Raw genomic sequence first — 69,660 nt, forward strand, 5'->3', positions numbered from 1 at the left:
GGTCATCTTTCTTGAATCAAAAGCCGAGCGTTAACAATGATTGAGCATCCGGCGCGGCGTACGTACGTGTCGACGGCGGAGCTCACGGCCTCGTCTGATCGATCAGCGTAGCCCCAATCGGTGCTTGTTCCGGGCCGGCCGGTCGTCGCAAATTTCATTAGTCCGACTGCATCTTCTGCAAGTTGTCGGCCGCTTTCGGCGAACTTTCTCTCGGCTTTCAATACGCCGTGCGAGCAAATACAGACATCGAACAAGCATGCGAGTCAGAAGCCGGCGCCGAGCAGCGGGTTCGACCGCCTGCCTACCCGTCAGAAAAAGCCGAAATGAATCTCGGGTCAGCGGGCTGAACAAGAACTTGTTGCCGCAGAAGGAAAGGAAAACTCGCGGCCTTACGGCTATTTAATTGCTTTCCAAACAGCATTGCTCGGCCCGGCACTGTCTCTACGAACTTTACTGACACGCAGATGGCATTCAGCTTTCCACGGTAGGAATTGCAGTCGGCGTCGCTCTTCGCAGTCACCGCTGACGCCAAGAGTAGGTTAATAGTCGTATCGTTCAGAAAATTCATAAATATACATAATTATGCTCGAGTACGCAATTGAAGAAAGCGTAGCTAGCAGAAGACGTTACGTGAAGCCGACACTGCCCCGCTCGTCGGATTCCGGGACGGACAGGCGGTCGCTCGCTCGGTCGAACGATCGGGTGAGCATTCCGATGGCTGCGGTCGTGATCTCCGTCAGAATTAATGCGTCGCTCGGAATCGAGTTGAGGAGCAGCGCATCGCAATCTGGTTACGTGATAGCACCCATGGGATGCTCTTATCCGCAACGGTCTGATATGAGCGTCACGAGTGAAAGCGTTCGACTTCGCGGAAAAATATGGCTCCGTTCCGTTTCCTCAAAATGCTTCGACATGATTTTCCCTCCAGTTCGAGGGTCGAGGCTGCCTGAGTAGTCACTTCAACTCCTTCCCCAGACCTGGAGGAAAGGTAGAGCATTGTCGCAGCTGAACATTGAGGGTTCAACGGAGCCGAGATCCAAAAGTACCCACGAGGCTTGAGGAGGGAGATCACCGAGATGGATAAGAGATGATTCACGTTCCTCGGCTCTCCTGCGCCGAAATCCCCCGACAGCTATCGGCCGACAGCTAGACGGAAGAGAAAAGTGGCGAATTCCGAAGGCGCGAAGAAAGTCGATCTGCGCAGCAAACACAGAAACAACGGCGTCATTGTGCGCCGGTGCATATTTTCCCACTTTTTTCCCTACTCGTTCAACAAACATGCCAACGGTTGCTTGCCGGTATGGAACGATGGCGAACTTTGTGCGTCGATGCAGATTCGTGGCTTTTTGTTGTTATAACGTATCTTCGTCATCTATCTATGCGTTCGTGGGTCCATCCATCCATCCGTCGTTCGTTCGGCTTAACTGGCAGGCAGGCATGATGTTTCGCCCCTATCTACCAGCGGACGTGCCAGACGAGGACGAAATCAGGACAGCAGTGTCAAAGGTGTCGCGGGCGGAGTTTAAACCCTGCGCGGCACTACTGTCACCGAACGATAATCGGATCCGCCATTTCCAATGGATTCATCTTTCTGGCCGGAGACTCGTCTCGGGGAGTGGAGGTCATTAGAAAGCTTGACCTTTCGGTTTCCCTCGTTTTCCAAAGAGCACGTTCCTCTTCCCCAGCTCACCATGGTTGTCGGTGCTTTCGTCGTCGCATGCAGCTTGTCGCATTCTTGTTCCTTTCCCGAGTTTCCCTCGGTCAACTCTTCTCCCCGGATTGCCCTGACGACGCGACGGACTTCTGGTCATTGTGGGGAACGGCATTGTACAAAGCCGTAATAATTGTCTATTAGCCGCGGTCCAAGAGAAGCAAGGCTGGAGCTCCTGGACACTCGTCGCTGAGGCTATCTTCCAGCTATCTGGGAGTTGTCTATTCTGGAATGAAGTTCTCAGATCACCGGAAAGCTGCAACGAATCGACTAAGTCGGGAACGTGGTGGGTGATTGCTTCGGGAAACTATACCCATGGACTTGTCCTCTCATGTGAGATGACTATTGGTTTTCCCCGATTCTGGCCAACGGCTCATCGCCGGAAGTGAATATCCTCTTCCGCAGACGACCGAGTCATCGAATCAAGAAAGATCTTCTTCTTTGATTACCGCAAGTGACCGGGAAGCCACAAACGATGTCTGTATCGGTAGTAGTTATCACGGTGACCAGCAATCCTCCTCTGACGACATCGTCGGTTATCAAATCTCTTCGGATCAGCTCCGCCATCGTTCATGTCGACGACACTCAAACGATTGGGATGACGGTGCGAAAAAGAAGATCCTGTTTTCTGCGAACGAGTCGTGAAAGCGCTCTCGCTGCCCGGCGATAGCGTCCCGTATCAGAGACGTTTATCCTTCCTCATCGCCCCACTGTTTCATCGCTTCGCCCCACTGTTTCATCGCTTCGCCCCTACTCCTATTGCGGGACCCCTCAAGCGCTCGTCAGTTTCGGGGTATCGTTTCCTCGGATGAGCCAAGTGAATCAGAATCTGCGTTTCTGATGGGCGGAAGTCTGAGTGAAAGTTGTGGGAAACTACTCCGGGGCGATCCGAGTCCCGTAATCCGATTGTCCGCCTCCTTGGTGAAATAATCAAGCTCTGTCCATCTTCTCCGCTTGGGAACACAGGGTCATGGGGGAAGGTGCTCCAGTGTTTACCATCACCATATTAAAAAATCGCAGCCCGGTCGGCACTTCCTATAAAGCGTCTAAAAGACTGCTCGACTGAATAGCGCGCTCGCAAGCAGCTGACTGAAGATGGAGGGCGCGCCTACACACGTCGCTGCTGCAAAAACCACATCAGCAGCTGACGCGGTTTTAAAACAAAGCACGTTACCGCTCGACGGCTTCACAGAAGCTACGAATTCCGATTGAGAAGAGGGCATGCAAATATGGCAGAAGGCGGTCGGACAACTTGACATCACTACGTTTCCGTATTGGCCTACATTCCCTCCTCAGATCCTGGGTCGTTCTGTGAACCTTCGGGGGAAAACAGTTCAGAATGAGAACGGAATTTCCCGTTCCGTAACGTCCAGGACCACCTGGACGACCCGAGTTGCCGCGGGGTCAGAATCGTGGCTCGTACGAAGCGGGTTGACAAACTCCAATCGAAGAATTAGTCTTCCAGTCTCTACGATCGATAATCTCCACCACGGAAAAATTAACTTCATTCAAGCCCACCATTCCTTGCTCGTTCGCGGGGGATGGAAGGACACCATCGAACGGGAAGCTCTTCCGATTTCGCCGAGTCGAATCCGAGCGTCGCGGAATCGATTCGATCTAAGTCGATTCAAGTTGATTGCAAATCCGAATCAAAAGGCTCAGGAAAAAGTGAGGAAGAAGCTTCCAATACTTTGATGACCACTACTTTTGCGGCTGTGAAAAAAAAAGTGAGAAGCGGGCGGGAGTCAGCTAGTGAGAATAATCCGGTCCAATCATAGCGAGGACCCACAATGTAGTCTGTGAGCAATATCAGATGCTATCTTCCCGGCGGCTCAGCATCGAACCCGAGTCGGGGGATCCTTCCGGCTAACATCGGAATGATAGTCTCGGTCGCCGGAGAGTCTTCTCCCACCGCCCCGGCTGCTTCTGAAGACCATGTTTTTTGTGGCTACCTGGGCTGTTCCGTTCAAACAACTTGTTATCAACAAGACAATGGCGCAGCCAATGAAACTTAAACTTCATTTTTGGATTCCTCTCGTTCAGCCCACAACGGCGGTCTGAGGAACAGCAGAAAGAGAAAACACCAGGCTAGAAACAAAATTTGTAAATTGGAGAAAAACACAAAGACGAACACCGCGGTCGCGTGAAGCGGATTCTCGGACGAAAAGCGAAACGGTGTCCGGGCAGTCGAGTCGGAGTACAACATTCTGGGTTAAGTCAAGCCCGAGCCAGCCCGGCGGATAACATTGCGCTGCTCTTCGCTCGCGGATCCGAGCTGGGACTTCACGGTTTTGTGGACGGTTGGTCGTCACAGGGTCTGACGAACTGCGTACGATTTCCGGTGCTTCCAAGATACCGACCACAAGTCGGTGGAATAATCTCGGCCCCTGGGGCATCGAGTCGAGCTCCCTGCGGCATTTCAAGACAGCCGGTGTCGCCGCCGTTGTCGTTATTTACGGGTGGGTCTTCCTCGACATCACGCCAACCAACCATTAAATCTGAGTCTCCGCTGTCAGAGCTCAGCGATTACATCAGTTGTTTGACGAAAGTATCGTTTGATGATACGGACCCGTGAATCCGAACGTTCCATTGGCTCGCAGTGTCAGCCGCTCGCTGAGGTGTTTGATGCCTAAGTCTGTCCCTTCGCTGATGCATCCATCCATTCATCTATATTTCTACCCTGTGCCGCAGATGGAGCATTCGGAATTCGTAAAAAGCGTGCGAAACTCGCCGAAACCAGAAACTCGTCTCCGAAAGATGCTGTTCTGTTCGGAGACGAGTTTCCTCGGAGAATCATCACGTTTCACAAGCCCCGCATCATCATCCGAAACACGCTTCTAAATAGAGCACTTCCTGTTAATTGGTCGGTGTTTCTCGCATTTTCTGAAAAGATGGGCTGTGCCCGGGGGCCGTGCAGTGGTTCTGCTGTTCTAGCTCAACACGAAGATACCGATCCTCTACTACGACGATGCCGGATACTATTTATTATCGGTTTTGCATTTACGAGCAGTTGCGACGCGAGCCATCCGCAGATCAGGAACGTACAGTTCCGGACACAAGTCGTTGACCAGCGGATTATTTTCGTCGGGGTCCCCTTTTCCCCGACAGCTGCTGTGAACCGAGAAGATCCTCGGATCGGTATCTGGAGCGTCAGGCGTTCGAGTCGAGGCGATTACAGTCGATAGTAGCTATTCGTAATCGGCAGATTATCGGCTATTGCTATTCTTAAGCAGAAGATCTTCGACTGCTTGTCGTCGTCGTCGACGTTTATTTGTAACGAGAAGACCATCCGGTAGGTTATTATCTGTCTGATCTGCGATGCCAAACGGAAGCGCCTACTGTCGACGGTGGTGGTAACGAAACCGAAAGCAAAACACTGTTTCCGCCAACCGTTTCTCCCCTCCCAGCAGATCTGCTTTATTTTTTATAACCAAGCAGCATGCAATTCTCCTCATGGGAGACACCAGAGACGAACGAGCGCCGGCCTGTCTTATCTGTTGGTATACCATTACGTTCCGCTGCTTCCGCCGGAGCTGGTCGGTCCGACGGACCCCGAATAAACGCTTCCCCTGCGGTTATCTTTCCTTACTTCTGTCAGATTACATTTCGCTTAGGAAATACTGGGCGTACCTATGCGATGAGCGGCGAGCGCCTCTCCCCCGACACGGAAAAGTCCCGACAGCTCCTCGCCAATAGGTTTAGCAAGTCAAGGGGTTTGTCAACGATTTTCGTCCATCTCTGCTGCTCGTCTCTGTCCATCGTTATCAACACGGTCGAAACACAATGTGTATGGATCGCACAAGAGGAAGGAATAAAAAGTCGGCGGCGGAAAAAAACGCCTTTTGAACGGAAAAGCTTTGCTCTGTTCGAGCCAAGTGAGTGCGTTCATGTATGGTGTAGGAGAAGTGAAATTTTTGAGGAAAAATCATTTTTGAACAGGCACCTTTGAAAGCGCGCGGTCAAAGTGTCAGCAGCCTGATGCTGCTTTTGTATTATAAGCGCAAGATCCGCTGGGCAGCAGCACCGTTCACGACGCACACAGTGGGTCACCGGCGAAGTAAGCCGTGGGATCGTATCTAGAAGAAATTAAGTGTCAAGCAACAACATTTTTCGTCTTGAAAATTCGTGTCAACATTATTAATGGTGAGCGCACTTACCGACAGACACGAATGGCATCGGTTTCCGCCGGTACATCTGTACAATGCCGATAATCTGCTTTTTCGCGAAGTCTACTTGCGGTCAGCTCGAGGAGCGATAGAACATTGTTCTCCCCAATCAGTGTCGGCATCTTCTGCTGAAGAAGAGAGTATTGTATCGCTTCCTCTTGGATCTGATTCCGACACACGAAGGATTGCAACGAACGCGAGACCGGATAACGCTTCGGAGAGAAGCCGCGCGACGAATAGTGGGATAGATTCTCCAGAGATCCCGTTTCTCGATCTATAGGACGGGGGGATCTATGACTCGTAAAGAAAACTTCTCGGGAGCGGCTGGTTGCATCACCACTTCACGCTGTATTGAAACTCACTCAAGCGGTTGAAATATTGCCGCTTGGCAGCAGCAGCAGCACCACCACTCGACAGGCAGACAGTCATTCACTTGGTTTTCCTATGAGCCTCTCACTGGGCAGGGGCGATGCTCCGAAAGACTAGATGTCCTACGTCGCGATAGGAGGAAGTGACTCTGGCTAATTGTTGATCAACCAGATTCCCGCTCTTCAGTAAAAGTCGCCCGGGGGAACGACGAGCTTCCCCGGTCTTTGGCGCCGTATCCATCTGTTCCTGGCCGAGGGAAGTTTTTGCCGAGAGCCTCCTGGATGGACACGAACGGAACCGCGCGGTAATTTATTCTTCACCTGATATGATTACCGCAGGAAGAATTCCTGCGCGGTTCTAACGATGCGGCGCTTCGCGTGGAATCTTCAATCGAGATCGCCGGACATCTGCATTCGGCTCAGCCGGTCGAATCTATTCTCGGATATTACTCAAGGCGGAAGACATTCGACGAGGGTAGAACGGAACTTCGCTACGAGTTCATCTTCATCTCGATGAGCATCTCCCTAGAGTGATGGAGGAGACCCCAAACCTTCAACGGTCAAGCCCAGGTCTCCGCGGCCGCGATGTATCGCCCATGCTCGCACTGCGCCTGGAAGCCTACCTGGATCGGTTCGTGTCGAGATCGAAACGAAATCGGTTGGGACTGTCTCGCTTGAGCCTTCCGGCCGTTTACGATTGCTGAACGACTGTCAATAATTCTAGACGACGGATCGCCAGACCGGTGCACCACGCCCACGTTTCCGGCTAAGAGGCTCTTCACACTTTCATGTGACTGTCTTCGATGAAGAGCTCTGTGTTCGAGCACTTCCACCGCCAATGGGCCCCGATAATCAACTGGGGCTCAATTGACGGTTTGACTCTCGATCGATGCTCGATTCACTGAGCTGAGAAAGCGAGCCGTCTTCGACCGTCGGTGGGTAGGTGGGTTGCTTGCTGAGTCAGTCGTTCGAGCCCTCGGCGCGCAAGCTGTCCGCCTGCCGGCCGAGGAAGATCCAGTCGCAAAACCGTGATTTCCAACGTCGACGTTTGACGTTATCAGTCCGTCGCAGAAATCGAAAGTGGCCTCGGGTCGAACCGTGCGAAAACAGCCGCCGGGGATCGGTCGAGCGGGCGGGTGGTCGGTCGGCCGCTTGCTCGCTCGGGCGGCCGATGCTGCCGCATTGAGGACACGCGACGTTTGTTCAATACGTGTTCGGTTGAAATGCTCTTTTACGTTTTGCTGCCGGTCTATGTGGTCTGCGGCGGTGGCGGCGGCAGCAGCAGCAGCGACGGCAACAGCGACTCCGGTTTCGGTGCTAGCCATACGAGTTGTTCTGAGCGGGGTCAAAGTGTTCTCCATCGGTTCGTCTGTTGACAGCATCTTTTTTTCTGCGTTCTAGGACCAGATCTTTTAAGAACGGGTAATGAACCAGAGGCGGCCGACTTTTCAGTTTGAACGGCACCACTCCAGCCAAGTATTTCGGAGTCGCGATTCACTTGTTCAGATCGCGCACGACTCGCTCCTAGTTTTTCGATTTCGTTCGGAAGAAGAAGAGGCGGAGAATCGCGTGGACTTTCTTTTTGAGTGAAAAGGAGCCAGGACTGATTCACTTTCCCGAACTGATTCTGCAAGAAATTATTGTCAAAGAAGAAAGAAGCCAATATCAAAACCTCGTCCCGGGGCTTTCATTGCTCGAAATTTCTGAGGATTTGTGATCTGGCTCGACTTCTGCTTCAAGCATCTCTTCCCGCATTTGGTTCAACCGGACTCCATTCAGATGAATACAGCTCAGGCTCATTCGTCGCGGTCGGATCAACGGGGGGAAGACTTTCCCGTTTTACTCCGAGCACAAACATACGATCCGCGGAGCCCATGATTAGATTTGAAGAGTCGAGCCCCTCTTCATATACGGCTCAGATCGGAGACGACAATCTACCATGGAGATAAGGATAAGGACCATGGAAAAGACCCGAGGGGGTACAGAAGCTATCGCACCAACCCACGGCGAATTTATAGCACCGGGATAGATTAGCCCTCAGCGGGAGAGACAGTCTGCAAAGTCGCGGTGTCGTAGACGCCAAAATCAAGAATCGAAGACCTGAATCGAAGAAATGCCGACACGGCTCCGAGCGCTCCGTGGCACGGCTCTGCTGGTAGAATGAGACCTCTGGCAAAAATCGTTACTTTTGTGTTTCCTATCAGTCTAGAAAAAGTCCAGCATAAATTTTCCGTCCTCTTTCCCCCCCTGGCTCAGGCACTCCCTTCGACCAGGGAAAGATAAATTCTGCCACGCTATACGCTCAGCGAAGTCCGGAAGCACTGCCGGCTCGGGCTAAACTAAACGAAAAAAATCATGGGGAAAAACGTCAGTTCAACGATGTCGGCTGATAGTGATTTTACGCTGCCCGCCGTTTTCGTTCATTCCCTCAGTGGGTGGATGCGTCGGATTATCCACCGGAGCGGATGTTCGTGGGAATACGCGGGTTCCGTCGCTTCCGTCCCGCACGAATTAATATAATCCGAGGAGTTTTTAGCCACAATCTAAATTTCTGGTTCTTTCCCAGGCAGGGGGATGCACTGTTTCGCCGCTTGCTTCGTCCTGGTGGTCGCTTGCGCCGTTCAGGTAAGACGTCGTCGCGGTTGAAGCTCACTCAATTCGATATTTCAAGCTCTCGGCCTGAAAGTGACCCGTTCCCATGTGAATTCCAGGCGAAAGAGATCGACAAGCCACAGGATCTCCAACAGGAAGAAACCTCCCATTCCGGATACTACGGGACGGCCGAAGAGCAACATGCTGTGGCTAACGCCGATCCTGAGGAAAACGCCGCTTGGCCTTTGGGCCGACCGGACATGCCGCAGATCAAGAGCCTGAACGTCAAGTGCGAGAAGAACCACATGAAGGTGTTCATCGAGTTCGACCGTCCCTTCCATGGGATGATCTTCTCCAAGGGTCACTTCAGCGATCCAAAATGCGTTCACCTTCCCCCGAACACCGGCCATATCGCTGTCAACTTCGACATTTTCCTCGGGAGCTGCGGTATGACGTCGAGCCAGAGCGCCGGGGAGCATGGCGAAGCCGGAGGTCTCTACATCGAGGATACCGTGATCATCCAATACGATCCCCAAGTTCAGGAGATCTGGGATCAGGCCCGACGACTCCGCTGCACCTGGTACGACTTCTATGAGAAGGCCGTCACGTTCCGACCCTTCAACGTCGACATGTTGGACGCTGTCACGGCGAACTTTCTCGGAGACAACATCCAGTGCTGGATGCAAATCCAAGTCGGCAAAGGACCGTGGGCCAGCGAGGTTGCAGGAATTGTGAAAATCGGACAGACGATGACCATGGTGAGAACTCCGGGAGAATTTACCCCGAGGAGCCTTGATCTCAAACCCTGTCGAATAATTAGTAGATATGCATGCTCCGAACTCGCCTATCCCAATGTTCTTGTAGAATGGTTCGAATTCGACTTGACCGTTTCCCTTATTTTGCGCAGGTGTTGGCAATCAAGGACGACGAAAACAAATTCGACATGTTGGTCCGCAATTGCGTTGCCCACGACGGAAAGCACCAGCCGATCGCTCTCGTCGACGAGCAGGGCTGTGTCGCAAGGCCGAAGATCATGTCCCGCTTTCAGAAGATCAAAAACTTCGGATCCTCAGCATCTGTCGTATCGTATGCCTACTTCCAAGCGTTCAAGTTCCCCGACTCCATGAACGTGCACTTCCAGTGCGTGATTCAGGTGTGCCGTTACGAGTGCCCCGAGCCCAAATGCCCCAACGACCATCTCCAGACACCCGCCCAGTTCGATGATGGAGTCGCCAGAGACCAGCACGGAGCTTACTCCGAAAACAAGCCAGTCTTCGTCCAGCCTAGCGATGAAGACGATGAGACGTCGATCGATAAGAGACACGGCGATTTGTCGTCAGCTGAAATGACCACGACAGTGGGCACCGTACCCGGCAAACCGCGCGCTCTTCGTCAGCGGAGAGAAATCACTGAAGACATCGAAACGACCAAAGTCATCCAGGTGGTCGCCCCCGGGGACGTGGCGTTCTCCCTCGGGAACGAGATCGCGAACCAAACCGCCACCGTGTACAGCAGTCCTCTGAACGGAGATCGTCTCTGCATGCCTCTCGCAGGATTCACCGTTGCTCTTGTCGCCCTTCTGGTGCTCCTGATTGTTTCATCTCTCGTTGCCGGATTCCTCTTCATGCGAGTCCGTCATGTTGCGTCGGGTTGGCCGAAGCCCGATTTCATCAAGGTTGTTCATTGAATGTATGTCGCATCTATCAATCAGAGAGACTTTGGTCAGTCTGAGGGGAAAGCTGTGAACTGCTGAGAAACGAGTTGTGACTACCGATACCGGCTCCCACTACGTGCGCCAGTAGTGGCTGTATAAATATAGATTTAAATATTTATTATAGTTTTAGAGAAGTGTGTGCACCTTTTTCCGACAACGAATCCGCAGAAGATCATCCCTGTTCGATTTCAAACTATTCTCGAAAGGAAATTCCGTCCCTACATTCCGCTCCAGCGCATATTCGGAGATGTTGGCGCCGTTCGTTCGTTTGTTTGTTGAAATAGGTATTTATTTTTAATTCTGAGCAACTCCACACCAAGAACAGCGAAACGCAAGAGGAAAGAGGATGGATCAGGTTGACGACGATGTTAAATAGAACGAGAATGCTGGAAAATATAGTCGCAGATGGAACGATTTCTATGATTTGAGAGACAGCGGAACCCACCGCACGACGATTTTGTGAGAACAAGATCGCAATGAAGACAAAAAGCAGCAATGATATTAATTTATTTTTCCAGTAGCTTATTGTATCATAAATAATATTATGGCAATTGTCATGATGATAACCGATGGCAATGAAATAAATCAAGTCATAAAGGAAACTTCCGCTTCTCCATAGCCCATTTGCCCCCATTCTTTTCCGCGTGACAGGTGTATGTCTGTGTATCATAACGAGCCGATGCGGCCGTTCCACCACTGATGTCAGCGACGTGATGAGCAGACCCAACCGAGGACCTCCTCAATAGATCTCATTGACGCTATCGACCTCCGGGCCAACAATATGATCCGACCTTATAACACAGTCGATGTTCTGAAATTCAGCAAAATTCAGGCAATCGAGGGTCTCCAGCTGGATTGCCGGGGCATTCCGTTGAAAATCGGGCCGTTAGTGAGGAGACTGACCAAACGAACGCGAAAATATTGAGCCCCTGAATACTGGGAGCGTCGCGGGCGGGGATCTAATTCCTGATCGAGAGGGAAGCTGGCGATAGCCCGTGTTGCCTCTGCTATAAGGGAATCACTGATCAATCGGTGTACCCAATTGACTGTTGACTAGGAGCGAAGATGGAGGAGTAAGCTTCCGAAGAGTATCTTCTCGCTTTTGTGGGCAGATATTTCTTTCTCGCCCTAAATACTGAAGCATGATCCGTTGCCATGCATTGCGCTCGGTGACTAGGTTCATTCGATTCGACGTCGATCTGGATGCTTACGCGAGCTGCGAGGAGCTAGAAAAGATCGAGCTCACGATAGCATTGGTCTCGACCATTGACTCGGGAGACCCGAAAAGTCGGGTTTCTCAGACTTGGGAACCTCTCTCGGAAATCTGGCTGCGACTGCTCCAACACTCTAGTGAATTTCGGACTTTGAGCCACTAGAGTCTCTCATATCAGGAGGGTTGTTCCCGAAGTTTGCCTCTTCGAGCATGGCGCTCGAGCTCCTTATGCCGAGTATGCAGTGGTATCAAGGGAGAGAGGAGTCTATCATTACGTTCGTCCGGCACGGCAGCCGTCAGATGATTCATTATCTCAAGACAGGCATGATGCCCCAGAATTTCTCCTGATTCTGGGAGAAATCCCGAACATCGTTGCATTCCAGGACCCAACCGGGAGCAAATATAGCCACGGAGAGCCCTTTGTCTATAACTTCTTTGGCCACCTGGAGTAATCGAGAAATATTTTGGGAATCTATACGGGAACGTATGGGATCGAGTTTTCCAAAGACCTGGATATATGATAAGTATTCCTCATCCGATAACTGACCTGCGGTGTATTGAATCCGCCGGTATACCCAGTCTGTCTGCCGAAGACGTCGATTCCAACATAGACATCGAGAACGCGCTCTCCGGCGGTGGCCTTGCTCGTTCCCAAGGATCGCTCGTTCCTGCGGAGAAACTCCCAATGAAGATCCTGATCCACGAGGTATTCGAGAAGCTGACTTTTCGGGCCTCACCATCCGTAATTGAGGAAAATGCCATCACAGTCATCGAAAAAAGGTTTATTCAGCTGGTTCAACTCATTTTGGTAAGCGATTTTCCCTGTTGTGACCAAGGAGTCATACCACAGAACCAGACTGCCTGGTTTCCGCTCCAGGAGTCTCTTCCTCAAAGTCGTTATCATGTCCCGTAGGGCCGTGACGAGGTCGGGGTCGCCCTGATCGAGAAAGGTCCGGGTCAAGCCAAGAAATTCCGATAGAGCTAAATAGGGAAATTTGTGGAAGAGCCTGAAGGAAGGTCTCTCGACAAAAACAGCCTACCTTCACTTCCATGTTGAGGAGCCAGCCATCGAAATTCCCGCAAACACAGAGATCTACCAAATTTTCGATCACTTGGTCGTTCGCGGAGGGGTCAAGCAGTTCTTGGAGAACTTCCAATTTCCATTCGATGATTATCGTTCCTGAATCCGACGAGAGCAATAAAGCGAAACAATCCGATATGGAGCATCCACAAAACAGGGGTAGGGAAATTCGGGAAGATTCCAGGCGATACTGTCGTTCCCAACTTGTTCGGAACTTACCTAGCATCTTGACGCCGTTCGCATGAGCCTCCTGAGTCCATTTACATGGGGGCACGGTGATGAAGTTGTGCGAGAAGTAGACGAATATATCGATACGGTCCCAGTGGTCGAATCGGTAGTCTTTCTTGGGATCGTAGTCACCGGAAACTTTTCGTTGCTCGGCGAAGAGCTCTGTACAGTAGTACCTGGACGAGATCGGAACAGCATGGATACGTTATTTTTATCAGAGTAACGCTCAGAGACACCTCACTCCAGATGATTCTAGACTGTCAACAGAATCAACTGAAATTATTCAGCCCCATCGGAGTCGTACCTATCTTCGAGATATCCCCCAGCCATGTCATGGCAAAGGAGAACCCTCGGTCTGTCAGGTAAAGGCTGCTCAATACGAGCGTCTGTGGATTGATTCTTCACCCTTTCAAACGAGCAGCAGAAATCACGAAAGGACTGGAGCTCTTTCAAAGATTTCAGCGGATGGCAGGGCCGGACTCCGCATTTGCGCGCCTTCTCATCCATCTGGAAGAAGTTCGACCATGAGTCGTGTCTGATTTCTTCTCATGCGAGAGATGGGGGTTCGAATGGATCCCTCCTTAGTTGCGAGTGGAATGGATTCTGCTATCGATAGATCCTCCGAGTTCACCGGCAGGCTTGCCGTGTGAGCACCAAATCTCAAGCTCCCTCCAGAATTTTTCGTTGTCCAAACTGCATGATCCTTATGAACTGAAAAATCTCCGATATGGATTCCAGATCATCATCTTGGTGACTCTCCCAATCGGCAGAATCGAGACTGGCCAAGGGAGATTCACAGATTGGGAGCCGAGAGAAAAAAGCTGAAGTACCGAAAACAAGGTAAAAGTACGAGATTTATTGATTGACTTCGGAACACAATATCCTATTACAAGCTTAAAAGCCAGTGCATATCTGTTAATGATTGCGGTCGCCTTTCCTCTTTCCGGTTGAACGCCTCCGACTTGTATCGCAATATCACAAGCTTAAAGTATACCTGATAAAAATCACATTCTCCCGCTCTATGTCATGGGTCATGGGTGCATCGGTCAAGCCTCATCTAACATGAATTTTTCCATGAGGTTGACCAATTTTGTGTCATTTTCTGGCAGAGGTTCATATTTGAGGATGCGCGCTTTCTTTGGCGTTTTCCAGGTTCTCATCTCGGAATTCGCGAACCGACGCATTGCGCGCAACCATCTCATAATATTTGGAAAGTTGTCACTGTTTTCGATCTCATCCAGAACCGGTCTCAGCGCGCACCACACATTGTAGTCTGGTTTGGTGGGGTGATCACCATGGATGAATACTCGGTTTTCCAAGTATGTGTTCAGAGCACGGAGGCCGCTTTCGCTCCCGATATCCAGAGCGCATCCAAGGAAGGGCCAGTCTTCGCAGAAAGGAACTTGGTGTACTCGTGCGACGTCCCGGACAAGGGTTTCGAGCCCCTTCTCCGCGTCACGTTTACGGAGGTCGATGTTCTCCTGCGTAAACCAAGCTCCTTCAATCTCCTGCATCATTTTCTCCGCTCGTTGAGAGGTAAGCGGACCAACAAAACCGGCAAGTTTCCTCTCGGGTGATTCTGATAGAATTTTTTGGAGTTCGCGAAAAGTCTGAGGTTTCATGATCTGCGGTAATCCGACGTCCTCTCCGCTTCTTAGAATCGGAATGACGATATTCTGTTGAAACATTCGCTCGATATCTCGAGCTTCGGCTTGATTGCCGCCGCGCTCGCAGATTACATCGTCAGCTTGTCTGCACTCACAATTGGTGGCTGATCGCTCGCATTCGTCCTGCTCCAGCAGGAATTTGACGCTGCTGACGCAACCGAATTTAGAAGCGAAGTGCAGAGGAGTCTCGCCTTTCCGAGTCTTGTCCGGCATGTTCAGGTACATGTCGACGATATAGGCGATGCGATCTCTTGTCGACCGATCTCCATCATTCGGATACAGCCTTTCGAAAAATTGCGGGGAGCGCAGTTTGTCGAGGATGAGCTTCATGATGTCGGCCCTGTCGAATTTCGCCGAAACGTGGAAAGCGTTATACCGACACCCTTCCTGGAGGATCGTGGGGTTGTCCCCGCCCCCGATGATGTACCTCGGGTTGCTCTCGATGAGCTTGCGTACTTCATCGATGTCACCGTCTTGGATGTGTTTCCGTAAAGTCACATACTGCTGGGGAGTCGGCGCTTTGAAGGGCAGGGCTTCCGTGTTCACGAGCTGCTCCTCCGGCTCGTAGTCAAAAGATGCCAGCGAAAAACTCTCCGCTTCGGCTCGGGTTTGGAAACGTTTCCATCGAGGGTGCGAAGTTTTGTATTTCTTACAGAATTGCAGAACTCCCGTCATTGAATCGAAGAGAAACGGAGGTGCGTCATCGTTTCCTAGCGAAGAATCTCTAGCCAAAGCCACAGCGTAGTAATCATGGTCGACGGCTCTGGTGAGCTGGTCTCCGGGTGCGGTGATTCTCTCAGACATGGACTCACTCCGCTCGTGGGAGTCATTGGCGCAAAGTTCTGGCTGCTCGGAAGTTTCCATGAGCTCATCGTCAGCGGGCAGAGATGCAGGCTCGGAATCACGGAACCAGGACCCGACATAAGTCGTGAAACCCCGTAAGGGATTCCAGAAGGGAGTCGACATGGCGATGACGGAGGATCCGCGCACAATTCCGCCGGATCCCCCAGGACTCGAATATCAACTATGTTTCGTCCACCTTCAGCACTAGGATCTCGACGAGAGCAATCAGATCGAGCCTCTCACCAGACATTCGATACGACTGACTCAGTCAAAACAAACGACAAAAGAGGTGACGACGGTTCTGGAACACCATCGGTGTGGGCGATTCGAGACACGAGTACACTGTGAGAGGGTTGTCAGATCACTCACTTTGTTGATGTTGCCGCTGTCGCATACGCTCCCTTGTGGCGTCTCCGAACTTCCAAACTCTCGCCCGTTCAAAACAGCGGCTGAAACGAAATTCACTCGTTGTTGTCGTGTTGCATGACCACCGTGAAAGTCTCCCTCCTCTCCCCTTTCACGCATTCACTGGAGCACTCATCCCATTCTCGTCACATGTTGCCGCTGCTCGCTGTGTTTTTGTTTCGCGGCTAATCCGCGCCAGTTCAAAAATCTGGCGCCAAAGACGAATCCTCATCATTATCATCCATTCATCGGCGTAAGGGCTCATCGTTTCAATGAAAATCATCCCCCAGTGTTCTTCCTGAAAATAGGCGCGGTTATTCACGGAAGTACGCTTTTTGCCGGGGAGAGTGCCAACCTCTCTTCCCTGTTGTCCCATCATTCAGAAGTAGAGCTTTGGGCTTCAGGGATTCCGGCGGAGGAGGACGATTTCGAAGGAGAAAAAGCTCCATTTATATTCTGATCATGTTTCCATTGAGGATCTGAGAGTCCTGGAGGCTCAATGTGGATTGTGCAAGTCGCTCCGAGCGCTTGCGGCATTCTTTTCTGAAGAAACGATACATTCTCCCAAGGATCAGCCAATCTCCGGGGAAAGCATCTCAACTCATCGGTGAGTCTTGCAATCCGGGATATCCAGGGCCATCGTGAGCAGAGCGCGAGTTATGCAACTTCGAAGCTCAAGGCGATCGACTTGAGGACCCTGGTGGACCGCTCACCGTATGGAGCCCCCGCAGGCTCGTTTGGTCCTCGAATCATGATTTCAGACTATCACGAGTCGAAGGTTTGCTCTGAGTAAGTTAGTCAGGTCATTAGACTCTGAGACATTCCAGTATGATGACTTCGAATCGGCGCGAAGTATTCTTGAACACGGATCCGGTTCGCTGCATAATCGCCCCGGTCTCCGACATTCAGCACCCACCTCACCGCGCTCTGCATTAGAGAAGCTTAGAACGTTCCCCTCACTCATTATCCTTCTCTTCGATCAATTCTGGACCCCGAACCCCTAGACCTGCATTCCGCGGAATTCGAAACTCGTGAAAGCTTGTATTCCGCCCCTCGACGGCTCCTCTCTCCGGACCGATTCAAATTTTCAGCGCCAACATATAAGAAGCTGTGTTTCCTGCCTAGGCAGAGCATAGACTAGCTCACAATTAGTGTGACTCTGAACAACTGTTCCAAGGAGCCGGCGTCATCTCTCTCGCTATTATAAGGTAATTTCAAGCTCATCCGATTCAATCCTTTGCTTTTCGGGTTAATGAGTTCGCTCCCCCGAGGCTTGTTCTAAGCTCCGTGGCAGCGAGCTCCGCCGCCGCCGCTGCGGCGATGTTGTGTTGCTGCTGCTCTGTTGTTGTTCGTCCGAATCGTCTCTCCCACTCACTTCCTCGTAGTCCGAACTTCAGTGGTCCGGCGTCTCAGAGGAGTTTGAGTGAGTTCGAGTGAGGGTGATATGGCTTAGAGATGCAGTTTCGGAAATCGAACGTTATGTTCGACGCTGGGCATTCGTTGCATTCCAGTTTGTCGTCTGGAAGCTCGGAGAAACGGTGAGTTCGCATGAATAGCCACCACATTTACGGTGGGAATTCGTGGACGGCGTCGTTTTCAGTTGTTATGCTTGAGGTCAGAGGAAGGCTCTCCTATTCATTTCTGTTCGAACGTGTCCCTTAGACCTGCTGGCACACATTGGACTCGTTGTGAGTTGTGAGAAATCCCTCAGCCGCCTTTGCGCACGGGCTCACAACTCCGGTGAGAGTCCCGTCTTCTTTAAGGAATGCGAACGTCGAGAGTCTATACCGATTCCGCTCGAGACGACGGCGTCCAGAAAATGTGAGAGCGCCAAACAGACCTCGGTGGGGATCCTCTTGGCTTCCAGGCGGGGTAACGCGTTTTACGAAAGACCGCTTTACCCCGCTTGGAAGCCACGGGACTTCCCGCATTCGCATCTGTAAAGTCTGTCGCTAAGCATAACGGATGGCGGACATCGTCCCGGGAAAGACGTCGAAAGAATCGATCCCACCACAGCTCATTCTGCATGTTTTCTACGCCGAGGCAATAATCCTATAATACAGACCCGATAGCGTTCCTCGGAAAACGAGTGTTCCTCCCTACGCAAAGCGTATTGACTTCGCAGAAGTCAAGGAGAGCCACGGGATGCCTGATCGAACGAGCTTTCTCGGTTAGCCCATCGAGATCGCTTATCTTGACGGGCTTGAGCTTTCTGCTTTTTTCCCATTCCGGATATTTCGTCTCCCCCATGGCAAGCTTGGTCTTCTCCGGAATTCGCTCGTAAATGATTTCAGCCCGGAGGCGCGTCGGAGCTTGTGCTTTTGGCCGTCGAGACCATTTAGAGCTGTCCCTATCAGAGGCGGTCCCAAAACGCCTGAGGAGAAGGATGATGGATTCGATTGGAAATGGATTCGATTGCTTTCGACTCAGCTGGGCTGATCGTTCACTGTTGACCTATTCTATCAAGCCGGCGAAGATTAGTATCGACTGACTCACATTCGAGGATCCTGCTGGAGCTCGCAAGGTCTAGCCTGATATCTCCTATGAAGGGGAGTAGGAAGATTCATATTCGTGCAAAGATGAATTTCTGGCTAGCATCAGACAGCGCCTACATCAGACGCACCGTACTCACTTTTTTCTCGGGAGGTCTGTCGGTACGAAATCGCAGGCTGATCTCGAGCGCCTATTCTAATTCTAGACTACGCTGAATCGCCCCGTGTCTTGGTTCCTGCTGCACTTTTGGAAAAAGCTCAATCGGCGTCGCGATATCAGAGAGGAGTAAATCTCAATCTGCAAGTTGTCTGTGTCTTGATCACCCCAGGTCGGACGACAACCTTCGGCATCGCCGAAGCCGACATATGGCAGAGCTCGAGTCCGAAACCCGCTAGATATGCAACAGGTGCTCACTATTTGACCTTCCATCGGAATACCCACAGTCAGCGTCTCCTCAAGCTTGTGGTCAATGTATCTGATAATTTGGAACTATCAGCTCCAGGATGACGATTCCCTGAGTATCACCCGGAAACATCAATCTAGGATCCTCTGCGGCATTCCGGAAGCTGCCCCGATGCCCACGCGAGGACATTTGCTCGATACACCTTGGCATGAGCGGCGATCCCAGGCGCCAGAAACATTCGCTTCGAGACTTTCCTCTCGATTTCCGCATCCCGCATCGAATATCAGAACGCGGCCATTTTTGTTTTGAGATTTCTTTCTCGATGTTTCTATCGACAGTGCCGGCGTCTTCCCGTCGGGCTGGGCTCGAGAATTCCTCCCCCATCGACGAGTCTGATGTCACAACCACTTGAATCACGGCAGCGCTTACAGCTCGCTGTTCTATCCTCTCGTATCACTCAAGGGAAGCAGAGAAGTTGCACGGTGGCAGACTCATCCCCAAGTCTTTGTTTGCTTCCATTCACGTGGTGACCATCGCGAACGGGAGCGAAATTGCAAGTACCTTGTCTCCTTCATTAATCGACCTGCGTGATACTAGAAGCCATGGCGGACCTTGTACGATACCTATCTGGCGCTTTCGGGAGTGTTTGCGTTCCCTGATCCCCTCCCCCCTTCCTGGTTTTGGTGATTGAACGATCGACCAGAGACAAGAGCGTTGCGCCGGGAATCAAGTTTTGGAGCATCGGATTGCGCTATCACTCCCCAGAATCCGGTACCGCAGTGAATCGGTCACCCTTAGAGCTTGTGCTATCAGAAATTCATTTCTCGCTAGAGGCTTTCTCGAAGGCCGACCGATGCGGGAGGATCGATCGGGTCCAATGCCCCGGAACAGAGTCTCGAGAATTTTCATCGCTTAGGCCGCTTCCGAGACCTCTCCTATGGGTCGTCTTGATCCAGAAAGCTTCGATCGCTGAATATCGACCCTCGTCCACGTGCACGGGATTGGGAATGGTGTCAAGCGCAGGCTCATTGTTCAGCTGCGCCCATCGATTCGCTCATATTGCCAGCTGTAACAGCAGAGGAGAATCGTGCTGTTTGCGTAGAATCAGAGTAATCGCTCGTGAAAGCGACCTCATCGCCTGGATGCGGGGATCCAGCTCTTCATGTCGCTAGAATTTCTCTTTTCTGAGCTGCCTTATGGGTCCACTGAAATCCCCGGTCTCCGCTACACAATCGATACCTCTTCCCCGTATGGCCTCGACTTGTTGAACGGAATCCACGAGAGCTATGATGAGTGGTGACATGACGCAGGGATCTGCTTGGGCTCGACGTTCCTCCGGAGGGAGCCGGACCTATTCCCACCGCTCCAGAAACACGAGGAATCGGGGAGCACGCTCCAACAAAGGCTCCTTGGCAAATAGCTTGATCAAAGAAACTTGTTCTCGGTGAAGATAGCATAGAGCGAACTCCCCGAATTTTCCGGAGCGCACGGTATTTTTGTTCGCGACCATTCGTTTTCGCTTTTCGAGAGGAGGGTTGGGAATACAGTGGGATCACTCAGTCAAGAAGAGAATCCCGTCAGGATTAATGAGTTCTAGAAGGACGAGGCACGCCCGAGAGTGTCAGACAATTTGGATCGATGCATGTTCAACTCAACGGCAACCTCGGGTTCGAAAGAGATCGACGTTATGCTTTTCTATGTCCAACATAGGGTTTTGTGATCGCGCTCAATATAACACAGTCAATTGCAATGCATTATTTTTTCTCATTGCAGCGGATGGTGGAAGGGTATTCATCACGAGCTCATGTCCCTCATGAAAAAACCTCACTTGGTTCATCGGCTAACGAAGAGAATCGTACATTTCGCCAGCAGAGGCTTGAAACGGTAATCACAGCCTCATTCATTACGAGCGTGTCTCTCACCGGAGAGCCAATCTCTCCCCTCCGACCCTCTCGATGAAGGGGGGTCTCTCTCGATTGATCGAAGCTCCGCCCTTCTGGGCCAGTGCCGCTGGATCCGAGGACGACGTCTTGGGACCTCGCGCATTTTTTCTCTCTGACCTTAATTTGTTTTAACCCCGAACTCAACAGAACTTACCTGATTTCACAGGCGGTCCAGCTCGGTATCAGACCTGAGTTGTAGGAGAAGCCCACGCCGCCTCAATCGGATGGCGAAGCGACGAATCGAGGATATCGATGCGATAAACCCTCAAACCCAATGCGACGATGATGATCATCATGAGGAAAATAACGTTGTGCTGAACGCCAGTCCCTGTCGTAGCCTACGGAAACGACGGAAAACGCCTCTGCGTGCGATCCAGCACATCATTGGCGAGCCTCAGAAATCCGCCGAGGCTTGCAGTGAATCGATGCCCGACGTTCCCATCGGCTGCTCAGAAAGTGACGCTCAACCTCTGCCGAGATGTTATGTATTACTCGAGAGACGCCTCCGAGTCGCCGAAGGGGAAACCTCAAATCGCGCGACCGACAACGTCGATCCACAGCAAGCGAATCGCGAGGATGATTCGAACTCCGAAAAAGCCGGTCAAGATGCCGCGGAAAAGGCCGACGAAGAGACAGTGAACAGCAACAACGATGTCGCTTCCCCCCAGGTTCGTTAGATTTTTTCTCTCCTATCGATGGATCGAACGGAGCAGTGAGTGCCTTGCGAAATTGCTTCAATTAGACTCTGCGACGATCGCTAGGATTCTTCTTGTCACGGATCGATCGAATTTGTCGAAAAGGTGAATGCAGATAGCTCGGAAATCTGCTGTCAATCATCGCTCTTCCGATTTTGATACCCTGTCGGTGTGCGTCGGCCGGAGGGGGCAGATCGATATCTTGAGCGTCGACTTCATGAGCTACCCATTTACTCAGGAGCCTGGAAAATCGGGAATCGGGCGGCATCCTCGGGAATAGATCGGGTCTTCCGGGGTGTCTCTCTCGCCAAGTGTCGAATTCTCGCACGTTTCGGATTTCTCATGGCCGATATTGAGCGGATGCTCCGTTCCGGGCTTCCGGAGTAGAAGTCGAGATTGATATGACAAATCTACGATTCACGATCCGTTCCTCCCGGAGAAGTCAAGCAGTCTTGGAAGATTAACCGATTGCATGGAAAGTTTGACGGCAATCTGATCAGAGAGATACTTTCAGACTTTTAAAAGTAGTTTCAAACATTTCAGAGTACCGAGCCAACGGACACGCTAAAGCCGGAGCAGCGAACACCAAAGCATCCTTCAAGCATGAACTCGAGCCCAGAATCCTCCGGAGACGAGTGCGTGAGCCCCTTCAGCAAGGTGTTCATGAAGCATCAGAAGTGCGAGCCCCTCGAGTCGGACACGGAGCAGTTCTGGGCTGAGCGGAGGGAGTTGCGGAGGGAAGTTGACTATGAGAGAGAAGCCAGAGAGCTGTTGGGACTGGAAGCCGACTTCTCATCTCCGCTGCCGAAGCGGAACTCTGTGGAAACATCGAGCGACGTATCATCCGACTCTTCCCAATCTCGTCTGGAGCGGTCTCCGTCGAGCTCTGCGTCGGGCAAGAGTCCGTGTGAGCGACAGGGCAGCCGTCGCCGGAGTTCTGCACAATTCAAGAGCTTCCGAACTGAAACGCCGAATCGGAATGCTCAAAAAATCCCCAAATGGCAACAAGTCAAAGAAGTGGCCATCAAAGTCAGCAGGAGCGGGCGTACGATAAAGCCCAAGCTAGACGATAGCTTTCTCTGATGTCCCGGCATCTCGGGTTGATTACTATATTTACTTATGTAAATCCGGCGCACATGTAATATTCCCACAGCAGCATCTCGGGCGAAGAATGGCGTCCTGTTCTTCGTCCTCGTTCGAGCAACATCGGGGCCCGAACTTGTTTCTGGATCAGATGCATGCACGCGTGTGTGCGTGCAACGAGTCAGCGAAACCGAAGAGGTCACCGAACTCTACAGAGAGATATTCGGCTCCGGCGTTCTGACAGGAGAGCGGTGATCCGGTTCCCCTCCCGAAAGAGTATGGCGACCAGTGGCAATATTTTGTTAGTTTGTAGTTCCTGGAGGTCGACTTTCAATGTTTCTCTTTTCCGTTACAATGTTCATCCAAAAAAGCCGAGTTTACAGCATTATTCTCCATGGTCTCAATCTCAGTTGCCGGCGAATTCGATCGATATCTGTGCCAAAATCTGAGGAACTTCCAGTAGGCTCTGTTCCCACTGCCCCCGATCCATTCCGTACGGAAATCGGCTGAAATCCTTACTCGTCGGCTAGAGGAAAATTATTCGGAAGCTCAGGACTTCATTCCGGTGTCGCTTCCGTGTACATAAAGCATACTTTATCATTATGATTATATATTATATATTTATATATATACATGAATAAAAGAAGAAAATGCTTTGGAAAGAAATGCAACCCCTTCTCCATCGTTAACCTAGCGGGAAGATTGAATCCCGAGGAATCGAAGAGCTCAGAGTCCCGTTCTGGGATGCAGGCTCTCGAGTCGTGAACATGAGCTCCGTGAACTTCCAAACATCGAATGGAGAACCTCATGAGATATACCATATTCCTTCGAATAAACGGGCAGGCTCGTTTATTCTCCAGTATTTATTCTCGAGGAACTCTTCAAGTAGAGAGTGGCCGCCCTCCAGGAGGTGCCCTTCGATTATACGAGCCCCACGGGAATTGCCCATTTATGAGCAGGAACACGGTGACTCAGGTTGAGCGCCTCCTCTGGGAGCCGGCACTTCTCAACTCCTGGATCCCTCGTTGACCGGCCTGGGGACGCGGTCGCAGCGCCCTGTTCCCAGGCGAGCAGCAAAGATAATGCCTCTCCAAACACGCAAAATAGGACGTGCGAAATCTCCAAGATTCCCTCTTATTTATTCAGAAAGTCGTCCTCTAGAACAAAGTATTTATATTTACATTTTCGGTAACAAAATAGGGAATTATTTAACGTCAACCTGCTCTCAATTGCCGTACTGCATGTGGAGGACCTCCAAAGCATCCGAAATGGGCTCGACACTATTGACGTTCGATGAGACGCCCAACTGGAACGCTTTCTGGAGCAACAACGGCGCATACTCCTCGCAGAGAACCACGAACTCCGGGAGTTTCTCCAGAGCCATCGAAACCACATCGCGCCGCTCACTAGCCAGACATTGCAAATAACAAGACACGAAGCGTCCTGCCGATCCGGGACACTGTTCAATGCACATCAACACCAGTTTGAAGGAATGTTTACATAATTGGCTGTCGCCGGTCGAAAGCAAGCTCTGGAGCTCGTTTTGATAGAGTTCTAGGATGCTGGGTTTTCTCGAGGCGGTGATTTCGAGTTTTTGGAGGGCTTTCATCGTCGCGTCTCGATCCGAAAGGTTGAAGGGGAACTTCTGAATTTCTTCAGGCATTTCGACGAGCGATGCGGTCGCTTTATCGTCCTGGAGGAACACCCCGCCTTTGAGGAGAATTCGCAACGAATTCATGTGCTTGTAGGTCGCCGAAAGCTCCTCGAGATTCTCCTGGTGCGCGGCGAGAAATTCACGCGCGGCGTCCGGATTGTGCTTCACGTACGACTGGACGAGACCAAGAAGATGATTGAGATTACCGCCGATATTGTCCTCGACCGCGCGGGTCATACCGGCGTTCACGTGGAGCAGCAACGACTCGAGATAGACTCCGAAAATCGAATTCACCACCGAGGTGTATTCCTGGTGGTAGAGCTTGTTGCTCAGCAGCTCCATGATGCCCAGCATGCAGGTGAAGAACGACTTCCGGTTGTTCTTTTGGCCGAACATCGGAATGCCCAGAGACATGCGCGAGTGCAACAGACTTGCGATTAGGGGCAATTGTCGCAAGAATAGATCTGGATGAGTCGCCGCCAGCTTTCGACAACTCAAGTTCAGGTATCTCAGATCGCTCTTGAAATTCTTGTCCGTATCGCACACCGACAGTGCGATCAGAATCGAATGCGACAGACTGTCCACCCGCGTGTGACCGTTCTTCTGAGGGCTGATGTCGGACAAGAGGTAATTCACCGAGTCGGCTGAAAAGATGATCGACGGCATGCAGAGGTACAGTTTCACGAGCAGGGTCTTGGCGGCGTTGCTCCGGGGTCCGTTATCGCTCACAATCGTCACCAGGTGATCCGCTAGAAAGGTGATGTGAGCCTGTTTCACGCACGAGTGTTCGACGATGTGCATTCTCGACGTGACCACGTTCTTGGAGTGCTCCTCTTCTTTCGCATCGATCATCTCCTCGATTATGTAGTCGGCTACCGAACAGATCTCATCGGTAGATAGCGCTAAAACATTCTCAATGACGTGGTGTTTTGGTAGTTTCTTGTCGCGACCCTGCCAGATTTTCGGTATGAACATGCATGCGCTCAGAAAATCGAGAACGGCACTCGCGTCGAAACGCGGGTCGAGAGGTCGGACCAGCAGCTGACTGATGCAGTGCAATAGAGTCGTCCAATGAGCTCGGTGGATCAAGACCGATAGGAGGTATAAGCGGAAACGGGACGTCTGCGAGACTCGGCCGTTGGTCTTTTCGAAGAGTAGCCTCAGCTGCGCCGCCTTGTCGGTCCATACGCATTCGGGCTCTGAGCGTTCGAACCAATCGACGAGAATGAACGTCGTGTTGATTCTCGAGCGCTCGGCGAGGCTTTCGTCCGAGAGGATTCGGGTAACGGCCTTGCACAGTTCCGCGCTATCCCTGCTGCGGATAGCTCTCTGGACGAGTGCGCACAGCGCTTCTTCGAGTCGATCCGGCTGCTCGACGGCAACATGAGACAGCGAATCGGCCAGATCTTGATTCTTTCCGATTTGGACGTCGAGATCTCTCTGTCCGGGCGAGGTCCTCCTGTTCAGGAACTGCGTCAGCATCTGAAGCAAGGCGGTCGACGTATTCGAGACGTTAATCATATCAACGATCCGAGAGCAGACCGCGGTGAGCTCTCGGATCAGGGGCGACGTCTGCGGTTCTTTCTGACACGCGGTGATCGTCAGCTTGAATAGTGAGCACGAGCTCGCCGCTTTCGACTGGAGCTGCGTCACGAAAAGCTCAGCTTCCTGGGGGACCCGGAGGATGCTCTTGCAGGTCATTATGAACTCTTCTACGGAACTTCCCGATAGATTCGATCTCCCGATGTCCTCGGCAAAAAGTTTCTGTAGCTTCCGATAGAGATCTTGTTCCTCCTTCGAATTGATGGTCGCTCGATCGGGCTCTAGACGGAAGATCTGGACGACAGCTCTGCCGACCGAATGGAATTCCGCTTCGGGTTGACTAGTTGTCCAGTTGCGCCGTGGAGCTATCTGTATAACACTCGGATGTGCAACCGACTCCGACTCCATGGGCGTTTCGAGATCTACGGCCAGAAGCTGTTTGTACCGATCCCCGCCGATGGCGCCCCGAATGTGTTGAACTTCAACGAGCTGATACATGTAGGCTCTATCGACGATGGCGTTCGTCACAGACTGGGGATCGACTTCTACCGCGCCGTCCAAGCGCTGCAATAGCTTACTCATGGAGGCCACGGGAATGCCGAACGACTGGATGAATAGGACGAGCTGATCTGATTGGAGATCTTTCAGAGCGGCGTCCACAAGCTGTTCTATCGGAGATCTGATCATGCGGAGTTTCAACCAGTCCGGAAGCAGAAGAGCCTCTTCCCTAGATGGGCTCAAATATGCGTGTACAGTGTCACCGTTCGAAGGGAACCACGCATTCAGCAGACGATCGAAGCGTTGAGGATTCTGTCGCGGCACGCCGTAGGTCAGGGTGATGATCATGGAATGAACGACCAAGCAGTGCATGTGGGCTTGCTCTCCCGAGGACCATTCGATCTGAGGAATTCGCGGAGACGATGTTAGACAGCGAATGGGATCATCCTGTTCTATATTTCCTCTTCCAACATATTATCCAACCCACGAAAAACGGTTTGACTTATGACTTCAAGAGCAAATATTCTGCTTGTGCTCACGAACCTGGATGTATTCGTCGATCCATTCGATGAACTGGGTCCGCCGGGCAATGTCGAGATACCCGAGGAATATATCGAAGAGTGAACTGAGGAAAAGTTCACCGTAGACGAACGAGGTGTTGTCCTGGGGTAGGATGGTATTCATGATCGTGGCTCGCTCCACCATGAGGTGGGCGAGATCCAGACAGACGTCGGCTTTCTGCTCGTCAGGGGTGAACAGGGAAAGGAACTTCACGTAGGCAACAATGGCGAAGGGGTCCGTTTCGATATGGACAGCTTCTCTGAGCGTACAGATCACTTGATCGAGCAAATAGATGAAATGAGGTAGCTGGGGAATCTGCTCCAGAAGCCAATCGTAGTCTCCGTCGTCGCCAGTCGGTGTAGGAGGACAGAGGAGAAGCTGAAGAGCCCGAACCGCCAAACCGCGCGGTCCCATGTGATGTGACGTCAGGCGTTTCATGAAATATTCGATCACCTCCCGAGCCGCGTTCTGATCGGAGTCTGCGTCGCGGAGGATCCGTTGGAGGTGCGCCATGAGCTGCTGGAGTTTTCGACGCTTGTTCGGCGGCATCCGTTGACGATTGGCTTCGTTGCCCATTTCCAGAGCGTCGCCCAGAAGGAACTCGCAAAGACACTGCACCGGAAGGATGTCGAGAGAGCCCTCGGAGCTTTCGACAAGGTCGGCGAGCCACGGCATGGATTGAGACGAGCCCTGCTGCTGATCGCGGATTATCTCGAGTAGATAATCCGGGTTTCGGCTTCGGCAGAGCAGATGACCGAGATGGAGTTTTTCGTTGAGCGCTCTCAGCTGATCCAAGACGCCTTGAGGGGGTCTCCGCACCGGACCGGTCGGATTCATGCTTATGAGTCTCGGCAGTAGCAGCGAGTTTTGCTCAGTGATCGCCACGACTTGCTGGAAACGGAGATAATCGGAAAATGTGAGCTGGACATCCGGAGATCAATTTTTCCTTTTTCCACCCCACGGAATTCCCCCGGCTTCCGACCGGACCGGATATATCTATTATTATAGGCCGAATAATCAGGATGATAATTATAAGTATGATCAAATATCACTCGCTGTACACCGCGGAACAGGCTCACCTTGTTCGTCGTGTTCGCAGCGAGGTGCATCTCGTACTCGAGGATCGAATGTTTCTCTTGCAAGGCGATCTGGGCTTCGGTCGCTTTCATTTCCTCGCCTTGCTCTGCGGTGACCGCGGTAGGAAACACGAACGAATTCGTGATGCACATGTACATCATCGTTCGCAAAATCGGATATTCGGTCCAGGCTTTCCGGCCGCAGGTCGACGGATTGTGCGCTATGACGATGATCATGATAATCATCGCTCTCCAGTACATGTCGGCGACCGCCACGGTGGGAGGCGTGTAACCCTCGGGCAGAGTGTACATCTCAGGCCGTCGGTAGGCACAGAGCGAGAAGATTATATCGAAGATTTCAAGTCGCTCCACGTGGAGAACCGCCGGTCCGTCGTCCCGATAAACGACGCCGGCTCTCCGGATCAGCTGGTCGAAGAGATCAATAGTTTCGGCAGCGGTGGGTGGGTGATCCTTGGACATACCTGCGAGAGCGAGAATCTCAATATCACGATCGAGACTACATTCATGGCGGGTCTCAAAGTTTCATGAAGATTCCGAAAAAAAGTTCTTCTTTCGAGCTATGAAAAGGCACTCCAGGCGAAAAGGTTGCACTACTGACCTACGAACAGCATGCGGAGGAGCGTATCTTCCATCACAGGTACTTCGCTAGCGATCCGCATGTACAGGGCTCTCTCTTGCTCGGGGGGCCAGTTGTCCGCAGATCGACTGTATTGATCGAACTGATCGCAGAGAAAAAGTGATTTCCGCAGTAGGTTCATGTATTCGTCATGGCTGGGTCGATAGATTTTAATCACGCTCTCATGTAGCCATGTCACAACGTCACATTGGATCGCTGAAATTTGGCGATGAAAATGGAATAGAGGTGTCAGGTCACGTTTCTCTCCGCGATAGAGCGCCGTGGCGCAGTCCTTCACGGCGGGCGTAATCGCCATGAAGGTGGCCAGAGTGATCAAGTCGGCGACTTGACTCATCAGGCGTTCTTTGAGCGGGAGTTCGAAATTGGCGATTTGGAGGTCCTTCCGCTCGGTCATCAGTCCCAGACAGAACGAGTGGAAATCGAGTTCGTGCCGTAACGACCGGATGATCTCCCTGAAGAGGGCACGCAAAGCTCGCAGATAGTCCTCACGGTTCGCCAGCAAGTCCTGGAATATCTCTGCGAGCACTCGAGCGGCGCGGTCCGGTGAATGTTGGAGGATCACAGATATCAGGCTCATGTTGTTCGGGTTGCGAGATTGCGACAGCTCGTTGTAAATAGTCTTCCTCAGCATCGTGGGCAGGTTTTCAGCGTGAAGACTGAGCAGCTCTTTGATGCACTGGAGGAAATGGTTGATGACCGGCTTGGTTTTCACTCGGATCCGGACCAAGTACTCGATGACGTCCTGGTCGGACTTGTTGTGCTCATTGCAGTTCATGCACGTAGTCAACAGGAGGTCTTGAGCGGGCCGCGTCAGTTTCGGATTCGTCAGCCAGGTTTCCAGACGATGCGCGACGAGAGCCCGCACGGCGCTCACTCCGCATGTGCACACCATGAGTTTGAGGACATTCCGCGAGATGTCCGTGGGCTGGCGACGCTGTAGGTGCTCCTGGATAACTTCGATAATGTATTTCTCTATGTTCTTCTCCTGGGTCGAGTATCTGCAAGAGTTTCTTGAGCTGAGAATCATGACTCGACGAAAATTATCGTACTCCGCTCCGACGGTCAGAGACCTCGGAATTTACTCGATGATAATAATTAATGAATGATTCTCAGAATTCCTTTTCGAGAATCGGGATAGGAAATTCGGGCATCTCCAGGAGAGGATTTTCCCATACCTCGGAATTACGCTCATCGAGGTGGACGTTTCCTTCAAATCGAGATGGAGACTGCTGAGAGAGTCGTCGTCATCCAAACTCGCTGTCGACGATGCAGGCGGGCTCGCGCACGCCTCACTCTTGAAAGTCAATTCCGGAGCCATCATGCTCTTTGGAGGCATCCGAGTTCTGAAGGCTGTCAAGATGTTCTCAACGAAACACCGACACTCCTCGTGGTCGACCCAGAGTCGATCGCCCAGAGAGTCGTCCACATACACCCGAACGAAAATCTCCGGCCAGTTCTCGACATCCTGAAACACCGCCAGGAGCAGATTCGCTGCGAGAATGGAAACAGCGTTCGCGCTCTTCCCCTTGATGGTTGGCAGGGGTGGCGTCTCTTTCTTCAGCAGGTGGCAGAAGGCCTCCAGTACGACCTCGCTCTGAAATCGGATCGGGTCAGACGGAAATTAGCTGATGGTGATCGCTTCCCGCGGAGGGCGAAGAGGGCGCTCGATTCGATCGACGAACGATTCGCGGAGAAATTACAATTGATGGGTAGCCGGTCCACCGGATTAGCCGCTCACCTGGAATATGGCAGGTCTTGTTTTCGCGAGGAACATCAAACTCAGATACAGCACGGCGTCCGGTTTGGGCTTCTGCATTCTCAAAAGTTTCACAGCGCCACAGAGGATGCCTTGCATGCGCTCTTCGTCGTTCTCTTTCTCCGCCATGGTGAAAAGTGTCATGAGCGTTTCCGGTTCTACATGGATTATTTTCGACTCCCACGTGTCTCGGCGGACGCCCATTATATCTCGTTTCACCACCTGGAATGTGATTCAATATCGACGTTGATTCCCTCGAACATGGATTTCAAATGATGGAGAATTTCTTCATCCATTGATCTTGAACGATTGAATAACCGACGCGGCCCCCTCTCCCGGGATCAATCGCGGGGTGCCGATTTCGCAGGTTTCCCCCACTGTGCGAGACGAACGAATGTGCTTGGACGTACCGATGGAAAGCGCGGGGGTCCTGCTGTTGAAGGCGGTCCTGGTGCCAGCTTCGGTTTCTTCGCGGGGCCCGGAGATCCGCTTGGTTTTCGGTCATGCGATGGAACCGGAAGATTCTGAGAAAACGCAGAGGAATCATGGATAATCATCGAATTACCCCTTCACAGTTTCACTGCACCTCCCGTAAGGACGGTCTCGTCGTTCTTCAAAGCTCAGGCGAGTCAGCACCCTCTGATTTTCATGTTCGAGTTTTGGGAGAATTGATATTCTTGATGACTTATTCATCTCACCTTGGCCCCTTGCTTGTCCTGTTTCGGTCCCAGCATGATGAGATCGGCAGAATTAAACAAAGGTTTGTTCTTCGAGCCAGTCGGTCCCATGGTCCTGCTCTTCAAGAGCGAGGCTTTTTTGTCACGATCCATCTGTTGTTTGAGAGCGAGGAAAATTGAGGAGATGCGACAATTCATTTAACAACTTGTGATGAGCCCGATGGGAAGTTATTGCTGCCCTTACTGTCAGGCTGGCCTCAGCTCATGCATTGACTTCCTCCAAAATCACCGTAGTTTCCCCGGTTACGGGGCAAATGCTATCGGCTCCAGCAACCCAAGACATAACATGCTCATTTCGGAAAATCTTCCAGAATTCAATCTTGCCTTCAGAGCTCTTTCACGGGATTTTCGGGGAGCTCAACAAGAAGAACACATCACAACGACATCGAGGATCACTAAACGACTGCACTCTGAGAAGACTTGTCGAGTGCTACCATCAATTTGAGTGAGACACACACCGTGTCCCTTGCCTGTTGAGGCGCTATGTTGTGTAGAGCGAGTGGCGGCCAACTTCATTCGAGACCGTTCCGTCATTCAGTGGAAGTAACTGTGTGGCCTCCGATCCATCTGAGCTATTTTCTCTTCGGTTACTTCCCATGGACTCCTTCTGTTATTCCCATCCTCGTCAACCTAGTATACGGACATTTTCTTAAGGACCGGTCCAGGAAACCGTAATCGAAGCTGTCCGCACAAATCAGTCCTTAATACGCGGATGGATTCGCTTGGCCATTCTCGCTATTTCCTCCTCTCCCATTCGCGAGCCCGCGTAGCTTTCCAGCCTTCAGAAGCCCTTCTCCTAGGAGATCTGGAAAAGCTGACAAGGTTATCTTAGATATGATCTGTGACCAGCTCTTGATCATTGCGTAGAGTTAAACGCGTTTCGATCGAGGACCAGGCGGACCCGGCTCGAAAGCGACCCGATTTCGCGCTCGGAATGGTCGAGGGATCGAAGTCCTTGTCCTTGCCGGATTTTCGAACGGCAGCTGAAAAACTGGAAAGGAGCTCTCAATCAGGGAGAATCGATTGAGGTTCTGGGGGGGACAGCAAGAGAATGGCGGAGACGGAAGTCACCGAGGTAAGACTCAATACGAGACGCAGATGATCCGGATGAATGACATTCCCGGGGATCGAACAGGAATGCGGGAACCCGAACTGGATGTTTTCTTACGGCCCTGTGCGTGGCCCATGAGACTCTCCCCAAGGAATCCCGATGGCACTAGGGCATTTCCGACTCGATCTTCTTGGGCTCCTCCATCGGGTCAAGCCGGATCAAGGCCCGGCTTTTCGCCTGATCATCGCCCAATCCTTACCTGAGTGTCTGAAGAACTGATACCCGTCATCCTGATGGGGAATGAAGCCATCTAAAGAGACGCTCTCCGCGAGCTGAACCTTGGTCCTGTCCATGGAGCGTCCTCATAAATACACTTTTTTTCTCCCCTACATGAGCCCGCTGGCAGAGGGAGATCATTTCATCATCGGCTAGACGGTAAATAATAATAATAGTGGGGACTCTGACGGTTCTCACTCCTGTCGCGTTTGTACTACTACGGAGCAGAGCCTGAGACAGAGTCGTTTCTCGAGAGCGGAACAGGAGCATATCATAACGAATGGATGAGACGGAAGAGTGAGTACGCAGGCGATAGATTCCAAGAATTTCTAGCGGGATGGATTGCTCACGAATCACGAAGAGCCTGGATGTGAATACGGTCGCCACAGCTGTAACTTAAGCGCATCTTGACGTCTCTGGAGTGAGAAGCGAATCTACGAACTCCGTTCGCGTTTCTCCCGGTGGAGATGAGCCGCAAAACTTACGGAAATTATTCTCGCCGGCCGTTCCCGTGTTTCGGGAGAATCGCTCCTGTCGCAGGCGATACGATTGCGAAATGTCGGTCCGTACGAAGACAGTGTTCGATTTCCAGGCAAATCTCGATGGAGCTCGAGACTCTAGAGACGATTTTCATCCATGAATTGGAGATCTTCGAAAGAAATGAGTGAGTTGGGTGGATTATTGAGCCGATATTGATCTCTGTATCGATCGCTCCGAAATCGAGTAGCCGATTGCGATCGCTTCTGCCCACCATCAGTGGTATTCTCGATCATGGGGGATAATCGAGTCCCCTGTTCGTCTCGCTACAGGAAATATGTGAAGACGATCAAAGTCAACCTCAAGCCAGCCACGGGCGAAGATACCGATGCCCAGTGGGTGTGCATGGAACTCTGGTTCTACATCCCAGTTGGAGTGAGTATTCTCGTGGACAGATTAGAATAAATTTCCATGGGCATGACTATGCTCTACCGTGAGACTGCACGAAACTATTCTGCGCTGAGCTTATCTCAATCTCTGTTTCCCCTCCTTTCAGTATCCAGACGTCATTCCTGTCATCGCCATTAAAAATCCCCGCGGATTGAGCGAAAACAGAATCCAGGACATAAAGAAGGATCTCATCCAGCGAGCCAAGGACAGAGAGGGGATGATGGTACTCTATGAGCTAATCCAGGTGGGCGGAATTCCTCAAAGTTCATTCATCTGTAACCGCTGTCTATCGAAGTCCCTCCTGAGGGAACTTGGCGGCCGCCGTGACGCCGCGTTGCCATTGAGAACGTTCCCTGAAAGAATTGAGGATTTCCTTGCAGGCCGCAGTCGACCATCTCACAGCAGGGAACAGCCCCGATTGCCAATGCTCCATATGTTTGTATGATTTCACCGAAACAGACGTGTTCGTGAAGACTGGCTGTTTTCACTATTTTCACGGACATTGTCTCAGTCGTTACATAAAATACCAATTAGAGGAAATGCACGAGAAGAAAGAGGAAGCAAAGAAAAACAACAGTCCTCTAAAAGAACCTCTCATTGTGAGTTGACCTGGCATCTTCGAATCCTAACACCTCCCTGACGAAATCCAGATCTAATCTCCGATCTTTTTCTCTCTTCTGAAAGCTCATGTGTCCGATGTGCCGCGTAGAAATTCCAGAGGACCTCGTGGCGGAGGATAGCGAATCTCTACCGCCTCCCTCTCGTCAGCTCGACGACCCGGAGTTCAGGATGAATCCCCAGCTCGAGACGCTTCAGCGACAAATGACGAATTTGTATTTGCGGCAGAAGGAGCGAGGAGGCATCATAGACATAGAGGGCGAGAGGAACAAATTCTTCATCCAGATCTCAGACCACCAGGCTCGAGACGAGTCGAGTACTCAGGGCACGCAGACGTCGGCATCGAATCTCCACTCAGCGAAAGCATGTTCGACGCAGCCACCGCCCCAGCAACAGACTCATTCGAAAGGCTGTGCCAGGAGGGTCGAGACCGACTCGTCAGATTCCGAATCTGACGGTGGACGAATCACGGCTAGTCGCGCTAGAAATCGACGCGGGAAAAACAAAATGTACCCGACGCCAAGTGAGAAAAAACGAGCTCATCTGCAAGCTCTTCAACTCATGAAACTCGAGCAGGGCAAGACTCAACCTGAGACCGAGAAGGTATTATTCGGTATCTACTAATTGTCGGCGGAAGAGCGGCTGGGAAGCGGAAACATTTTCAATAATCCGGATATATGTCCCAGTTTACGATCCCTCTGAGGGAGTAGTCTCCATACTGACGTGATTTTCCTTCCGCAGCCGACCGAGAATGGGTGCAAATCTCGGACCAAGAACTCGGGACGGAAACCGAGCTGACTGCAGCTGCCGTGGACGCGAGCTGATCAATTTCATTTCCGCGACGTCCAATTTATCGCCTTTTCTTGTTAGCTAGGTCTGAGGGGACCTAATGCGTCTCACGGTAGAATCAGAATCGGGACGTGGTCTGACCGACACGATCGAGAACCGAAATCCGATCTGGCGAACTCAGATTCGAGGATCAATCGAGAGCAGGAGGACGCATAACCGGAACCTCCCTAGTAGCCCCGAGTTGGACCACGGGGACTTTGTAATGACGAGCGTCCATCCTGTGAACGATCTTTTAGTTCATTGTTCTTTGTTTTGTACAATATCGTGAACGAATAAATTATTGAGCAAGAAGAGAGGTATTTCCCTCATCGGGGACGACGTCGGAGTGTCGCTGGAGGAAGGGCTCCCAGAGAGAGCTCTGGTGGAGCTTTCCGCCTCAGCTTGGGTGAAGGCTATCCAAGGATCACATCTTGGTGGGGAAGATCGGGCGCCGGTAAATCAGGGCAAGGACCGTGCTCGAGCGGCATTTTTGATGATCGCAATAGAACTCGCTCGAGTTACCCTGAGGGAGTGCTCATCCCTCCACAAATCGAATCTCCCAGATCTACGCAGCATACCTTTTCATAGCACGATATGCCGCATTTGCTCGAGGAGGCGGGATCCATCGCCCGCCTGGGCTGCGACGGAGGCCCCAGTCCTGAAATCCGACTTGTGTGCTGTCACGTTGCACGCCGTTTGTACGATCGCACGCACGGTTCTCACTCCCCGTAATATTTGCTCTCGCGAGCATATCCATTCTCGGATGCGAAGGGAAACTTGTGGGGCCCACGAGCTCCTCCGGCGCTCAGAGGTGGCCCGCCGAATGTCTATGTATTTCTATGGTGCCGGGAAATCGGAGTCTGTAGAAGGTGGAAAGGATCGCCCGATCGCGATCTGGCTTCTCGCAAAGATCATTGATATCATCGACATCCCTCTCCCATCAACAAATCCCGATTTTGCTCAATTTTCCCTCTTCTTGTACTTCTTGTGTGGTTCCCCAAAAGACTCGACCCAGAGGCGATCATACGGTGTATTTATCATGTATGTTAGTATACGCGTACGAAGAGTGCAGCGTGCGACCGCAGGAATCAGATAAGCTCTGGTGTCCAAAGAGCTGCTGCCGTAGGCGAAAAGTGCCTGCCTGTTCCCGCCGCTGCTGCTGGGTGTCTGTGTGTGGGTCTGTGAGTGTGTGCTGCCAGCAGCCGTCGTCGTGCTTGCTAGAAGAAGAAAGGCAGAGCAGCAGTGGTGGATTCGTCGTCGTCGTAGCAGTGCTGACTGAGGGCAGCTGATGATACCCCTAAGAAATTTCACAGCCAGCTAGCCTCAGTCCGTGTGTCAGTTCCACACTCGTCGGGCATCTTTGTCGCTCAATCGACAAGCTGTAAGGAGAACAGTGAAATAAAGGATAAAGAGTGGAGAGTCCCTACGGGAGAGCTCGGGTTCGAAATGACTCCTAAGTTGAAGCCAAGACTCGATCGAAGTCTTAGTAATTCTTTTTGCTAAAGTGGTGTTCGAGTTTTTGTGCCACCGTGATCGTGAATCAACGTCGTTGTCGTCGGCACCATCATCGACGACAAACTCGACGCAAACGTCTAAGAAGCAAGTGAGGACGGAACCTACTGCTCCCACGACCATCGGAGTCAGCTGGTAGGTGGCCACAGCTCTTCGTTTCGAGCGCTTTACGCGCTCCGATTGCTCCCTGCCTCTTTTTCTTGGCGAACTGCGAATGCAAGGAGGGTTCAGGAACCCTCTTCGAGCCCCGATTAGTAAGTTCAGGTGAATTCTAGAGCATGAACTCATACCAAATCCGTTCGTGTTGCGGCGAATATATGATGCTCTGGAATATGGAATTACGAAAGTCAACCCCGCTCGATACAACACCGTCTGAACACAGGTCCCGTGATGAATGAAGTTGATGAGAACGCAGTGGGAATCAAATGCGCCTTGGACGCACCACGCAGGAACAAAAGCTCTTCAAGTCAGCTGAGGCATTCAGTGGCTCACTTCTAAAAGAGCATAGGCGGAAGTCGATGCGGCAATTTCACATATCGTCTTCCTTGTCGGTGGAAGTGAGTGTTGCCGCTGCTACGACTGAGCAGCGGGCTGCTCTGAATGTCTCGTGTTTCGGACCTCCTCGGGATCAGGTGCGGAGTTCCCTGGAAAGTCTGTCCCCCTTCTAGAGCTTGTATTTCGAGCCTTATCCTGCGCGGAGAATGCTGGAAGTACTCGAATTCTAGTCCGCGCCACAGACGGGCATCATTCTCCGGTCTACGATCGACAGAATCGATTCTGCCGATGCCGTTCGTACGAAACTCGTGCGTTATGCGCGCTGGTCTGTAGCGCTTGGACTCAAGGTCCTTTGCCATCGACGAAATAATCATGATCGGAGCTCGGCATCTGGAACGTTTCCCGCCTTCTCCGCTTGCTCCAGTTCGCCCTCGAAAATAGTCGAACCTGGGTGGTCAGAGGTAAATTTTCGAGGAATCTCTCGAAGCTCCGTTTCCATCGAAGCGGAAACCTACGGAGCTCTGGTGTCCGAGAGGGAGAGGTGGCTCCAAGGTGATGAGTGTGAGGACTTGGGCGGAGAGCGCGACGATTGCGGTGCGGTAGGACGGATGAAACGGAGATGCGCTGCCAATGATCACCCTTCATCCTATGACAGTAATCAAAGATGCAGCTAGAAGAACTGCTGAAAATCGACATCAATCTCATCATCTGGCATGACACCATAGGACTTCACGCAATGATCAGCTGATCCTGGGCGGAAAGTCCTCGTTAGAAGCTCACTTCGGTCCATGGAATTCAATTCTTGGAGTATTCATTGCTCATGATTCACGATGAAGCCTCGGCGGAATAGAATCCAGATCATGAGAGTTACACGCTAAGGGCACTTGTAGCTGAGCTGAGTCGCTCATCTAGAGGAATCGCACGAAGATGTTTTCGCCCACCGAAAAACCCAGGACTTCACTCTGAGTAACGAATCGCTGATCGATGCTGTGCCCGGTAGCCTCATCTCCGGACAGCCCGATTCTCCCACTCGTCTTCTGAAGAAAGTATGTCGGCCCGCGCGGCCATCCGTAACCCGGCGTCGTCCACCCCCGACGGACCCGTTTTCCACGGGCGTTTTCTGTCGACGACGTTGTGTTCCTTTCTGTATTACGTTGTCACCAGACGACCAGCAGAAGTGAGAGAAAAAATCCGGGAAAGAAAGACGGCCTCGCTGAGGGATTGCTTTCGCCTCCGGAGGTGCGTGTCCAATTTCTCCTACTCCAGGCCGTATACTGAACAAAGAATGCGCGTTGGACGGACTTTCTTGCAGAACTCGAGGCTCCCTGACGTTCCCGACTCGTGCTCAAGGGTTTCGGCAGCTCACCGAGTCGGAAAGAGCGTTTCGAGCCATTCCCCGTCGTGACTCCTGTGACGGAAGTTCAGAACTCCGGATCTGACCCTATGCGATCTGACGCTCAGAACGAGCTGATGCTTGGTGCTGTGTATCCGTGTAGCAAGCACACACAAACAGTCGGTGTTTACCTCGTCTTCGCTCGAACGTGAATCGAATGTTACTTCCAAAGTTCCAACCTGGTGAACGTGAGACTCCAGTAAAGTGGAATTCATTTGACATCGTCAATCCCCTCTATGTCGGCTCTTAATCCAGTGCATCGCTTCGAATAATTGGCAATAATTCTAGAAGAGAGCTACTTGACCTACAGTTCGGTGCACTCGAGCTCGCGATTCGGAGACAGAGCGAGCCTCTAGTGCTTGACTCAAAAGAAAAAAGCGTGAACTGGGCGAGACGCCGAGAGCTTGAGAGCCGCTCAGACCCTAGAGGAACGAGTCTCTCGAGCTTGTTGCTGAAGTCTTTAGAGTTCTGCGAGCAGAGCTCCCCGAAAAAGATGATCAGCGAAAAATTCCAAGAAGCCGCGCGGACGGGGTCCCGCCAATCGACTTAGATTGCGATGTGTCCCTCCGGTCATTCAATTCCACCTGGTTCCCATCGATGGAGACAACTGCGGTACAGGTCTCGCTTCGGAAGCTTGACGATCAGTCGCTTGGAAAGTTTGATGTTCCCACCAAAATAGCGATGCCCAGTGGGCGCTGCACAGAATCGGGTCTCGACGACAATTTTAATAAAAAAAAATACACGGATAAAACAAAAATATAAGATCGGCCACGTCAGTTCTTCAATTGGAGCATTCATCTGTGTATCTCCACCGTGCTCGCATAATTGAACGCATGGAGAGCCTGAAAACATTCTAGACCAACCTGACGAACCTACGGGAATTAGCGTCGACTCTCTCATATGAAGGGGTTTTGTTTCGATCGTTTCACAACTTATTATAGCATTTCGATCAAAGTCAGTCGGACAATTCCGATTCCGCCATCGAGTTATATAGCGGTAATATTTGGCTGCGATGACCTGTTATGTAAATGACTTCTATTTCGGATGACATGGGAGGTCACGCGATCGCTAGAGAATCTTGATCTTACCACTGGAAGATTTTTCTGTAGCTCAGCCCGTAGAATACTCGTCGACGATTGTCCGGGCCTTCGTCCGAAGGAAAAGTGATTCACCCAGCGTTTCGTATCGTCTTAAACCCTCGTGCGCGCGCGGGCTGGGGGGCGCACTAAAGCAGATTTGCTGTCGGTGGTCTGCTCCACGCTGATTGCTTTGGAATGATGAAAGAGCGATAATCGGCTGATGGAAATATCCTACGATCGAGCTGCTCTGATTGGATTCCAAGTCGGGCATGCTTCGGAAGGTTGTCCTGAACTTCGAGTCTGCAGACCGTTGCTTCGTCGAGAAGAATCTGTCCTGGGTCTACCATCGAACAATTTCGCTACGGTGTCTGAGTACCGGGGCACTCGGGGGATAATGTCCTATTCTGCTGCGAGAAACTTTCGATCTATCTTCGTGCATCTTGAATATGTGCTGATTGATCTCGAGTCGTATCTGAGACAATTGATTGGACTTCAGCTCTTAATGCTGTCGTTTGCCATACCGCGATTCCGATGCGTTATACCGAGATGAAAATAATCCGTGATTAAGCTTCGGCTAGGCTAGCGAGCGTCAGAGAATATCTTGCGAAAGTTCACCCCAATCGCTTCAGCCCGAGAAAGAGACCTTGGCTCCAGCTGGCTGCATCTTCTGTGGCCTTGCTCAAGGCTGCGATGAGTCCCCGTTAGCACAGAACAAACAGAAACGAGGGATGAACGGATTTTCTAGGTCATGACGACATTTCTGGCTCGAGCGGAGGCAGACCGCACTATCGCTGCCGATGGTGTCAACACCCCTGTGAGCTCCTCGAGGGCGTCGCGCATTGGTGCGGAAATCTCAAACTGATAAGCTCTCTGTCTACGTTCGGCTGAAGCCGCGATGTGCGTCGACGAGTCACATCCGTGAAAGTTGGCAGGACGATGCGTACGACCTGATGAGAGCTGTCACTGATCAAGCAGGACGTCGAGCTCGAAAATAGGCTCTGTTTGGAAATGCTAGAATACAGTCAATATTGTTACACTGAGCTGCGACGCGGATCGCAAGACGATCCGGCGATGATTCGCTCTCGGATCCGAGCATCAGAGAATGGTACGGAACAGGAAACTGTAATGAAGGCTCGCTGCCTCCTGCGATTCTAGCCCCGATTGTTTTCTTATGGCGGCTAACTACCCAGGGACGGTTCCGACTTCCCCAGCGTTCGGGCGCTCCGGCTGACTTTTCGAGAAGTTGGAACGCCCCACGTCGGCGGAATGCGAGGTCGAAAGAGGATTCTGGATCATGGGCCCACCCTGCCGACGGTCTTGTTTCCTTTCATGCGATCGGACGGCATAAATTGTGAAATCGAATCCTCTGACAAGCCTCCTATCCGACTTTCCTCTCTCTTTGAGGGACGGGGACCTCAGGAGGAATGGAAGCTATTTCATTCTCCATCAGGACCACAAGCACGACTTCCCCGGCCCAGAGCTGAGAAGCGACTTACTTCCGTTCCGTCGTTGATGTTTCAATGGAAAACACATCTGACGACACTCCCAAAAATGAAAACTAAGAACTGCCAAGCGGTCAATGCGCCTTCAATCCACGCTAGAACACTCAATACACCTCATAACAAACTGACTGATTCGATTCCGTTTGACTCAATTGCAGAGCGTCCCCTGAAATGCATCCGCGTTTGTGACCGAATACGGAACTCCTGTCGCGATGACGGTTGCCCTTGCTGCTGCCCTCGGTAAGTATATTATGAAGTTGTTATAGACAGAGCCTCCTCATCGCCAACGTCGGATTCAATGTTCTCACGACCAAGCTGCAACAACGTTTGCCCGAATCCTGTGCGGGATCCACCAGCGGCTCCACTGTGATGTAGGAGAAGTGCCGCCAGGCATCCGTCCCGCTCTCCCATAACTCGAACGCACCGCGTGCGAAATTTTAAAGAAACGCCGAATAAGTGTCTTTCTCCTTTTCGCGGAGGCTCAGTGCATGCTAATGAGAGGACCCTATGCGCGACAGACTTTCGATGGGGAAGGGAGGTCCTTGTTTGTTCTTTTCACTCGCCGGCGGGAAATTGATACGAGTGTCATGCCCTCGTTCCTGGAAGAGACCCTCCGGTCTGATTATTCGCAGGCGGACACTATCGCCCGGCGACCGTACTGGTTCGTTGGTCGGCCAACGCTCCTCAGTGAGCAGATGGCAACAATTACAGAACAGCAGCAATAACGCTGCTGCTCCCATCGTAGTTCGGCATTTCCATCACGGGTCACGGGAAGCGGTCCCTCTATGCAGGGAAATAAGCCCCGTGTCAGCTTGGCATCATCGCTGGTGTGAACTGAAACCCGAGTTCCGCATCATCTATGTTTCGCGCACTCCTACGATCCAATGCCATCCCTATTATTCTCCGTTTCATTGTTCCTATTCAATTATGGAGTCTGATCGCATTCATTCGAGACAATATGAACAACGAAATGCTTTGGAACGAGCCATTTTTATTATGATCAAATTGCTCATTTCATGGAATAAATCGAGAAATCGCGACCGCAACCATGAGATTTTCGGGAAGTTCTTGTGGAGAAGTTCTCTCCTAATGTGTTCGACCGCTCCAGAGATTTAGTTCACAATTTGATGAATTTGGCCCCAGTGAAGTGGAAGGGAGCTATTTACACCGTTGGGACTGCTCCATTTCCTCAGCTCGTATCCGATCGGAAACCAGCGCAGTGCTTTCCGATCAGTTACTCGGAAGAAAATGGGAAAAGAACGATAAGGATTCCTCGTTGCGTAATGCCGAATCCCGAATGGCGGTATCATTCGTAGGACGTGTGTAGTGGGTCTGATTCGACCTTGAATGCCCTCGGGGTGTCTTCGACACAGTCGACGACAAGTGGTGGCAATCGACGGAAATTTTATAAACCACGAGATGTAACTCGCCCTTAGACGACTTTGTTCACTCACACCGACCGTATTGTCGGATGGAGCGGCATATTTTTTTGGTGCATGGCTTCCGTAAGATTCCTCCCACCTGCCCGTATCGAAAGATATAGTTTTCAATTATCAGAAATGCAATCGAACGCTCGCCTAGAGAATTCTCCCAGCGTGGACCCGTGCGAAATGTATTCTCAGAGAGGCATCGACCATTTCTGATGCGGTGAAGTTTCCCCGGCACTCGCTCGCTATACCGAAGTCGTGCGTGCGGCGCCGGCGTTCACACGTCCTTGGCAACGGCGCCAATAGCGAATATTAAATCCCATAACTCGTTCTCGCATCGCTCGTCCCTCTTCGTTTCGAATATTACGATGAGATGACGAAAGCTGTTTACATTTGGAGCTTTCTGGCCCGGATATCGATGTGAGACCATCGCACTCGAGAACCTCTATCCTGACTTTGTCGTCTGGATCGAATCTACTCTCGTGTTGTAGAAACTTCGCCTAAGAGAGTCTCTTTGCCTGAGGCGAGGGGCAGATTTCACTCTTCGAAATCGCATCCGAAATTTTTTCCGATAGAAAATGAGGGTCTTTCGTCCTTGCATACCGAGAAGTCATCCACGTCAGAACTCACCTAGGATGAGCTTATTGCGTATATTACATCAACATTGGAGGGATTTTTTCAAGGCGTTCCTTTCTCGAGTTCGAATAAAAGATGACTCGCTCCATCAAGTGCTTTTGAAAATTGTGACGTCATCCGCTGCTCTATCCACGACGTTATCCGATTCGTCGAAATGGTTATGCGAAGCAGATTCGAAGTCGGGAAGTTAATTGCAAGTTCATGTAGAGCGCCCCGGAAGGAAGTTCCTTCCTGGAATAATTGATGGCTCAGCCATCGGATGAGCCGTATCTCTGTGGGAAATATCGTAACTATTCGGGGAGATGGAGGCTCCTCTTGATCTTCCGATCATCGACCAAATGCGCAGAGGAAACAGCGTCCCATATGTCTCCAGCCTCGGAGCCGCACCTCCCTGCAGAAGACAACGTCGATTCGCCGGAGTGGAGCGACCGCTTCAATCGTAAGCATGCTCTTCAAATGAGCGAAGCCCTTGGGCTCGATCATCCAACGGCTCCTGAGGGATCGAGCTCGATAGAATAAAGAGGGTCCGGGAGGGCCCCTCCCCCTCCGGCGAGGAAATCCGGAAAATACGAAACCGGGCGTCGGACCATCTTGGAGGCATGTGTCGCGAAGTGTTCTGTGATCGTAGAATGCGAATCCCACCAGTTTCGCCTCCTCACTCGGGTCTGAGTCTAGTCTATTATTTTACGTAGTTGCGCTTCGACGTTCATTTTGGAAAAACGAGCTCGAGGTAACTCTGTTTCTTCATCGTCCACAGTCTCCCTGGCGTTGAGTGTCAGTGGTGCTCGGCGGGGCTTGCCTCATCCAATCCACAACTACTCAATATGCGGGAATTATACGGAGTTCCACACGGACGGATTCGTAAGTGAAAGCCTCGGAGACCATATCGATATGTCGTCAACCGATTGACAATTTCTCAGCCATACCATAAGACTGAAACGAGTCGTTGCTTATAGATTCTGAGTCCCGATATGAGTCTGATTCAGCACGAAAATGTCAACTGTACCATCGATATCAGAGGCAATGATTCACAGATGGTGACCATCCACTTCGAAGACTTCGTCATCGGTGAGTGCTCCTTCCATTGACGACGGAGCTCGCCCTTATGAAGATACGAAAACCTTCCAACGAACATTTGCAATCCGAGAAAAGACTGACGAGTTTGCTTCGCAGACACAACAGTTCCCCATGCGAACGACAGCCTTGTGTCGTGCGGAGGCTTTGCGGAACGAGTTTCCGACTGCTGTCTGGGAGCGATGTTGAAAGTTTCCGAAATAGGTCCGCCGCGCAGGAAATACGTAGCTTTCAAAGACCTAGCTTACGACCAGATCCAACAAAATATTTACTGCGGGAGCGGTAAGAAACGCCTCCCGCAGCCGTTCCTATCCGCCGGGAGTGGTGTCAGTCTTCAATTTGTGAGCATCGCGAATCTCGCTCCCAAGGGACGGAATATCACAAGAATGTGAGTTCATCAGCGACCGGAGAATCCCTCCCATATATACCGCATTTAGGGCGATCTCCCGTTATTTCCATTTATGCTTTTTCTATGTTCTGAATCAGCAAGCCATCGAAAAACTCGGATGGGATCAGTTCTCAAATCAAGCACAAACATACTCGATCTCTGAGCACTGCTGTCGTTCTCAACAGGTTCAAATTGCGCTACTATGTTTCGAAAGCTGGAAGTGACTGCGGGCCCCATGAGTTCCAATGTCAGTCTGATAAGAAGTGCATCCCCACCGCTTGGCGTTGCAACCAGAACCGAGAATGCGAAGACGGATCCGATGAACGAGATTGTACTCAGACCATGTACAACCATCCCGCGACCAAACGAAGTACGTCAGACCGACTGGAGTTTTCGGAGCTATAAATTATTTTATTTGATTGGATCTTCCATGATGAGATTCTCGCGACTTATGGCGACAATACTCCCGGACTCTGCTCCCGAGGCCTGTCCTATCCCAGAGGATGGAAGATATCTCCCACCAGTAATCCTATTCATAACTATGTTTACCTATACGATGGGATTCTATTCTAGGTCGGTGGATTTGGTGCGACCAGGACCATATATTCTGCGGTATGCACTCGAAAGATTGTTTCGCGACTGCACAGCGCTGTAACGGCGTGAGAGATTGTTCGAATGGTTTCGATGAAGACCAGTGTCCACCTGGCAGTAATTATGTTCTCTGCAAAAACTTCATTGGCAACGCCACCCGATGTGGCAGCACTCAATACTGCTACGATCAGGCGGCTCAGTCGTGCGACGGGTAAGCAATCGAAATTCTGATGATGGATTCCTGAGAGAAGATTTCCTTCCATCGATGCGAGCGACGAGTAGTGCCAAGATTTTCGGCGCGACCCGACCCAGAAGCCGATCCTCTCGGAGGGTCCAGGAGCGTCCCCAAATATTAATCTAGTTATTCTTCTCCGCAGTGTACTCGATTGTCCTCTCGGAGACGATGAGAGGGGTTGCGACCCGTGTCCGGAACTGATAAGATGCGGGAAACACGCCTCAAGCTCAAACTACGGGGGCTTATGCGGTTTCAACGATAGTCAACGATGCAATGGCATCGACGACTGCCATGACGGCTTCGATGAGATGAACTGCTTGGCGGCAAGGTGTGGACCGAATTGGGGGAGCTTCCTCTGTGGGGACGGCCGTTGTATATCCGACGAGAGGCGGTGCGACCACATGCCCGACTGCTCCGGTGCCGAGGACGAGATGTACTGCATCAAGAATTCGGTCATCACTGCCGCTATCATGGGTTCCCTCGTGTGCGGCATCCTGGTCGTGATAGCGATCTCATGCACTTGCCGACTATACGCCCTACGCTTGGTATCGTATCAACGACAACAAAACTGCAGCAGTGGAGTACCGGAGGATCGGAGAAGGCGCAGCTCGATTTCTGATTCGGACCTTCTTCGCTTCGATGCCCTGCAAGATCTCTACTGCTATTACGGCTTCAGGGATCCTCCACCGCCGTACAGTGTCGCCGTTGCGGGAGACCCGCCCGTTATTCCGCCGCCTCCCGGGACGTCCGGGCGGCGACGACGCTCGCGAACTCATCATACGCGAATGTACACTTCGAGAAGAAGCTCAAACAATCTAGTTACCGTAGAAGCTACGATCGAGCAGGGTGGTTCGCAAGCTGAGCCGGCTCCACCGTCCGCGGTACACCCAGACGCCTCGCCGTCGTCGCCCCCTCCGCAGCCGGTATCGCCTAAGCCAGGCCCATCCCAGAACGAGATACAAGCTCCGACTCATGAAGAGTGTTCGCAAAGGTACACAGCCAACTGTTCCGGACTTTCCCGGAGTTTCCGCGCAGATTCGGTGATTGGGGAACTTTTCCAAACTGGTTATGCGATGTCCGTTCTCACGAGTTTCTCTTGATGCCTATTGCAGGGACGTCCGGGAACACCTCAACAAAACGGAAAACGGATTTGAGAATCCCTCGCCTACGGGAGAGATCGAATTTTCGGTACTGCCGCCCTCGAATTCCACTGTGATCGCGGTTGGCACGGACGCGGCTTCGTCGACTACTGATGATCAACCCTTGATCGTTGAATGAAGGGACTGCTGTTCAATCTCTTGTGACTCCTGAGTCGGTCTCAAGCTGAATTCCGCTCCGACTTCGGCGTCGTCCGGAAACCCAAGTTCGAGAGCATTCGAACTAAGCGTGCTCAATATTCGGTGAACAGCGATCGGAATTCCGGCGAGTCAGAGGCGTCATCAGAGGAACTTCGATGCAGTTTCGATGACTGATGTTGGAACGCGAGGGGGGAAAATGTAGACGGGACCCTTTATTGAATCTGTACACTCTGTGAAAAAAAACAGCGGCGACATTCCCAAGCTAGCGTTTATCTAATCCGATCGAGTCATCCATTCGAGAGATGTTCAGAATGCGCAGAGCACAGCTGCTCGAACCATTGGTCTAGCTCTTCGTCGATGTGAGCAACACTTCTAGTCGAAGGTCCCCGATTGATGGATCGAACCACATGAATGTCTGCAACGGGGCGTCGTCCTTTCCTGGGTCGGAATATTAGCGGAAAGAGCTAATGAAAAGGGAGGAAGATGAAGCGAAGGAAGTCAGCCAGAGGGAGGATGAAATGTGCATATTGGAGTTTGTTTGCCTTTGCGGTGCGGCGCGGATAGCGTTCTCAGCCGATCGCTACCGTTACACCATAGTCATTGTACCATACACTTGCCAGCCCGATATAAATGAGAAGCAAAAACGCCTGACATTCAGAGAGCGATTGCCGGGACGTTATGCATCGAGTGAAATGGTGTCACGATCTTCGGTAGGTATTTCGTTCTCTTGCTTTTCTGGCCGTGTCCGGCAGAAGTCTTTTATTTCGTTCCCTGAGTATATGAGTGTATTTATTTTTTTGAGTTAGTTGCATCGAGAGTCTAATCGTTGTTTAATGCATTCTTGATATATACCTGTGTTCACATCAGTACCTTAGACGTGGTGATGCACAACTCGGATAAAAAAATACTTGAAGTGAGCTGAAATCTCACGATCGACGCCTGGGAGTTTCGCGGAAAGGGAGATAGGATTTTTTTCTGTTTGTCGCTGTTCTTTTGTGAATTTTGTTCTTGTTGTCACGATGTGTTCATCCAAAGCTTTGTCACTTTTTAAAACATAGATTCACCCGGTGTTTGTATAAATGGAATGTATACAAGGGACGATACTTCCGTGAACGATACTAATTGTGAGAGAAATTGCTAATCAACTCATCGACACGACCCACGGTCTGAGTGTAGCATGTGGAAGGAACATGCACTCATGTGTCGCAGGAACTTGAGCGAGATCATACATCATCGAATCGCGAGCAACCTCACCATACCCCTAGATAAATCCGTCGACCATGTTTGCAGTTTTCGCTGCCCGTCAGATCGCTGTTTGAGAGGAAGGTTAGAGGCTGAGCTCATCGAGCGGATCGGAAGAAGCCGGAACTTCTTGAATGGTAACGACATGATTTCTTTCAAGAAGGATTCAAATAAATGTCTGATCGGGTCCGGGATTTTCGTCTGTTCATTGAGTCCTCGGATCCGCTAGTTTCGAGAAGCGACGGAGACTGCTCTTGCAGAACATGTTACCCGTCGCCGCAAACCTGCCCTGTCGAAATTTCCGGTGACGCATCACGCGGAAGACGCGCTGCAGCTGCTGGAAAGGAGCGCGTAAATCGGGAATCGAACCGGAGCGAAGGAGGCTTTTGTTTAACGTCGCAGGGAATGACTCTCGATCAATTTCGGACAGAATTCCAGAGCGGCTTGTCAGCTCCAGCATTTTGTCTTTGTCTGCTGCTGCTGCTGCCTCTTTCATCCTCTTTGTCTGGTTCACTGAACCAACACTGCACATCGATTTCCTGGTCGTGTGCTTGGAATTCTCTATCGATGGTCATCGAATGAAGCGGAGTCACATTCTGCAAGCTTGACTAGCTGATCGGTGAGCGCTTTGTCATCTGAACGCAGCAGTCAAGACATAGGAAAGAATGGAGAGAAACGACCGGCGCACGAAGTCAATCGCTCGTACGCTTGACGTCCGTTGAGCGTCGTTTGTTATTGTTCGACGTTTTCGAGCTTCGGCAGGACTCTCAAGAAAGGGAAACACATTTGTCTCAAAGATTTTGTGCAGGGGGGACGAGTGCCGATAACAGGGTCTAGAGTCTTCCCGACTTGCGAGCGTAGTTCTTCTATTCTTTTTTCGACAGCTGTGTCGAGCCTTGACGCACACGAAAGCCTCATCGGGACGCCGAGAGCGATCCGGCTTTCGATTCCAGTCCGCTTCGATCTGATGTTTGGAGTAATCTCTCCGGTCATAAACTCATTAATGATCACTCGAAGAGCTCCCTCCTGGAATCTCCTGGGGAGTTCGATCTGAACGATTCCGGATGTCGAGTAAGAGCGAAGCTGCTCGACTGCTCCGCTCCGCTACCGAGCTCGGAGGTCCCGTCAGTCACGACTTCGGTCTCCTGCTCGAGGGGTTTAGTGCACGGGGACACCTGACCCTGATTGAAAACCGAGCTGAGGTAGGAGAAGAGTCATGGCAAAGAGTTCCGATTTCACTTATCGAATTCTCCGTATATGACGCGAAAACGTTTCCGAGCTCCTCCACGCTGTGGAACCGTGGAGCTTCGCTCTCATGCGGAGGGAGAAACTCCAGTCGTCGCTATCTTACTCTGTCGAGGCAGGACCCGAAAGCGGACTCCCCTCGACAGGAAACCGTGCCTCCCTGGCATTATAATCAAGCAGCAGTCCTTCTCTCCCCAAAACCTATCTTGCTTTGAGGAAAATTTGACCGATGGAGTCAGGAGTATATTGAGCTCCAGAAGCCCTAACGCCGTTGCTGCGCCCTAGCTCCGGGCGACAGTTCCCCCAGCCCGCCGTGGGCCCGCGTTTTCCCATTTCCGACTTCTAGAAAGTAGGCCCCCGACCCCGATAGACTCCTCCCGATTCTCGATCATGCGACAGGCTTGCGTGAACGAGATCTCGTTGACTCCCAAATCCATTGTTTATGACCTTCAGAACGGGGGCAATTCGATTCTACGAAAGGGAATTCTCGAAGTTTGAACATTGTAAATCTGTGTCAATAAAAACGCCAATCAAGTCCGACCGTGGACTTTTTCTCACCTTCAGTGTTTTAGGAATCCTTCGATTTCAGACTTCTCTCTCCAGCTGTAGTATTCCACTTCGTCCGAAAAGCTCTTGGTCTTCGATCCCACAGAAAACTCGGCCAGAGAGAAATCGTGGAAGATGCAATAATTGTCTGAAGGCTCAGAGGGAGTGAAGACCACACATCTGTAGGGTAGCTCATGTGGTCCGGATCGAGAAGGCAGCGGAAGCGTATAGATTTTAGACCCACCCGATAGAATCTGATGATCGTCTTCTCGTTGTTCGCTCGAGAAGTCGTTCGAAGTTGGCCGCCGAAGCCGCCTCCGAACGCGACAGCGACAGAAGCTCAGCGCCAAGAGCTCGACACAACCTCGAGCCCGCAGAAGTCATCAATTACCCATTATCACTTGGCCGCAATCGAATGTTGTTTGAGTGGTATTTGTAAGCTGGATCCCTATCTTCATACATCGATCGCTCTCAGGCGTTGTAAACCCAGCTCGTCAATTCGAAGTTCACTCAGAATAAGCAGCGCTGCCGCCGCGAGAGCAACAATCGAAACTTAAGCAACAACGACAATGTGAAGAAGATCCACACAACAACAATAAGATGAACGAGAACAACAGCGGCCACAATAAGACGAATGAGAACAAGACCCGGACTAGGGTAGGTACTAAACCGCCGGCGATTCGAGTTCTCAGTCAGAGTCAGTTCAGGGTCGCGATCCAGTCACCCTCTGGAGAGCGCTTAGCATCGTCGTGTTTAACATAAAACTCATGCGGTGCAAGCAAGTCTCGGTTCGCATAACTTTTGCCCATTTGGGAGCATGAGAAAGATTGTTCGATGCAAATCATATCGTGCTTATTATCGTCGCAATCACGAGATTCGTCAACGATTTTCGTCGTCTCGCAAGTCTGGCTCGGGGATCGCTCGAACAGAAGGACGGACTGAGTTAGGTTTCCGCTCTCTGAGCTATCCACAAACTTTTTTTTCGCACAAAAGATCGCATCGTACCCACGAGAAGCCGCGGACCACAGAATTACGCCCCACGAGCTCTGGGCGACCTGAGGAACACTCTGAGATGGAATTCGAGGAGATTAGGCTGATCGTTCCTCGCGGAATCGTGCCATTTACTCGTTCTCCCGCGATGTGGGGGTTTCGTAAGGACCGATTCCGCCGCGAGCTGTATTCCCATGCTATTAGATGAATGAGGTGTTTATTGGTGAGGTTTGTTATTTTTTCTTCTTCTGATAGAGGCCACCAGTGGTCCGCTCGATCGCTTGTCCGCAACGAAATATAACCGCGGGCGTGCACGAGCATGTCAGCGAGCGCAGGAAGGCGACACTTCTCGTGAATAATCGGGTTAATGCGGAACGATAAACAGCCAATTACAGTCTCTCTTGATTCAATAAGAATCGGTAGCCGTCAACGAACCAAAGCTAGAGACCAAATGTAAAGGTAAGCCCTGCCTTCCCTGCTCGAGCCAAGCGTTCTCTGTTCCCATGAAGTCGGGGCGCGCAGCGCACTCACACACGGACACCCTGCAGTGTACAATATGGACTAGTCTAGCTTCGAGGGGAGCAGGGGATTACAACAACGATGGATATGAAGTTGCACGCCCAAGAATTGGGCTACGAAGCTATCCAGCCCGCCCGCCCGCCTGCCTGCCTGCTTGGTTTGCTTGCTTGTCGGAGTGTTCGTTCGTTCGCCCGCCCGCTCGGCTACCTTCTATATCCCATCAACCGCCTCCACCGAGCGCTAACGAGAGGAGCAATATTGTAATAGATAATGCGAAGAAGACACTCTGAAATCAACTTCGACCCGGACAATCTGAGAGACTCCTGCCAGGGATCGAGCAACGCGACTGATCCATCACAACTCCTCAGATATGAAGTCCCAGTTCCTCTCAGCTCCCCGAGCCGATTCTCATGATCTAGGTCCCCTCCCCGGAAGCGTTCGAACTATAAGATCTGCAGGGATCGAACGCCAGATTTTCACTGACCGTCGGCGTTTCGATTTCGAATAGCTTCGGTTGGAATTCGGTTCGGGATCCGCATTCTCCAGCATTAAATGGGATTAAAGCTCGAGGAAATCGCCGGTTTTGTACTGCTCCGGAGACGGCTCCCCTCGTGCGTGTGGACAACAACTGTGAACAATCGAAACAATGGATTGGAGCTCCGCAGAGGTTCCGTCACGAATAATTGCGATTTATTCTAAGCCAACCGCTTGATCCGTTGGTGAAGGGTCAATCGGATGCAGACGGTGACCAATGCTGTCCATGGAGGGGGAAAGCTTCCCGTTCAGTTTGACGAATCTTTGTCGTGGACGCGAGGGCCCGTAGCGCACGTCGCCCCATGTCCATCTTTCGGCGAGGACGGTTCTGTGGAACGTGTCGCTTTCGATCCTGTGGACTAAACACCGATCCCGGATCCGAGATGGCGTATTGATTTCGATTGTCGCAGACGATGTTCCGCGGATGCCTCATACGTCATACGGCACAGGATAAGGCGAACTCGAGGCTGGTTACTCTGCGGTGTGCGACGGGAAGCAGCCACACCGAACTGCTCCAAGATCGATTGCTGTCAAAGATGATGTCGGCTCTCCTTCCGCAAGCGGTCAATCATTTTTAGGCCCGATCCAATCGACATTCTTCTCCAAAAACGCTCTGGCAGCAATCGTCAGGAAACCTCTCTAGGGAAGCGGGGAACTCATATTATTCCCGAGCTCGCGGCTCTCCTCGGAAGCTCTCGAAAGGTCGTGTTTCCTTTTGCGAGGATTCTCGATCCATAGCTTTCCAGAGCCTCCGGCCTGACCGTCATAGAACGGAGTGTAGTCGAAAAGCGGGGGGAACTAGTTGGCTGGGGGCTCGGAGACTCGACAGATTTTCAGGGAGGCCGCGTCGTCGTGACGGCAAGCTTCTTGTGTCGCCGATTTCTGTATTTTCTCTGTAACTCGTATGTATGCGATGTTTAATTTGTTGTCCTCACAGCGGGGTCTTCAGGGGCGCAGATTAGGGAGAGACATCGACGATTCCTTCGAGCGACAGTTTGACCACAGTTAACCAAGTGGTCGTTTTGCTGGCTTGTGTGCTGCCGACTCTCTCACTCACTCACTCACTGACTGGCTGGTCGGCCGGCTGGCTCGATAGTCGACCACGGAGCCGACTAGCTCGCCGCCCAGAAAGACGACAACGACGAAAACAACGACAGCAACGAGATGTTCTTTAAGTAGGTTAGCGGATCTTGTATTGAAGACGAGGAGGCCGCCGCCAGAGCTCGACGTCGAGAACCTTCACTCTCGTTGACTGCAAAATCATAGCTATGTTCTTCGGGTTGTCGTTGGACGCCGTCGATTGTCGATGTCAGTGTCTGCGACCGAGCGACCGATGTCAGGAATGTATTGCCCGCTGCGCGTTGTCAAGTTATTGATCACTATGATGTCTTATCTCAACTCTGATAGCTTGCTTATCTGCCGTGCTTGAGCTTAACACGGGAGTCTGCCGGATCGACGATTTACCATCAACAAAGGACATCGATTATTCACGTACTTTTGGGTTCAAAAGTTCGTCTCGGCTTTCCTCTCGACCTCGATGTACGGCCGCGGCTTTCCATTGTCTTCGCTCGTATTTTCCCGACGGCGAGAAACCGGAAAACGTCCCAAGGAATTAGCCGATCAGGTGGGCGGATCGGCCCGCCTGCTCGCATTGAGCTCGCGCAAAAGCTCAGAAAACCCAATTTCACAATCGAGTAAATACCCGGAGGAAATTCTGATGGACGAGCCTCGGACAAACGCAGACATAAGTTATCATGAGATCTCAATATATGGATTGTTTTGCTTAAGCTGTCATCGAATCTGACAAAGTCCTCTCTTGTGTATGTAATAGTTTGCGAGGAGCGAGCGGAGTCACCTGTTTCCCTGCGCAATGTTTTCATTTGGGCTTCACTGTCACATGAAGTTGATACGGAGCTAGCGAGAGATCAATGGCGGAGATCGGGCTGCCGGGTTTTCTTTTGCCATAGCAGGTCATTCATTCAGCGGGCGGGTGGGCGAGGTGGCGGGTGGTGAGCTGGCAGGCAAGTGAGCGAGCCGGTAAGTAAGTAAGTAAGTGAGTGAAGAATCAAGCCACGGAGCTCGGTTTCTCAATGCCAAGCTCCTTTATTGAATATATCACTCGGTCCCGCGCACCTGCAAGGCATTGTCGGTCGACATCGCACCCTGACGGGCAAAAATTAAGCTGACTCAGAAGCTATTGAAAAGCTATTTTCACTAGAACACTCCGAGGTCCCCGCTTTTCGAGTCCAGGAATGGATCGAAATTCTGAAAATCGTTGATTCACATTCACTCGTCCGTACGCCATTGCTCGTCTTTTTTTCCGATCCGTTCATATACTGATGTTCGCTCTTTTATTTTCCTTCCTTAAATAATTGTCAACTATTCATTCATCATCAATCGCCCTTTTATCATCTACCACTCATCTTTGTACCCACGGAAGATATTTTCCCTCTGATTGAACTCGGGGACTCACCTCTAGAAACTCAACTCCAGTCGGAAGGGAACTAAGTCAGAGGTCAGTTAGCGTAGGAGGATCGATCTCAATCGATTAGATCCCACCTTTCAACTCGATGAATTTCATTTGAGCATGAGGATGATAGAAGCGCCAGGCTTGCTTGGGAAGACCAAACAAGCTCAATGATCCGAACCTCATGGGTTTCATTGCTTCTACGCTTCAATTTCTTCCCTCCGACGGTTTACGAGCGCTGATTGATCGGATTCGAACTCACTCCCGATGACTTGTCAGAATGGCTCTGGCCGCAAAATGTATTGGCTTGGGAGAGGCGCAAATGGTTTTGCATATTTTCACTCGAGATCACGAAGGACTAAAGATCCGCTCTTTTTCTCTCAACAATGTTAATGAATTTCGATATTCACGCTAGAGCGGTTAAATCGGCGACCGCGACGCCTTGTCTCGGAGGAACCTCGAGAAGAAAAATTATGATTTGCGAAATTCGAATTTTTCGTTAGTTCCCCGATCGATCCCTGTCGGTCTCAAATGAGAGAAAATTGCGATTTCCCCTCGCGGTTGAATTCGCGGAATCCGATCGAACACGCATCCATGTCGGAGCTGATAAATCTCTCAAGAATCGCCCGATAGAAAGCGATGATGTTCTGCCGACAGCCGAGGAAGAGCGGAGGATCTGAATTGAGCGACACACCACACAGTGATATTCCGTCTGTCGCGATGGAGACGCTAATCTGATCAGGGGAGAAACAACTCTTTCGAAAGCTAATTCGATTTCGGTATCGCGAACGGCAACCAGCTCGGTCGACCGACCAATTCGTATAAATTCAATATTGTTCCCGTAGTGCATCAATGGAGCGTGAAACCTGAACCCTCTAGCGTTGCGACTCAACTCATGTCTTTCCTCGAGCTTCATCTTCCGACTACGAAGCCTCATTCCCCTGAGGAATAATCGCTCCCGGAGATCTGAGGAAGAACTTCAAGAACATTGGAGGAACACTCCACCTCCTTTTTAATGCCAGGCGCTCGACCGAAAAACGCTCTATCGTTTTCGAATCTTTCTTTATCTGACTTCCCGAATCCCCCGTTGTACCGGAATTTCATTGCGAGGAATAGCAGATGGAGTTCCCATCTCGGAGTCCGTCTCGTGGCTAAATTTCCAGCATCGCTAACGGCTGAACTTCAGTCAGCGAACCTAGTTATATTTCGCGACTGGCCGGGCTCACTTCGGCACGGTCACTTGCTCGAGCAGCCGAGAAGTGAACGCCGCGTACAAGCAAGGCGACCTCAGCGGGGTTCTCTGAGAGACAATGGCAGAGACGCAGCGACGAACTTGCTTGTTTGCTCGTCCGCTCGCGCACTAACCCGGACGCTAACGGCACTACTAATCACTGGCAGAGGCATCAGATCGCCACCGAAGCGAAAAAATGTTTTCCAAGAGAGTGTTGGAACTCTACTGTGAGGATGCGTCGCTGTCGTTGTCGTCGTCGGAGCTGTTGTCGACGCTGTCGTCTCTATAACAATGCATGTTGCCCCAACCGCTAAGAGAATCACGACAGCAGCAGAGGCAACGGTACGAGGAGGATCTGCTACTTTACTCGCTGAACAACATGGCCAACAATGGAGAGCGGCAGCTCACTCAACGAGGGAGCTGCTGAGGGCGGACAATACGTTGGTAAGGACAATAAAACATGTTGATGATGTCGGAGGAGTCTTGCTGAAGCCTGTTACGAGCAGCAGCCGTGGGTCTGATTTGCGTAAATGAAAAGTTGATTCACTTGCCGACGAAGATTCGAATTCCTGAATCTGAATGGACAACCCTCGCGTGTCTCGTGCGGAATTCCATCGAGATCGCCAAAGCTCCACATCATCGATCGGGCGAGAACGGATGTGCCCTTAGACATTTGGGAAGTCCGCCTTAACTCTGTATTCTGATCTAGCCTCATCTAACCGAAATTTTCGGTCGCAGGCTGACAGATAAGTTGCATGACGTCACCAGATAGCTGAAGAACTCTGGCAGGCGGTTGCAAAGGAGATCATGCAAGCGCAGCAGGATGTCGGGTCTGGCGATAATTTATTCGTTTTTACCCGGCCGACCGAGCGACGGCGGCAGTGGCGTTCTTTTTCGACTCCTCGTTCTTCCGTCCGTTCGTTCGCTCGTTGGCTCTCCCGCTCGTTCGTTCGTCTGTGAGGTTCGCTCTCTGCCGACTTCCCCTCTTGCTCGGCGCTCTCACTATCCTCATTTTCCCTATTACACTCAGCTGCCGTTGAATGAGAAAGATTTTTTAATTAAGACAAAAGCTCCTCCCGCCGCTCCACCGCTTAGCCTGCCTGCAGCCAACCTCAGTGCCTAGTGGATTCCTTCAGCGAGTATCCCGCCTCCACAAACATTCGATGTCAGCGAGCCGTCGAGGCCCAGATGCGGGACAGAGGTAGAATGCAGACTGGAATCTTTGTTCAGATGGTCTCGATGCTGCTTAGCGAGTTCGTCATTTCTCGTGCAAACGTGCAAAGCCGCCGCGACGCCGCTTGTTCGGGAGGCGGCGTGGGTTCATTGCTCGCAGTCGACGAAATATTCCCCGCTGGAGCGCAGGTACTCGGTCTTGATCCTCGTGGGGGAATTCGCACTCTGGATCCGACCTCGGAATCAACGCGAGAAACAATCGCCGGGACGTAAACGCTCGGCTGTGTTGTCTAGCCCGAAAATTATTCTTTTTTAGATGCATATTCGATGGAGCCTTAGGGAGAGGATACGCTCCGTTTCTGAGAGGGAAAAGAGTTCCGCCCGCCTCGGGATGATCTATCCTTAGGAGGAAATCCTAACTTCGAGGGAAACCCTTCTACGAAATTGGTAGAAAACAGCCTCTTAATGGGCCCCCAGACTCCAAGCCGGAGAACTCCACACAACCGACACATTTTAACCATTTGAGCCGACGGTGGTATCGGTGAGGAATCGGCTGAAAGAGAGAACGATAGTTTACCGTACCGTCGGTATCCATCGGATTTGAATTCGGCGATATTCCGGGTCACGGTAGTTTATCGAAGTTTGGAAGAGCCCCGACCCAGAAGAGAAGCTCTACTCCCAACGCATCCTCGGAATCTTCTAATATTAATCCGACTCTCCGCCTGAGAGAGTAAATGCGGAGGCGACCTCTGGAAACGATATTCACGAGTGTGCCTATCGCGTGCTTGACCCGATGAAGACTCCGGAGCATGAGCTTCTACAAATCAAGAAATCAGTGGAGAATGGAGATGATGATGATGATCATGTCTTTTCGGGCTAATGGCACTCAGTGAGCTAAAAGACAGCCACTAGGTCGGTGGAGGATAGTTCTTTTTTCAGCAAAGGCGGCGACCACTGCTGCGTCTCCGTGGTCTTCAAAGCTTGAAAGATACGAGGCGAAAGCGAGAGAATGAAGAGATTTAGAAACTCCATTTCTCGAGGAGACAGCTCCTTTGCAGAGTTGGACGACTATCCGGCTGGTTTGTGGCGGCGGCGGCCGGGCCAGCGATGACTGGCGAAGAAAGAAGAGGCTTTTTGCGCTGTCAGTGACAACCACGGCGGCCGTGGCTTTATAATGATTTTCTCATTGAGCGATGCTTCTTTAGCGCGGTATCTGTCGCACACAAAATCTTTGAAATTAATTTCTCAAGCGCTCCAGACACGCCTGTTCTCCCCGCTTTCCCCCCCCCCCTCCGCCACCCCTCATTCTCTATAAGCCCCGAAAAGCTAGCCTCGATCAGCGGCCGCTCTCCACATCCAAAAACAGTGGTCAGTCTCGCTGTGAGGGTTTGGACGTGAAACAATTCCCTGAGGAGAGAGGGGATCCGAATGACGATTCTAGAATATTTTGATCGCAGGGGGAACTTGAACTCGCTTCACGACTCAATTCGCGACGAATATTCGGAATTGATCTCGCCGTCACGAAAGTTGCCTTACGCGAGGGTCCCCAATTAGAGCGGCCGAGACCGGACCGCCCGAAGAACCATTGGGTCGACGAGACGCAAAGCCTTCTGTTGCAAGTTTGTTGATCCGTTCAAGGAAAGCTAATCTGAGAGCGAGCGAGCGAGCAAGAGACTCAATGAGAAAGCCGAAAGTGAACCTACGCTCTCCCCAGATGTAGTCTCCAAGGGAAACGGAAATTACTTGCCTCCTCCGATCTTCCCCTCCTCCTGCTGGCAGCGCTGCCTCTACTGCTCCTCTATTTTCTACTACTTCTTTTCGACCCTGTTTTCCCTACTGCTCGTTGTGTCTCGATCTCCTCCAATATATCTGGTATAGTGTCGTTGCTTCAGCCGCTGTTCTCTGTTTAATATATTTTGCATCACGACTTATTACATCGGAAGGCACAGAGCCTTCGCAGCGATCTGAAACAAGATGACCCGATCGACGTTCGGTGGTATTGAGCTAGTTCACCGGGAGACAGGCAGACGAGAACACCTTCCGAGAGGAATCCGCGTTCCAGAGTAAAAAGCAGAGATTCGGAATACAGATGGAATACGGGGCACCCGGTAGAGGAGCCAGGGCTCGATTCCGGCGCTCCTCGGTTCGGTGCTTAACTGCGACCGGAGCCCGACGGATCGATGTCAAAGATTGCGGTTAATTTCTTCCCGTCCTAAGGAAAATAACTCGACCTCACTTTCCCCCTCGACTCTATCGTGTTCCGTGGAGAGCTTGTGTTCTTCTTGAGTGAGGGAATGCGATCGTGGGGAATTAATGGCTTCGGATAACACTGGACGCGATTCAAAGAATCCGGATCTGTCACGGTAAGCGGTAAACATCGGATTTTTCCCGGTATGGTCGGCGTCCGTACATGCTCCGCGAGCTGCTGTCGATCGGTCTCCTCGGTGGTGTTTTCAGTTCTTTTGATTTCAAATGAACGTCGACGACGAGTTCGCTGACGCTTCATTCTCGTCGTTTGCTCGCTCGTTGTTATTATGGCTGGCGATCTGACTGGCTGGCTGAATTTCTTGCTCGATCGCCGCCGCTGCTGCCGATTCGTTGATGCTCAGTTGCCAAAGCGAAATTCTGCATCGGAACGAGAGAGTCGTGATCATGGATCCGCTGAACGAGCTCTCGGTCGTGATGTTCGGGCGGTCTGTGTTTTCCGATGCTTTCATAATTCGCTCGCTGCTGATGCCGTCGCTACGAGTAACTTCGTGTCGACAAACGGACGAAGGGGCGATCGGCCGGACGAAGAACCAACGGAGGTACGAGTGAGAGCTTATGACCAGAAGAGTTGACGCAGAAATGACATCTCTGAGAGCTTCTTGTCACGAAGGAAATTCCATAGCTCATGTCGCACTGGAGCGCTGTTGTTGACTTCAGAGCTTCCAGCCAGCCGTTGTCTATCCTTCAAAGAGTTTCGCCGCAGTTGCTCCCAACGATCGTCCCGCACCCTATATTCCCGCAAATCCGGGATCTGTTCCTTGTCTGCGAAAAAACTCTCGAACAGCGTTTGGATACAAAGCGCGCCGCGAAAAATCCAAAACTGCGGGGTGGGATGTCTGCATGAGCTTCATTGCAGTCCACGATTCGTGTTCGTCGCAGGAATCTGAGCAACTGAATCGACGAAAACATGGAAAAGCTTGAGCAGTGCATGTTGTCCGGCTTGGGCTATGTCAATTCCCGGCGCGATCGGACCTTGCGGCTACCTGGCCACGCTCCACAAACGATTTCCGACGATTGGATCAGATCGATCGTACGTTGTTTGTAAAGGTAACATTAGGTAACACAGTTTATTGTCACAGCGGTTGCTGCGATACGACCGCTCGACAACGATGGCGGTTGCCGCGTAGTGTTGTGAATGAATGGAATTTTATTGAACGCCCGCTCTGAATCGTAGCGAATCCGTCGGAGTAATTCGTCGTCGACAGTCGTACGTTCGATTCAATGTCCCCTCCGTAAATTAGCCCAAGATTGCTGACTGACCATCCACCGGCAGAGATGTCTCTGGACGATCGGAGACAGTTCGCGACGAAGTCGTCCCGACGCTGATCGTTTCTCTGTGCCGCGCCGCTGTTCATCTTGCTTTAGAACGCTTTTACGTCCATTGAACGCTTGCGTGAGGAACTACGTTGAGCCGTGATTGACGTAGCGGCAGCGGCGGCGTCAGAAGATCTTGAAGATCGCCGCGTTGTGGAAGAAGCTCCGACGCGAAGCCGTGCGTCTCCGCTCTGAAATATGTAGATGTTCTCAGAATGGATCGGAGATCAAAATCCGCAGATTCCGGCTATCGGTGACCATTGACAGCGACCGCTGGGTTTCGGACCGAAACTGAATCTTCGCCGGAGATGCAACATGCTGCAGGAATTGTCGAGCCCTAAGGGAGGAGAGGGTTCAAGTCTCCTTGTCGAACTCAGCTTGGACCTAGGCTCGCGACGCATGTCGGATCCTTTCGACCCCCATGCGTAGCCATAACTCGCTCCCAGGATATTCCCGCGGGGAAGTTCTCCATCTCCTCCGGGGAGGAGAAGTCATAATTCAGCGATATTCGTCGGGAAACGCATGAGACCGACGCCGCCGATCGACAACAAGGACATCATTTTTTGAACGCCGCTATCAGCTCGTCGGAGGTGGTCTTCCGAGCCGCGAAAATGTCTCAGAAGAGAAGAGCAAATTCGGGAATGCGGACGGTCTGCACGATTTCGAGGGCCAGCGGTATCTTATCTGACGATTTGCTCCGGGTTTCTCGGTCTCTGGAGAAGTTCAGACATAACGAATTCAGATACTGATTCCTGAGTCGGTTGCTGTTTTCTCGCACATTCGGGAGTGCGTAACCGTTTCCGCTGGCATCCATTTTCTCGATGATGAAGTCGAGTTCCATTCGCTGGGAAACCCTGGCAATACTCAAATGAGCAGTAAAATCATTAAATCGGCAATAGCAGGCGCGTTCGCAAACGGATCAGTGATCATAGTTCGCTATCCGTCGCTGCCGCTCTCGCTGGAGAGGGCCATTTCTCAAATCTTGAGGCTGTACTGCGTAAATGCTCGCGTGATTAATAGGACTGGAAATTCCTGCTGTTGATCCGATGAAACGTCTTCGACTTTGCCTCTTTTCCGCTCACTGGCTGTCATATTTCGGGTCAGAGGTTCAATGGATCCACGAAATATTTCCCTCGTGTCCGCCAATTAATACATCCGATTCGAGCGTTTTGTTCTTCCTGCGTTCTGCCTACGTCCAGCAAATCAGTGGAGACGGCTCCCCGGAGTTGATACGGAGTCGTTGAAGGATTTCCGACCGATCACCGTCGCATGAAGATGATTTCCTAAGGGCCACGCATTCAGACCATAAGACGAAGAATACAACGGATTTAGATCTATTCAGAATCGGGTCCGAGTTCTACGCTGCTTGTGGCGACGCGTCCCCCAAACTGAGGTGGGCTATGGTTTGTACTGTTGTCGAGGGAGCCGTGGTGGCCTCAGCGCTCAATCATTTGATCCATATGCTCGCGTCGTGACATAACCTCACTGCGGGAGAACCTAACCTAAGAACATCACCTCGATCTTGCCTCAGACATTTATCTGCAGCGATGCGTCGATTCCGGCTCTCGCGGCCTCTCGCAGTGGGGCATCTCGTGTCGTTCATGTCACAGGTATTAATCACAAACATCGCTTAAGTTAACCTACGGAAAGTCAAAGGTCTATCGAGGGTACGGGGGAGGCGGAACCTAATTGTGGGGCTAATTGAACCAAAAGCAACCGAATACCCCGGGAGATAATCATCATTGGATGGACTCGGCGTGAGCGAGCGCACATAATCATCGCCTTTGCATAAGAAGGCGGCGAAGCGAGTGCCGTTTCCCCGACAGGAAAAAGGAAACGGACAGAAAATTTGTTCCCCAACTTTCGTGAACTCACGTGACGTGGCGGAAAATTCAAACTCGGGACCACGATTTCGGCATCTGACGCGTGAAAGGATTGAGAGACGAAGAGCTATGGATGAAAGGATGCGTCAGACAATTAGTCATTCGATCCTGGCAGTTGTTGGACGTACCCACATATATCGAGCAGACATCGAATTTAGTTGATTTTTGATTTATGGAAAGCGTAGAAACGGAACTCGGATCCCCGCGGGGATGTGGGCGATTGGGCTCCCTAGGTCAGAGTCTGACCGACCTTCGAGTGAGTGGACCGACTGCACGATGTGTGACATGTGTGGACGAAGGGTGTCTAGCCCTCCGAGATGCTCTTCTACATTAAAATTCTTCTGTTTCACATTTCGCTCACTCGCGAGCGAGCGGGTGGGTCAGAGGTTGTAAGGCGCGGCCTCTGAAGTCTTCGCCCCCGACTGAGAGTCTCAGGCCTCTGTCGATGTTTCGAATTAACAAAATGACATTTCTGATGTCTCTTCGCTCACAGCGGCGACGGCACACTCGTTAAGATTCCACCGATACGGAGGTACCTTCGCGTCACTGTCCACTCGGATAATGTCGGCTTGTCGAGTCTGCGCTAATCAAACTGCAGAAAGAACTCGAGCGCGTATCGATTATGTGGCTCCATGAGCGGCCCTGGACCCTGCGAAGAAATAGGTTGAGAACTTTGAACTGGCGGAACTCCTCCGCATGTTCCCTTGACGTTCGGTTTTCTGGACTTCAATCGCGATTTAGATCCGAATCGTACCGACAGCTATCTCCATCGAAGCGTGTCTTACGCAAAGCGGAGCGACGGCTCATATATCTGCTCTGGGATCAACTTTCGCAAAGTGCGGATCAGGGGGCATAGCCCCACATCACGGCGCGGCGCTCTGAATAACGGGAATCCGAGAAGAAAAATTAGATTGGAAACTCGAGCCTCGGTCAAAAACTAAGTGTTTCGCACCTTTGCTCCTTCGCTGACGCGCTTCTCGCTGCTTGAGTGCTCCGCATGCTTCGGAACTAACCTCAACGACCCTTTGCCTGCATGGATCCTAATTCCCGTTCCGCTACGACCCGCTAAGAAAAGCTCAATCGTTGCGTAAGTTTATTTCTACCATATCAAGCGATCGTAGAGCCCGCGACGACGAGTATCACCACAACAACAGCGGCTGCAGCAACAACAACAACGAAATTTTTGTATCTCTCGTATCACAGACAACATATGCGACGAGATCCCCCCCCCTCAGGAACCGCTGTCGCCGCCGCCGCCGCAAAACATGGATTTCATGCTGTTTGTTTCCGCCGACAAAGCACGATGTGTCCGATGTCATGAGAAGCCGGGCGTTTGGACCATCGGATCTCCGAGATTGCGAATTTCAGCTCCGAAAGACAATATATGGCGAAAATAAGAACTCGGCGTCGATGTCGCCGTTTTCCGCTTCGAGCGATCTGAAGAGAAGGAATGGGTCTGAGAGGGTCGTGAGGCTGAAAAACCCGAAGCTTCTGCTAGGGTTGTTCGTCTTGACAAAGAGCTCGTGAAAGATTCTCCATGTCCTCGGCACCAACAAGCTCTGGGTTGGATAATAAACAAAACTTTCTCTTGATCTCCCTCGCTCAGAGATCACGAGCATCGGGTCTCTATGACGATATCACAATGCAATCGACATTGAGCCGTGCGCCCAAGAGTACCCACTCGAAATTCCGAACTATTGTCGCTCTCCACATCGATCCTGTACTTGACTTGATCCGACGGATTATCTCACCTCGTCTCCATGCTCGTCCATCGGGACGGCCAAGAAGAATAGGTCACTATCTGGAAAATCCGGAGCTATTGGCAGTGATTGAACTATGACATGCCGATCACCTGATTACCCGCGGAACACGCCTCCAACTTTTGTTTACGTATCCGTGAGCATGCAAACGATCGATCGAGAGCTAGCTGCACAGAACCGCGCCGGCACAGCGGGTCTCAAAGCTATTAATAATTCAATTGTGAATTCACCAGATACGCGCACAATGCAAGAAGTAGATCAGGCACTCCACTGCGGATCGATCGCTTGCTCGTTCGTTCCTTGTTTCGCTCGCTAGTTCGTTCGTCGCCAGGCGACCGACCGACCGACGGCCAAGCAGATGGATTTCTCTGATTAACATTGCAAACCTGGCGGATCAATTCATTATGCTTTGAACTCTCCAAATATCTCCCGAATCAGTGTTATTCAATTCGATCGGCATCGGGTCCCAGATTCGCCCCGATCGCCTGTCGTTGGTTCAATGTCTGCAAGTCTCACTTGTCAGACAACCAGGGAATTCGCTTCGAGATCTTGAGATTGCGCGGGGAGACCTCTTCGTCAAGAGGTCACGAGACGCGTGCCGTCCCCAGGTCCGCACGTCTTCCCACCGATGCCTCCAGTCTGCGAGCAATCAGACATTTCCACCATCGTTCGGGATGATACTCAGGGATACATACATTCATCATGAAGTAAAGATTCAGAAGAAAATAGGATCATCAAGCGTTTCGCCCCCACCCGGTCCCGTCATCAGATCGGACGCCTGCAGGAGTCTCACTGCATAAGTCGTGTTTGCATGTTACGATTGTCTCCGCGCAAACGAGCTGAGTCTGGGAACGAGATGAAGGAAGAGATCGTTACCGGCAGCTTTTCATCTCGACCTACGGCCTCTGTTGCGGAGGCGGTGCGCGCGAAGCATGACTTCTTGTCACACACTATAAGTAAGAGACATATGAAGCTCTAAGACCGGATACGGAAATGATGATTCCATCTGATTCTCTGATGCCGCTCACTCGGTCCACATCTACCGCGATTATCTACGAGCCAAACTACAAGTCAGTCGACTCACATGCCGACGAGGAGGAAGGGCGATCTTCGTCATAGGCCCAAAGCTGGAGGAGGCCACCCCGATGCTCCAAGCCGCATCGAAATTACTCGAAGATGAAGAGATCGTTTCATTCCGATCGAAAGTGACATACACGCAGGAAACCGCGATCGTATCGACTTCCCTGCGGAAACGATCCTTTCGATCCGAAAGCTTCTCGTCGAGGATCCATAGAACGCATACGGTTTCAAGCAGGTACCGTTACCGCCGCAATGCGAAAATTCGGTGACTAATTGAGCCGAGTTTCATCCCAGTCGCGAAGGCGGGTTAGAAGCGGCCACAATCGAATAACGAGCCACTTTGCGGACTCGTATCGGAATCGAAAAGGTGGGTAGGGCGCGGTGTCGTCGTCCGGGGTCGCTCGGGAGGAGGTGCTGCTTCGAGGTAGTGCTGTGGTCGGTCGAGGCGTCTCGACCGCTGACTGGTCGTCGGGTAGCACCAGAGCGGGCAAGCTGTCTAATGTAATGTACACTAGCGGGGCCACGATAAGTGTACACTGCTGTCCATAAATACATTTATATGGGTAGAGTGAGTAGTAGTAGTGCGGTGGCCCAGCAGGCTTTTAGTCTAACAAAGCTCTGCTGACCGACGCCGGGCCCCTAGAAACACTTTTATTGTCGGCACAGAGAGTGGTTTTTGCTGTTGGCCAAGCTGAACCGACCGGAGTCAAGTTCTGTTTGGCTGTAGCTCGGAGCTGCATTGTATTTTGTTTGAGCCGAAACGACCACTGCCAACGCTGCGGGCTCCGGTCTGCGACAGTTCCAGTTGGCATGACGCATGCCGATTGCGTTCTCAGCTCCTCCACTCGGGTTCCGCCGCCGGCTCGGTCATGCAACAGGAACGAGCAAGCCCCCATCGGGTCCCCGACGCTCAAGAGCCGCGGTTCCCGATCAATTTCTCGCCGGAGACCCTGTCCATAATCCCTGAACGTGCACGGAACTCGTTCGGATGTCATCCCAATGAAAAAAAATCAAACTAACAGTAGATCATTCACTTTTGGGCTAAATCTTCCGTAATGCTCAGAAATTCTGACGAATGATGGGTGGTAGCTTTTCTTTCACGCTATCAAATACATGTTGTCTCCTGTGGAATCACACGACACGTCAGTTTCAGCAACGTTCGAAACCCCCGGTGAAGGGAATCGGGACTCCTCGGACCGCGACTCGAGACTCCCGGAGGCTCCAGGGAGCAAGACCTCTTTCCGGGATTCCAGCTCGAGAGTTTCCCCTCGGTGAGTGGAATCAGAGATCCGATGCGAACTCTCTCACTTCAGAGCGCGGCACCGCTCACCTCGTCCTTAGAAGTCCCTTTCAAGGAAAGAGAGTGGAAAAAGGTAGGCGATAATCCTCTAGGTAGGTCGAGCTCGGAGGCGCCGTAAGGTGGGAACATCAGGAGATCGAGCGAGAAGACGCTTCGAAACAAACCTCACGATGTGGAGTTAATATGAAATGGTGAAAAAGAGGGGGACGACGATTGTAATTCTAGCCTGCTCGACCCCAGCGAAGAGCGAGCGAGAGCTCGGTCGGTTGTTTGGTGTGTCGGTCGGCTTGGCAGACAGGGAGTTTCGGCAGCACAGATTCAGGGATCCGAAATTAATAGACTCAACTGCCTCCGACCTCCCTAAGCAAACTTTGTGTCTCTCTCCTGACTCTCCCTGGTTCTCCCCCTCGTTGGTTATATTGTCGGTCTCGGTGAAAGAGTGAGCTCGCGCTCGCTAGGACGAGTGATGAAAATTTGTATTTTTTTGCATCCCCCAACTGTCTCGATAGCAAGCATGCGAGCCCTCGAATCTCGGAATCTGCCCGGTGAGGATTCCGAGTTTCAAGTGAGCTGGGGAAAGCCATTTCCGGGCGTGATCCAGGCTGGATTCCTTAAGGGAAGTTCCCTGAGTTGGTTATGTGGACAGCGTAGTCTTCGAGTCTGTGGTCTCTTGTTCCGCATTGATTGCGGTGACGCATCCGATGCGGACCATTCCTCAGTGTCGATTGGTAATGCGGTCTCTCGAGTCGCCGCTCGCTGCTTTGCAACATGATTGGCCGTGTCGCCATAGTCGTCGGTCGGGGCGTTCGGAACGACTCGGCGTTATAACATCGTAAGTTTGTGCACTTCATTAATCTCCGAAGTCCGAACGACGACGACAGCCACGGTGGCCGAGCTAGCTAGCTGGCTTAGTAAATGAGTGGGTGGGTGGTGAGTGGATGAGTGTATGGGTGGATCTGCTCATAGAGGCGTCCAGAGGTCGAAGCGTGACTTTAGCGGAAGTTGCCCCGGAAGTCGATCACGTGACTAGTCGTAAATATGCGTTGTTTCTCCTCTTGAACTTCAGTGATGTTCGAACGACAAGAGGGCGTGCGTGTCCCAGGCGCGAGCTGTAGTTAAGGACTACTGCTCGAGTCTAAAGTTACGAACAGAGTCCTCGAACTCACCCCGCCTCCAAGTAGCTCGGACTCCGATGCGTCAAAGCGGATCCATCCCACATTTTGCCCGAGCCGAGGGAAAGACGTTCCCCGAACATCTCCGGGATTCCTTGATGGTGATCCGATGAGCGAGAGAGAGCGTGAAAATTTTAGTAAACAAAACTTATATTCACATCGGCGAGACGTCGCGTCGGGCCTCTCTCCCGAGGATCGACCAGGCTGATTCTGAATAAATAAAGAGACAGATAAATTAAAAGGGATGGACCATCTGCATGCTCCCTTTCGTCAAAGGTGATCCCTGGAGGTCTGTCTTAAGGAGCTCAATCGTTCGATTCGCTTGGAAAGAGCCATGAGGAGGACGGGTGGCGTTATGATACTTGCCGCACGCATCAGGGCTCGACAGACAGAGTGAATCGCGGTCGTAGAGGATAATATAATCTACGATGAGCATCACAACTCGCCTATAATCTGATGAAGTGATCGCAACGAATTCATCCTTATAAAATTCGAACAAGGCCAGATGGCTGAACAAAGGAATCCGGATGCCAAACCAAGCCGCTCAGGATAGTGACACAGGAGTCTTTTGGCAAGGAGGACCAGCACACATGATGATTAAGTGGGCGTGGAGATGGACAACATCCGCAAATGTGATTATCTCTTTCAAATGACGAAGAGAGTGTTGCTCATCTTCTTCGATCTTTATCCCACGTACATAATTTACCATGTAAAAGCTGAGTGTCACAAGTGAGCTCGCTGCGAGTGATCATGCAGCTTGTCTCGACCGTGGTTGTCGAAAATGTGCGGAGTGCCCTGGCTACACACAACTAAACGACACAAGCACCCAGACTGAGCAAGCAAACCCCGCAGGAGATGGTCTCCTTCAGTCAAGTGGTGCTTTCAAGAGATGCTTCACGGGAGCTTCACGCGTTGAGCTTTTCGAGCCTTTACACTCTTCGAAGATCTTGCTGAGCGGGCCCGAGAGTTGCTGCAGCGGCTACAGCAGCTCACTTACTGCCATGCGCTCCCCTGACGCCGAAAGATCTTGTGAATGAACATCATCCGATCGAGTTGTTCATCGAACACTGGATAGTTTAGGATAATCATTGAAGAAATTAGAGAATTAATTAGAGTTTATGCTACCCGTAAATCAATTCCATGAGAATCAAGGATGAGGAATCTATCACGGTGTAGAGTCTAGAATCGTGAGCGCTGGGAATATATACTACCGCGGAAAGCTGACTTCGGACACAACAAAATATTCCATCCAGGTGAGTAGATGCAAACCCAGGAGGGATGCCGCCCTAATCGCGAACGGAAGTTACGCAATTTCGCCCGGATTCCTCAATCTCTCGATCGATCGTTCTCCCTGAACAAGTTCCAAGAGATCGTATGAATCCGTGGATCGAATTTCCGCATGGACTCACCTCGATTGCAAACGATTGCGGATCGTTGGGTTGAAAATGAAATTTTACTCTAAACATTCGCCTGCTCCGCGGCGAACTACTATTTGATGCCGATGGCTGATCGCCAGACCCACCTTGCTCCGCTGCGGATTGCAATCGGAACGAGTTCGGAGCGAAAGTTCATCATCTGCGTGGCGGCGGTGCGGCGTAGTCGTCGTTGCTGCTGTTGTTGTCGTCATCATCGATGACGCGGGTATGAGCACCCGATAAGCAAGCAAGCCGACAAGCATTAACTAGTACTTCACGCCTGCGTTGAAGATCAATAGCTCAGTGGGTTCCACTCGGCTCCGACATTGAAGTATTCACTCTCTTCCTTTATTTTGTAAAAACATCTCCTTAGAATCCCGTTGAGCGATCATTGTTAGCATTGTGGGAGACCGTTCGGCCAATTTGAGGTTTCCCCACTACCGAAGCCGACTACAAAGCTCAGTGACGGAACGGAAATTAAAGTCGCAGACGAACTTTCACCGTCCGACCGAGCGGCCTGGCGATCAGAGTTCACAATGCCGTGGTGTTGGTCTAACAAACGCCGACATCTCTATCGCTATCTCTCTCGCCGAGTCGGTTGACTACAAGGGAGTTGTGGAGTACGCGGGTTTGAGAATCACCGGAGCCTTAAACTGCTTCAAACGGTTTCTCGCTCAACAAATTCGTTTTGTACGACGGAGTACTCATGTCTTTCATTCTTCGTCGACAATACTTTCCTTCTGGCGACAGAAAGACGAGGGACGCACGTAAAGTACTCGAAACTCCATCAAGGTCTCCTCCCAAGCAGAAGAAGATGCCCGAACCCTTCAACGAGGGAACAGATCGCGTGTTGGAGAACTGTTATATGTTCCCGGGGCTTGATTTCCCCGGGGGAGCCATCTCTCGGCAAGAGAGGAAGGAACGGAGGTCCTCGATCGAGTTCGCAATCTGGTCTCGACTACCGATCGCATTTTTTTCTGATTCTCTGATTTTTTCTGTTTTCGTTCCTGATGAAGTTTCTAAATTCACAGCGTGATGACTCGCTCCGACGCAATCGCATACCATGTACAACATAATGTCCAACGCTCCTTGGTCCATCATTGA

The 69,660-nt window shown here is 51.5% G+C and overlaps 5 protein-coding genes across 5 annotated transcripts; 3 read left to right on the plus strand and 2 right to left on the minus strand.

Annotated features, from left to right (window-relative positions):
- Positions 1 to 8,624: 8,624 nt before the first annotated feature.
- Positions 8,625 to 10,524, plus strand: LOC100903855 (uncharacterized). Its single transcript, XM_018640849.1, has 4 exons — positions 8,625 to 8,676; positions 8,812 to 8,870; positions 8,957 to 9,595; positions 9,745 to 10,524. Exons 1-4 carry the CDS (start codon positions 8,625 to 8,627, stop codon positions 10,522 to 10,524), a joined length of 1,530 nt encoding a protein of 509 aa, XP_018496365.1.
- A 1,319-nt stretch (positions 10,525 to 11,843) lies between these two features.
- On the minus strand, positions 11,844 to 16,154 carry ENGase (cytosolic endo-beta-N-acetylglucosaminidase). The gene is made up of 7 exons (XM_018640860.1): positions 15,953 to 16,154; positions 13,378 to 13,580; positions 13,065 to 13,249; positions 12,805 to 12,944; positions 12,502 to 12,701; positions 12,312 to 12,432; positions 11,844 to 12,207 (listed from the first exon to the last, which is right to left on the minus strand). Exons 1-7 carry the CDS (start codon positions 16,106 to 16,108, stop codon positions 12,073 to 12,075), a joined length of 1,140 nt encoding a protein of 379 aa, XP_018496376.1. The 5' UTR covers positions 16,109 to 16,154; the 3' UTR covers positions 11,844 to 12,072.
- Positions 16,155 to 23,830: 7,676 nt separating this feature from the next.
- On the minus strand, positions 23,831 to 31,180 carry IntS1 (integrator complex subunit 1). Its single transcript, XM_003746892.2, has 8 exons — positions 31,049 to 31,180; positions 30,761 to 30,874; positions 30,333 to 30,572; positions 29,770 to 30,188; positions 28,556 to 29,592; positions 27,940 to 28,418; positions 26,843 to 27,751; positions 23,831 to 26,701 (listed from the first exon to the last, which is right to left on the minus strand). Exons 1-8 carry the CDS (start codon positions 31,178 to 31,180, stop codon positions 23,831 to 23,833), a joined length of 6,201 nt encoding a protein of 2,066 aa, XP_003746940.2.
- A 1,411-nt stretch (positions 31,181 to 32,591) lies between these two features.
- On the plus strand, positions 32,592 to 35,093 carry LOC100901602 (E3 ubiquitin-protein ligase RNF25). The gene is made up of 7 exons (XM_003746874.2): positions 32,592 to 32,711; positions 33,007 to 33,078; positions 33,224 to 33,326; positions 33,448 to 33,585; positions 33,722 to 33,940; positions 34,026 to 34,562; positions 34,701 to 35,093. The coding sequence occupies exons 1-7, from the start codon at positions 32,695 to 32,697 to the stop codon at positions 34,755 to 34,757; spliced, it is 1,143 nt and encodes a 380-aa protein (XP_003746922.1). The 5' UTR covers positions 32,592 to 32,694; the 3' UTR covers positions 34,758 to 35,093.
- An 8,101-nt stretch (positions 35,094 to 43,194) lies between these two features.
- On the plus strand, positions 43,195 to 46,397 carry LOC108864705 (low-density lipoprotein receptor-related protein 3-like). Its single transcript, XM_018640850.1, has 8 exons — positions 43,195 to 43,270; positions 43,589 to 43,692; positions 43,788 to 43,899; positions 44,005 to 44,293; positions 44,479 to 44,663; positions 44,867 to 45,095; positions 45,262 to 46,110; positions 46,232 to 46,397. The coding sequence occupies exons 1-8, from the start codon at positions 43,195 to 43,197 to the stop codon at positions 46,395 to 46,397; spliced, it is 2,010 nt and encodes a 669-aa protein (XP_018496366.1).
- The last annotated feature ends 23,263 nt before the right edge of the window (positions 46,398 to 69,660 follow it).

This window comes from Galendromus occidentalis, unplaced genomic scaffold (genome assembly GCF_000255335.2).
Source record: "Galendromus occidentalis unplaced genomic scaffold, Mocc_1.1 scf7180000077508, whole genome shotgun sequence".
Classification (NCBI taxonomy): Eukaryota; Metazoa; Arthropoda; class Arachnida; order Mesostigmata; family Phytoseiidae; genus Galendromus; species Galendromus occidentalis.

Coding starts and splice junctions, on each gene's coding strand:
- ENGase (XM_018640860.1), bottom strand. CDS start 16,108: ATGCGTGAAAGGGGAGAGGAGGGAGACTTTCACGGTGGTCATGCAACA. Junction 12,702..12,804: donor TCCTCAACATGGAAGTGAAG/GTAGGCTGTTTT, acceptor TTTCTCGATCAG/GGCGACCCCGACCTCGTCAC. Junction 12,208..12,311: donor GCGGATTCAATACACCGCAG/GTCAGTTATCGG, acceptor CGATTACTCCAG/GTGGCCAAAGAAGTTATAGA.
- IntS1 (XM_003746892.2), bottom strand. CDS start 31,180: ATGGATCGTGACAAAAAAGCCTCGCTCTTGAAGAGCAGGACCATGGGA. Junction 30,875..31,048: donor AGGACAAGCAAGGGGCCAAG/GTGAGATGAATA, acceptor GCGTTTTCTCAG/AATCTTCCGGTTCCATCGCA. Junction 28,419..28,555: donor CCTCCGCATGCTGTTCGTAG/GTCAGTAGTGCA, acceptor TCGCTCTCGCAG/GTATGTCCAAGGATCACCCA.
- LOC100901602 (XM_003746874.2), top strand. Junction 33,327..33,447: donor GGTTCTACATCCCAGTTGGA/GTGAGTATTCTC, acceptor CCCTCCTTTCAG/TATCCAGACGTCATTCCTGT. Junction 34,563..34,700: donor CTCAACCTGAGACCGAGAAG/GTATTATTCGGT, acceptor TTCCTTCCGCAG/CCGACCGAGAATGGGTGCAA.
- LOC108864705 (XM_018640850.1), top strand. CDS start 43,195: ATGTCTCCAGCCTCGGAGCCGCACCTCCCTGCAGAAGACAACGTCGAT. Junction 43,271..43,588: donor GTGGAGCGACCGCTTCAATC/GTAAGCATGCTC, acceptor CATCGTCCACAG/TCTCCCTGGCGTTGAGTGTC. Junction 46,111..46,231: donor CATGAAGAGTGTTCGCAAAG/GTACACAGCCAA, acceptor TGCCTATTGCAG/GGACGTCCGGGAACACCTCA.
- LOC100903855 (XM_018640849.1), top strand. CDS start 8,625: ATGTCGGCTGATAGTGATTTTACGCTGCCCGCCGTTTTCGTTCATTCC. Junction 8,871..8,956: donor TGGTCGCTTGCGCCGTTCAG/GTAAGACGTCGT, acceptor TGTGAATTCCAG/GCGAAAGAGATCGACAAGCC. Junction 9,596..9,744: donor TCGGACAGACGATGACCATG/GTGAGAACTCCG, acceptor TATTTTGCGCAG/GTGTTGGCAATCAAGGACGA.